The 72,089-nt window shown below is 35.3% G+C and overlaps 4 protein-coding genes across 4 annotated transcripts; 2 read left to right on the top strand and 2 right to left on the bottom strand.

Annotated features, from left to right (window-relative positions):
- Positions 1–8,292: 8,292 nt before the first annotated feature.
- Positions 8,293–9,691, top strand: LOC142610054 (F-box/kelch-repeat protein At2g44130-like). The gene has a single exon (XM_075781766.1). The coding sequence runs from the start codon at positions 8,454–8,456 to the stop codon at positions 9,483–9,485; it is 1,032 nt and encodes a 343-aa protein (XP_075637881.1). The 5' UTR covers positions 8,293–8,453; the 3' UTR covers positions 9,486–9,691.
- Positions 9,692–9,977: 286 nt separating this feature from the next.
- On the bottom strand, positions 9,978–14,073 carry LOC142610055 (serine/arginine-rich SC35-like splicing factor SCL33). The gene is made up of 6 exons (XM_075781767.1): positions 13,935–14,073; positions 13,045–13,202; positions 12,090–12,167; positions 11,290–11,454; positions 10,453–10,575; positions 9,978–10,349 (listed from the first exon to the last, which is right to left on the bottom strand). The coding sequence occupies exons 2-6, from the start codon at positions 13,191–13,193 to the stop codon at positions 10,199–10,201; spliced, it is 666 nt and encodes a 221-aa protein (XP_075637882.1). The 5' UTR covers positions 13,194–13,202; positions 13,935–14,073; the 3' UTR covers positions 9,978–10,198.
- Positions 14,074–23,741: 9,668 nt separating this feature from the next.
- Positions 23,742–60,531, top strand: LOC142610339 (rRNA biogenesis protein RRP5). Its single transcript, XM_075782144.1, has 40 exons — positions 23,742–24,073; positions 24,171–24,376; positions 29,882–30,022; positions 30,193–30,366; positions 32,330–32,429; positions 33,398–33,516; positions 33,615–33,737; positions 33,837–33,908; positions 34,569–34,661; positions 35,514–35,627; positions 35,731–35,853; positions 37,515–37,700; positions 37,873–37,947; positions 39,426–39,562; positions 43,476–43,610; positions 43,887–44,032; positions 44,134–44,199; positions 46,104–46,210; positions 46,336–46,416; positions 46,540–46,614; positions 46,715–46,816; positions 50,165–50,333; positions 50,417–50,565; positions 50,675–50,758; positions 50,860–50,960; positions 51,708–51,861; positions 52,041–52,115; positions 52,224–52,368; positions 53,242–53,878; positions 54,972–55,032; positions 55,742–55,887; positions 55,979–56,162; positions 56,582–56,680; positions 56,986–57,371; positions 57,475–57,651; positions 58,882–58,978; positions 59,072–59,227; positions 59,304–59,534; positions 59,622–59,705; positions 59,880–60,531. Exons 1-40 carry the CDS (start codon positions 23,881–23,883, stop codon positions 59,985–59,987), a joined length of 5,811 nt encoding a protein of 1,936 aa, XP_075638259.1. The 5' UTR covers positions 23,742–23,880; the 3' UTR covers positions 59,988–60,531.
- A 3,849-nt stretch (positions 60,532–64,380) lies between these two features.
- LOC142611368 (strigolactone esterase D14-like) lies at positions 64,381–66,507 on the bottom strand. The gene is made up of 2 exons (XM_075783480.1): positions 65,982–66,507; positions 64,381–64,984 (listed from the first exon to the last, which is right to left on the bottom strand). Exons 1-2 carry the CDS (start codon positions 66,368–66,370, stop codon positions 64,549–64,551), a joined length of 825 nt encoding a protein of 274 aa, XP_075639595.1. The 5' UTR covers positions 66,371–66,507; the 3' UTR covers positions 64,381–64,548.
- Positions 66,508–72,089: the final 5,582 nt, after the last annotated feature.

The raw sequence follows: 72,089 nt of genomic DNA, 5'->3' as shown, positions 1-72,089 counted from the left end.
GACCTTAGCCGAAGACACGAGGAGGCCCGAAGATGAACTTACGTCCAAGCACCTAACTGGTGTCAAGCACAAATTACTAAGCAATCCTCTCAATGTCAAAAGGCTGGGTCCCACTTCTGATAATTGATTTGATAGGCAAGAACAATGCTTTAGACCCAAATGATCACTTTGACCCCTGAATCAGTGGGTCTTACACTCGTGCGGAAGATTCTATCATCATGAGGACACCATCAACAATAGACTATAAAAGGGGAAGGAGGTTATGGTATTGGGAGTTGGAAAAATTGGGGTGAGAAACATGAGAAAAAGGAGAGAGCACATTATCCTTGGGAATTAAGGTCCTACTCGGAACTCAGAAGGGAAAGTTCAGTCGATGAGTTGTGTTATTGGCCAGAAACTCATGGTGTAGTTATAGATCAATAGGAAGGCCCAATCCATCATAGCGACAAACTATTCTTGAGATCTCCCATTGTGTGCCAAGAACGTCAAAAAATAACAAATTAATTGAGGACTTGGGCCCAAGTCTTTGGGCCTAAAGCACTACAGTTGCAATAACTTAAACAAAAAAAAGAAAATAAAATCATTTTTTAGGGGCTGGGGCAGAGCATGGTTCAACGTTTGTTGCTCTTAACAAACATATGCTAAAATTATAGTTAAATTATATCATTTGAGTTAATTAGATGCAACGATTTCATTTATAAACTTATAAAAATTAATTAGATTCACCAACCTAGTATTGTTAAAATTATATATATATATATATATATATATATATATATATATATATATATATATATATATATATATATTTTAGAATATAAGCACAAAGGGCTTAGGCCCATTGTTCTAAGTTTCTTGTACTACACTTAGTATCCTTGTACAACACACATTGTCTACCTATTTATAAGGAAAACCATTGTACTTTATTTTACACAGTTTAATGCACGGTCTTTCAAACCTTTTTAGCATCTAGTACTTCTAAAATACACTATTTGACATTATCAATAAATTATAAATAACAATAATTTGATATCTTATGAACATATTTACAATCTTACGCAATCCAATCAAGAATCTATATAAGTATATTGTAGATGCTCATTTTTTGGGAAGCCCAGCAAGAAGAAGAAACCCAACAACGTGGGCAGAAGAGAGTTGGATAGAAAAGTTATTAAGCCCAAGCGGTAGGAATATGGATCATAGGTCCATAAAGCAAACAAATGGACCTTGAGGAAGCAAATGGGCCTAAAAAGGCCCGAAAAAAGAGAAGTAGCAAACTCATGGGCAGTATGGATGTAGAAAAAGTGAGAATGGGTCACAGCTGCCACAGCAAGCCCAAAGTAATGTAAATAAAAAAAAGTAAGGGACAATGGAGAGTCCATAAGCCCCAAGGATGAAGTATAAAATAATTTGCCCAGGGAAGCCCAAGGATTTAGTAAAAGCTCATGAGAAGCACAGAATTAGAAGGGGTAAGGATGCCCCCAAGAATGCCCAAAAAGAAGTAAACGGGACACAAGATCCATTTCTTTTTTCTGAAAAACTTCTTTTTGGATGAGAATGTAACATCACAGTAAGAATAACAGAATGATGTGGCAGGAAGTAACAGCAAGACTGTAAGAATAAAGCACGGAGAATGGCACGAAGGAGGGGAAGCCCATAATCGGGCAAAGCCCAGCCCTCAAGGGAGCAAGCCATGAAAAATGAGAAATCAGGAAAATAGCCCACGCCATAAGGAGTCAAGGACGAACAGCAGAATGGGCAAACGGACCTTCAGACCGCGGCAAACGGATGAGCAGCAAGCAGATTTTAGACGAACATGGAAGTGAAACACGCACAAGGCCCAGACACCACTAGCCTGTACTCATCCAATACAGGAAGTGGTGGATCATAGGTCAGAGGTAAGAGGGCATGGTCTGGCAGTAGAGAGGGGGAAAACTTATTTTTATGCTTCTTGCTCAGGCTCTTTTGGAGGAAGTGTCCTGCTGGGATGACATACTGCCCAAAAGAAGCAAAACTGAGTTGAAACCACTAGGTGCATGTCATGAGAGACGGAGAGAGAGAGGACACTCACACTGTGGCAGGTAAGAATGCTACGACAAGCAAACAAACAAAATAATCTTCTTCGTCTAGTGATGTGGAGTGGCGCAGCCAGCACAAGTAAGTGGCGCTGGCTAGGTGACTAACCAATCAGTAATGGTCGGCAAGGACACTCACACTAGACAAAGACGATTAGGGCTAAAATGGTAAAAACTAGCCGCGGCAGGCATTATATAAAGAACCCTTACTGTGCACAGAAAGGGGGACGATAATAACAACCTCTAGGGAGAGAATCATAACAACTAAGCATAACACCGAGATATATATATATATATATATATATATATATATACACATATATAAAGAGAGAGAGAAGAGAAAGAAAGAATCAGAGAGAACAGGAAAAACAAAAGAGGAGAGGATAGAAATGGCAGGCCTGCACCGAATAGGATGATTTCCCTCTCTCCCTCTCAAACCATGCTCTCTGCTAAAGGCAAGAGACTTATCTGGGCACAAGTCATTTAGGCCCATTCCCTCAAAGCAGTTAATTTTCTTCACCGGAGAGATTATTCGCATTGAGAAAACGACTTCCTTCTTGACTTAGACCCTGTAACGCAATTAGACACAGCAGACTAATATTTCTTTTTTGATTCAATAAGTTTATTACTACCCCTTCCAAATTTATTTTTGTTGCTATTTCATAAAACATGTGTTCCTTGTAATAACCCATTATTTACTTCTGCCTAAATATTGAACGAATCTCTATTATTATTTTTATTATATCTAGCTGCCGTAATTATCATAGCAGCTTTGCCTGCCATGGACATGTGATCGAAACCTTGGCAAAACGAGGCATAGTTTGTGCACAAGCCGGACCAAGGTGGGTTGCAATTGGACCGATCCCAACTCCCTGATCCAGAACACCTTGGGCCTAACGCAGCAGGAAGCAATCCAGCCTAATACTGCACAAAAAGGCCCACCACATATATTTATACATATAAAAAAAAAAATATTATAGACACTTTAATCGAGCCTTGTACTCACGAGCTTATTCACTAGCACACTAATATGTCTGAGCTCAGGTGATTTAAGCCTAAACTTTAAGCTTGAGTTTAGCTCATTTTCCAAATAATTGAATACAAACAAGTTTTTTCTATTATTTTAATTTTCTCTGCATCTGCAGATGTCCCCTCCTCGCTACTTGTAAAATTTAGGGATCACCAAATCATGCATAGAAACAAGATATATGGAATATCATCAAAGCCACAATGAAGGCCTTTAATGGTCCCTAGTCTTATCTAGAAGAAACCTGGAGATAAATTGGGAGCAGAAAACTTGGTGAAAGTTCAAAAACCTACTTGGGTTATAATGGTGGGGTGTATTAAAGCTTGGGCGTAAACTTGGGTTATAGTGGTAAAAAATATATATGGGCAAATATATATTTGTTAAAAGAGTTCTTGGTACTGGAAGCTTCCAACTTGTTAGAAAGATGCAAAATGTAAAGGAGGAACTTATAGCTACGAATAAACAAACTGGTTCATGCCTACCAGATTACCCGAATCAAAAACTGATGGAGAGACTTACAAGACTGAGCCAACCGAGCAAAATATAGCACCTAAAGGCTTGTTTATAGCAATTTGAAGGAATGACTTATAAGACAAGAAAATATATGGGCAACAAAAATTTAAAGGAGATATTGTTACATGAAAAAGACAAGAATTCCTAAATTCTTCCATCTCTAAACAATTTTCAGAAGAGGGAGAAATTACATTGAAGACTATATACATAAGAAACCAATACTAAGATGATCCTATACTAATCTGTTTATATTTTTCCATATTCAAAGAATGAGACCCAAAAAACGTCATGCCTGCTTATTTTTTTCCTTTTTAAAAATTGAACTATTTCAAAATTTGATGCCTAAGAGAAAAATGTGGTTAAAAAAAAAAAAAGTGTACCGAAAAAAAATTTGGTTTTCAAAAACTTTCCCAAACGGGCATCCAAAAGCATATGGGCCTCTCTCTCCCTGCCTTGTCTCTGAGCTGAAGCTTTAGTGCTTGTTGGCATTAGGGCATTTGATTGGGCCGAATGGGAACCATGTCTGCAGCCCAGCAAAAAGAGTCAAAAAAAGAGTGATCTACATCATGGTCGGCCACCCATGGAGAAAAGTCAAAAAAGCCTAGTCTACTTATTACCTTTCTTGCTTGATGCTTGTGTGCTTTTACTTTTGCTCTAGTCTAGAATTCTGTCTAACAATAGCTATGGGATTTGTTCTATGAACAATAATAGGAACTGTTTTGGAACAAAGTTTCTCACTCCTGTGTGAATTTTGAAAATTTATATGTTGAATTGCATGTTTCTATTATATTGTTCGTACTTGTAAAATATCAAGAAAATCAAAAATTAATAATTATATCATCAAACAAATGTTAAAATTTTAAGTTTTTGCGAGTTAAAATTCTATATAAAAAATAAGTTAATTAATAAATAATATCCGATTTAAACAAAATTTGATGTGTGTTAAGAATATAAAGAACATGAGATTTAAGATTAGATTTTCAAAATTCACACCCAAAATAGATATATATGAAATGTTTGAAGAATTTCTCTCCAAACTAAATTGAAGTAAAACTTTGTACCTTGTTTTGTAGCCTCCTCTCAAGAATTAAGTTAGTCTAAAGAGCCCCAAAAAAAAAAAAAAAAAAGACCGACTAACCCACACTTAATGAACTTTGTGGTTAATAAACTCAAGTGGTGCTACCTCTCTCTCTCTCTCTCTCTCTCTCTATATATATATATATATATATATATATTATATGCTATCATCAAAGCATAAAATATAATTAATATTAAGAATTTGTTAGTTTTTTTTTTTTAATACAAGATAGAATTTCTACTCTGGCCTAATCTAAGTGTATATGTTTGTGAAACTCCCTCCTGGAGACTTGAACTCTGATCCTTGCCCCCCACACTCCACAAGCATTTATACCTGTAGAGTAACCATCGCACCAAGGGTGTGCTGTGGTAAGAATTTGTTAGTTAATAGGTCAATCACAAGCACAATCTCTCTCTCTCTCTCTCTCTCTCTCTCTCTCTCTCTCTCTCTCTCTCTCATTAAGTGCACTATCCATGCGTCTGCGTTTCACACTATGGGTCTATGGACACTGTTCATGGGACCCGCAATTTGGAAAAAAATGCAAATTTAACTTTAAAAGTGAGTTATACGGCACTATTTAGACATTTAAAAATTACTTTGTTACAGTATTTTCAATTTTCAATAATAAGCGATATTCAAATAGACCTTAATTTTAAAAAACAAAAAACAGCCAAAAAAAAAATCAACATTCATCTTGATCACTTGGACGGACAAGCTTTGGGGGAGTTAAATAACAAACATTTGAATCAAGATTTGTATCTTCGTATTACTTTCTATTAAAAAAGATATTCCCAATACGGTTTGGGAGAGTGTTGAGGCTCAAAACCTTCTTGCTAATGACAATTTTGATTCTAAACTTCCAAACTGAATCCATTGTTATTGCAGCCATCTCATGCCAGACCACCCCCACAGAGATTCATTAAGATTCTGCTTAGTCTTAAGAGGCCACAAAAGGAGCAAGATTTCTCATCTTCACCACCTTGTCATTGCGCATCAAAAATATTTAAAGACAAAAGTCCAATTGCAACTCTCTACAATAGCACTTTGAATTTCTAATGGACTTTGCTTCTCCAACATTTCTTCCAAAGGGGATGAGCCGTGTTTGAATTTAGGACTAGTTCTTAACCAATAGCCAGTTGGTAGACTTGGATGAAAACTTGTCATTCCATTCCATTATCCAAATTACTCTATCCTGATCTCCTGGAGTCAAAAGGAATTGGAATACACTTGATAAGCTCAACTGATACGTCATACAAGAGCTTCCTCAACTTGTTATTTGTTAATATCCTACCACCTTTTGAGTCTATGGGGCCTATTAAATCAGTGGTATGTCTCTTGACTCTTGACTCACAGACTCTGGAACCCATTGATGCCTCCAAAATTGTTTATTGTTACTGCAGTGTTACTGTTACTTATTTTATTGTTAGTTTTTGCTTTTACTAGGCAAGTCTCCTTGATTTTATCTGGAGAATGGGCCCGAGTCCTACTCATCCACACGAATCAAGGTTTATCCATTTTTATCTCAAAAAAAAAAAAAAAAAAGGTTTATCCATTTGATAGCGAAGCCAAGCTGGCTTCCTCGGAGTCATTCCTATCTTTGAGATCCTATGCTATGATAATCTAAAATCTAAGATATACCATGCCTAATTTTAGTTGGATTTTACTAATGTTTGTACTAAGAGCATATAATAGTATAGTATTTTTTTAAAAAAAATTATTGGGAATTGAAAAAGTTTTACAATTTTTTTAATTTTTCATAAAATGTTTTAAAAAATGGATGACTTAAGCCTTACACCCACTCAAACACATGTTTTTAGTTTTTAAACAACATTACATATATTCTCATACACTTTTTCACCCACACGTATTTCCACACATGTTTTCAAACACATTTTTCAAATTTTAAGTTCATGTACCAAACATTTCTTTAATGTGTGCCTTTAAGACACACATTAACCGGATCCATTTTAGTTTAGTTTTTATGTATTTATCCATCACTTCCCAAATCAGTCACCTTCATTCCCTATTTGCACATGGTAGGACCCCTTCATGCCTAATTTTAGTCGGACTTTACTAATGTGTGTCCTAAGAACACACAATAGTATATTATTTTTGAAAAAAAATTTATTGGAAATTAAAAAAGTTTTACAATTTTTTTAATTTCTCATAAAATGTTTTAAAAAATGGATGGCATAGGCCTCGTTTGGTACACTCACTCAAACACATGTTTTCAGTTTTTAAATAACATTACACATATTTCCACACATGTTTTCAAACACATATTTTTAATTTTTAAGTTCATGTACCAAACATCCCTTTAATGTATGCCCTAAAGACACATTAACCAGATCCATTTTAGTTTAGTTTTTATGTATTCATCCATCACTTCCCAAATCAGTCACCTTCATTCCCTATTTGCACATGGTAGGACCTCCTTCATACCTAATTTTAGTTGAATTTTACTAATGTGTGTCCTAAGAGCACACAATAGTATATTATTTTTGAAAAAAAAAATTATTGGGAATTAAAAAAGTTTTACAATTTTTTTAATTTCTCATAAAATGTTTTAAAAAAGGATGGCTTAGGCCTTATTTAGTACATTCACTCAAACACATGTTTTCAGTTTTTAAATTACATTATACATATTCTTACACACTTTTTCACCCACATGTATTTCCACACAATAGCCTTCAAACACATATTTTCAATTTTCAAACACATATTTTTAATTTTTAAGTTCATATACTAAACATCCTTTTAATGTGTGCTTTAAAGACATATATTAACTAGACCCATTTTAGTTTAGTTTTTATCTATCCATCCATCACTTCCCAAATCAGTCACCTTCATTCCCTTTTTGCACATGGTAGGACCCCCCAACTTTTTGTACGGTCCCTCACTCCCTTATCCAATGTTCATAACTATTGGCTGAGTATTTTGAGGATGACACTCCTTGCCACTTTTTTTTTTTTTTTTTTCTAACTCTTGTGTTGTAGACTGTCATAATATCGAAACAGAGTTTTTGTCTAGTTATGTTTAAAGTTTTGTACTCTAGGAACAAGTTTCACTCCAAATATATTAAAAGCTTCGGAATTCAATTATCAATTGGAAAATTATAATATATTTAATCTAATTAATCAAATGTGTCATATGCATTATATATAACATGACAAATGTCATTTTTCTATTAGTAATTAGAGTTCAAAGTTCTAAATATGTTTCAAGCCAAAAATTTTCCTTGTAACTATTGGCTGAGTATTTTGAGCATCACATACTTCACCACATTTTTTTTTCACAACTATCTATCTGATCCCCTCAAAAAAAAAAAAAAAAAAAAAACTATCTATCTGATCTATCACTTTTACCCTATTTTTTTTTTCACCGCTCACATTCTCTTGCATTAAATTAGAGCTATGACTTATGGATTAATATCGGGTAGAGATTGAAAGTTAGAAACCATTAAATAAAAAATATTTTTAAAAAAAAATTAAAGTTAAGAGCCAAATTCACAAGCTAGCCCTGTTAGTCTGTTACATTCACACTCTCTGTTTGAGCTAAAGCTGCTTAGTCAGCACAAATCTATGTGCGTTTGCGGCGCGTGGCAGCCGCTGATTGCTCTCTATCTTCTAGAACCCAATCATCTCTCTCTCTTACTATAAGTACCCAATCCAGAATCCCAGAAAATTCAACCTTTGTTAAGTTCTAAAAGTCTTCGGATTATTGTATATACTAAGAATTAACTAGTTCGATACAGTACTAAATGAATGTCACTGAGTTTATCGAGTTGCTCCCTGGCTTGCCCGAAGAACTCGCGCTTGAGTGCTTGACTCGTCTGCACTACTCGACTCACCGAGTCGCCGCACGAGTTTGTCGCCGCTGGCGACACCTTCTTCACAGCAAGAACTTCTACTACCACAGAAAGCAAACTGGTCATACCATTAAAGCGGCTTGCTTAGTTCAGTCTCTCCCGGTTCTGTCCGGTTCAGACGACGCTAAACCGGTTGGACCGCGGGCTTACGGAGTGGCCGTGTTTGACCCGGTGAGTGGAAACTGGAACCGAGTTGACCCGGTTCCTGAGTACCCAGATGGGTTTCCTTTGTTCTGTGAAGTAACGAGTTCGGAGGGCAAGCTCGTTGTCATGGGAGGGTGGAACCCGGTGAGTTATGAACCGGTGAAGGACGTGTTTGTGTACGAGTTCACGACTCAGCAGTGGAGGAAAGGCAAGGACATGCCTGAGAATCGGTCATTCTTCGCTGCTGCTGAGTTGGGTGGGCGAGTTTTCATCGCGGGTGGACACGACGAGAGCAAGAATGCGTTGAGTTCAGCTTGGGTTTACGATGTTAGAGAAGACGAGTGGGCCGAGTTGACTCGGATGAGTCAGGGCCGAGACGAGTGCGAAGGGGTCGTAATTGGGTCCGAGTTCTGGGTTGTGAGTGGGTATGGGACTGAGAGTCAAGGAGACTTTGAGAGAAGCGCAGAGGTGTATGAACTCGGGACGAGTCAGTGGAGACGAGTCGAGGACGCGTGGAATGTGACTCAGTGCCCCAAGTCCTGTGTTGGTGTTGGAAAAGATGGGAAGCTGTTTTGCTGGGCTGAGTGTGACTCGGAAGTCCGAGTTGGGGCTTGTGGGATTGAGATGGGTGGAATGACGTTTTTGTCCGGGTCGGCTTACCAAGGAGGATCGCAAGGGTTCTTTTCAGTGAAAGGGCAAAATGGTAAACTGGAGAGGATAATGGAAGTGCCTGAAGAGTTTTCGGGGTTCGTGCAATCAGGTTGCTGCGTAGAGATCTAATTCCCATTAAGGCAATTATTGATACATATTGCCATGTACAAAATCATGAGCGTACTTTTCTTTTTCTTTTTCTTTTTTGAGAAAACATGAGCGTACTTTGAGAGGGAAATATTGTAGATTTTGTGGGAGGCCTGATTAGACTAAAGTAAAAACTGTAATGTTTCTTTGTTCTTTGAGGTGAGAGTAGCTAAGGTTGGTAGTTTTTCATATGAGCTTGACATTTTAACACACAGTGACTGAATCATAGAGTAAGACTAGACATAACCAATTTCGCAATTTGTTTACTTTTTCGCAACGAATGGTGGACACTTTTTGCCACTATTAACTTGTGACCCACTACTTTTTGTATGAGTGGATCACTCATAATTATGAAATTGAGCATGAAAATGGTTGTGCTCTTGTATTGATGGTTGGAATCTTACTGGGTAACAGAAGAACATAGTTGTATAAGACGGGAAGCTAAATAAATAAAAACCCATCCAAGTACCACGATTAGCCAAATAAAACATACTTCTTAGGTACCATCAGTACAATTATAACGCAACCAAAAGAGTGTGATAGCTAGTCCGCAAGAGTCTACCAAATCACCATCTCTGGTAACCCCTGAGATCAATTTATGATAGTACATCAAAGCCAAGCTACTTGAAGTCAAACTTGTAATATATTGAATTTTTACTTTTAATACAATACTGTCATAGACTACCATTAACTAATTAAGTAGAGTAATCTTGGCTTCGACTGCGGCTCCTACTGAAGCTCTGGCTTCGGCTTCGGCTCCTGCTCCTGCTCCTGCTCCTCCTTGACACATAAGGCGACCTTGAGTAATACCGCTCCCTATACCTTCTGTCTCCAGGTGAAATCGACCTACATTACAATAGGAGACATCTTCAGACCTCTTGTTTTTAAACCCATCTTTAGACATCTTATATTGAAGACGCAATAAATTATTAATAAAGTCACCACAAACCTTGAGTAACGCCTCCGTCTAGGGGAAGGTGAATAATAATCTAGACTACGAGAGTAAGCTCGTGCATAGCGTGGTGATCTAGAGTAGCGAGGTGGAGACTGCCTCCTGTCATATACCTGACCCCTGAAAAACAACATCGTACATGAATCAAAAACACAGTTGTGGCAGACGCGTACAGAAAATTCCACTCTCTTGGAATTGTTAAATACTTTTTCAAGCAGAGTACAAAGGTAAGGGTGGATGGGGGTGTGTATATGGTGTTTAATATCATATTAATTTAACAAAAAATGAAATAACCCAAACAGCCCCAAGTCTTTAACCCTATGTTTTGTTTTGTATGGAGGGAGTTGGGAGAGAGAGGATATGAGGATAAACGAACGGATTGAAATACACTAAGGGGAAAAAAAAGGAACAAACCCAAACACTCCAAGTCCTTAACTCTATGTTTGTCTGGAGGGAGAGGAAGAGGGGAAAAGAGGAGAGAGAAAAAGATGGTAGGAATATAATAAAGAATTAGCACATTCGCCACCCCTTATCTTCTCCTCTCTTCTCTTGTCCCCCAATCTCCCTCCATCCCAAACATACCTTAAAATAAACACAGTGACCTGCACATTCCTCTTTTGGGTAGATAGGTACCAATTAATAAAAAATTGACCACCCCTTTGGAAATGTTCTTCTTACACTACAAACTAAGAGAAACTCTCAATCTTCTTACACTACACACTAAAAGAAACTCTCAATTTCAATACCATCGCACATCAATTGAAAACGGCATCACCCTGGATAAGAAAAAAACCAGTAGGCATATCAATACCATTGACGACAAAGAAGCCTCACCTAACACGTTCTCTAGCCCTCATTTCCACAGGCTTCTTTCTGTTCTCCTCAGCGAATACAACTGTCAATTCACGACCAAGAAGAATCTGACCATCCATATGATATTTTGCATCTGCAGCATCATCCGGGTCTATATACTGCACAAACCCAAAGCCACGAGGCTCCCTGCATCATGATCAAATGAAGCATTAGAAAAACAAAATATATATATAAAATCAAATGCGGTCCAAAAATGCATGCTGATTGCCAAAAATCACAAATATAACCTCAAGTCCAATATGTATAGTTTATGATCAAATATCTTCTGATACTTTATACAATTCAACTTAAAACACCATGTGGCTGCTAACCTTGTGGGAGAAAAAGTTAAAATTGAGATGAAATTCTTCAAGACCTGAAATTCTTCTCAATGTATACAAACCCAACTTCCTTCGAATCTTCATCTACATTAAGAACATCTTCAACAGTACCCCTTATTTACTTGATTGGTGTCTTCAACACCTCTTATTACTTCATTGTTGTCTTCAACACAGTACTCATATTACTTCATTGGTGTCTTCAACACTTTCAATAAAAACAACCAAATACCCATAAACTGATTGTATATAATTAATTTAAAAAAACAAGGGTCGACCCCATCATCACATTCAATTGAGACAGTACGAAGACAAACAATTGGACAAAAATCAATACATGAAAGTTCGCCTAAACCTGGCAGAATAAAAAGACAATACACAGACAAAAGGTTTGCAAGATTCGCAAACCATATCAGCCAATACATGATGACATGCTTTGCTTACCCAGTATAATAATCTCGGGGCAAGTAAATGTCCTTGAGCTGACCAAACTGCCCAAATGGTCCACGTAGATCTTCTGGCCTGCATAGCATATACAAATGAGAAGTTTGGTGGCATACTTTTGATAAAACTACTGGAAAAATAACTTATTAATTTAATAATAGCACCAGTGTTAATAAAAAAAAAGACACTACTCCAGCCTCAGAAACAGGAAAGAACCAACCAATTTTTAAAAAAGAAGTAAAAAATTTTGCCCTTCCAACAAAAACACATTTATAACTTTAAAATCTCTTTTGAAGCTTGATGCTAGGATAGTCATATTTTTACACAATTGCCAAAGTCTCTTCTTCTTCTTCTTTCTCTCTTTAGCTTTCCCCATTTTTGCTTCTTCTTTTCTTTTCTGTTCTTATATTCTTTTTTTGGTTGGATAAATAACAACCTTTAATTTGAAAAGATAGCATTGGAAATTAGTGCAACTTGTTCAACAGAACATATTGATTCTAATTGACTGAGCGAGCACCCACTTGAGAAACCCATAAAGCCTCTGTAACTTTTAGGCATATTAAATGATTTAAATCATAAGCTTTTAGCAATATCAAGCATACAGACAGAATAAGGGATCCTTGAACCTTCCCATGACAACCTATTTATAATCCATATCAATCATTTAGGAACAATCATTGTTTACAAACCTTCCACTAAGAAATTTCAAAAATGCCACCCAATTTACCAAATAACTAAGTAATAAGAAAGAGTAAATTTTTTATTTACCACATACCTCTTATAATTAAACAACCAAGCCTTAGTCCCAAGTTTTTTCAGGTCGGCCACATACATTCTTTTCCACCATTCTATTATAACCGCCACTCTATTCTAACCGAAGTTATACTCTCTGTCACTTTCTTAACTGACACATCCTTTTTTACTACTTATACTAAAAGAAATGAAGACAACATACCTGCAGTCAAGGCGAAGGTTCCGAACCAAAAGACTTGTAGGAAGATCTCTACCACGACCTCCATGGCGGCCCCTAGGGCTGGGGCTACGACGTCTTCGGCCATAACCCCTCGGTGGTGAAGGACTGTAGCTGTAACTTCTACCCCTCATTTCCCTCTCCTACAACCATCAAAACAAAAATAAATTAACAATTATTTAGTGTCACATGACCATCACTAAGAGGTAAAAAGTTAACAGATGACCTCCTAAGGACATTGATTTATAAAATATTTTTAGAAGCTTTTTAAGGCAAAAAAAAAAAAAAAAAAGCAACTGATTTTTTCACAACTTTTTACATTTCCAGTGAAAGTGGTATCAAAATTTTCCTCAAATGGCACCCATCAACAGGACCCTAACTAAAATTGTGGAGCTTAATAACACAACCACATGTAAAATTTTAAAAGTACTAAACAATGTTATTCATAGCCATTTTTGTAAAACCAAAACACTGCAACTGTCTCCTATGGTTTCTCACCTATCTTTGGGACAATATTCGTTTCAAATAGAATCTTTTCAGACAATTATATTCTTTTTAATGATTCCAACAAAAATCAGTTCGAGGAATTCCAAGTTTCCTATAAATAAATAATAATTATAAAGAAAACAATCTTTAAATAAAATAACTAAACTCGATTATTACAACAAAATCAAACAGAACTCATAACCTAGCAGCAACATCGGCAACAAAAATAACAAAAAGAAACACAAATTAATTTTTAGAAAAAAAAAACGAAAAAATCAAATCAAATCTTAATTATTTTTACATGATTTACAAACTAGTTCGATGATCCTATTCCTAATTAACACAGTAAAAATTGCGATGAGTGATTTAGGATCTGATAGATAAAATACCTAATCTTCGCAGAGAGAGAGAGATAACTGAGAAGAAAGAAACGAACGGTCTCTGATTTTTTTAGGGGAACAGCTTTTCTTTCACAAACAACGGAACAAATCTCAGGCTGTGATCATATACTGATGAATGAGCTTTTCTTTTTGTTACCTATGTAAATCGGCTTTATATAGTCCGTTCGATCGAGAAGCTTCTTCTTAAGACAGGTTTGCTGCTGTACGCGCGAGACTATGGGTCCTTATGAGGTTTTCTGAAATCCAGCCGTCCAATTTGCATGTCTCACGTGTATAGATTGTGGACTGTAGATCAATTTGTTTTTGGGGATAAAATATTCTTTTAGCCTCTATTTTTTTTTTCTTTTTTGGGAAGAAAAATAATTTTTATAAATTCTTTTTTTTTTTTTCATTTTTTAGGTGTTTGTTTACATGTAAGGGCAACCACATCAGTCCGTTTAAAAATTTTCGTCTATTTTACACTAAAAGCTTACTTTTTTCTATTTTACACTACCACATTTCCAAAACAGCTACATCAATTTATCTATTTTGTCCATCTATTCTAATTAAATAATATTATTTATTATTTTATTATTATTATTTATTAATACTCACTCTCTCACCGATTCCTCTACAAGTCTACATATTTACTTTTTCAGCTCTCTAAAAAAAAAAAAAAAAGCTCTCTCAAGTCTCACCCGTTCTGTATCAAAAAAAATCCTCACCCATTCCTCTCCTTCCCTCACTCTCTCCCTCACAGCCGCCTCACCCAGCCCACCGTCACCGCAGATCCAACTCGCTGCCTCAGCCCTCCACCGATTCAGCCTCCCTCTTTCCTTCGCCCCTTCCTCTCTCCTCCAACACCGACCCTTCGCCTCCCACCCCCAACCGATGAGCCTTCGCCTCCTACCCCCAACCGATGAGCACCAATCTCCCTAGCTCCGATCCACAAACACGAATCAGATCCGAGATCTCCCTAGCTCCGATCAGGCAAGACCCATCTCAGTCAGATCTCCCTAACTTCGATCAAGCAAGACCTATGAGCTTCGATCCAGTCAAGCACCGATCATTCTAATCAAGCACTGATCTGTGCTTGTGTATCTCTGTGTTTTTTTTTTTTCCTGAGCAAGTGTATCTCTGTGTTGATTTGTTTGTGTGTGGGTGTGTTTGTGTATAGGTGTGTTTGTGTGCATCTAAGGAAAAAGAAAAAGATGAGGAGAGTCGTTACGGAGTTTGTTGAGCACGGAGAAGAGAGAAAAAAAATGAGTGAATGGAAAATTGATAAAATAATAAATGGACAAGTTACAGTAGCCGTGTAAATATACACGGCTACTGTAGCTCGTTGATGAATTTCCACAATTTTGCACAACTTTACACCCACTAATGTGGGTGTTTTTTTGCCCAAAATGTGTAAAATGAGAGAATTTTTGTATTTTAGAAAAGTTTCCACCCACTAATGTGGATGCTCTACATGTAGTCAACTTGTAAAATATTTTTGGTTGGCTGTAAAAAGCTGTGAAATGGTTTACATTTAAAAATTTTAGTAACAAAAACACACTGTGATCCTCTCTCCTTTCTCCCCCATATGGTTGATAAGTTGTCGGTTCGATGCGTTGGGCAACAAGTGTCGACAATTTAGTGTCATATAGATGTGCATAAATCTGAGGCATCTTTTCAAGTCAAACAAATCTCCTTAAGTTAAAGGGCTTGTTTTGAGTTAGTCTAATACTCTAGTGCACTGAACCGATTAAGTGACTTGTGTTCACTTTTGGCCACATGTCATAATCTAGGCTTTACTAGTTTACCCTAACCCCTAAGTTAAAAACTATACAACCTAATCTATTGTAACTTTAAAAAGCAACTCGGGTTAAGGCAATTTTATTTATCCTAAACAAAATTTTGAGTTTTCGTTAAACAATTTTATTACATTATTTATTACAATTTACAAGATTAAACCTAATATTCCAATTCCAATTTAATAAATTTAAATCTCAGACGACACGCCAATTCCAAACATTTATAAATCAGTTTGGTTTGGTCATGACTTAGTTTTCATAACTCAATACTTATAACTCATAATTCAAACTCAAAACCCATAACTTATACCCCAAACCTCACTTTATCTCAAAAACTCCAAATTTCTTGCTTGATCACATTACTCACATTTTACCACCATAACTCATATTTCAGAAACTGTTTTGGTGCTTTCAGTTTCTATCATCCATCACTCAAAGTTTTGAGTTTTGAATGATGGAAACATCACCTAAAAACCAAGCCAAACAAGATTTATTCTGTGGGATCCACGCATTTTGGAAACTTAGTGATGAAAACTGAGTGATATCATTCAAAATCATGGTGATACAACTGCCCTAAGGGCTTGTTTATGATGATGCTGAAAATCATCAGTAAGTCTCACAGTCCTCTCGTGCTCAACACAACACCTGCACAACACCAAAAGAGAAGACCTTAAGAGAGTACCGGTATGGTATTGGCCAAATGCCCTCCGAAGGTTAAGTTAGAAAACTATCACAACTCTAAAGTGGCAGAGCTGGTTAAATTATACGTATCTTGATTTTTGAGGGTTTTGAGTTTTTATAGTAGTGGGGGAACCAACCTTGGTTCCTTGACAGAGGGGACATTTCCTTGTAGAGAAGATCCTCATAAATGCGCATATTTGACAAGATTCTTTTCATATAGAAACCCTATTGACTAGGGTTAATCGTGGAGCACTAGTCATTTCCGTTTGAGGTTCCTTAAGGGCCAAGTAAACCATGTGTAGGTGCCAGTGGCTCTGGCCACCGTCCACCTTAGCGTCTATCTACCTTCTCGTCTGTCCAACAAGGTTAATCCTTTCACTCATTATGTTGCCGCGTTACTTACTCTCTTCGTCCGTCACTGCAGTGCAACCGTCCAAAGTTGTTTTTGGGAAATCTGACCGTCCATCTCAATTTTATCCCCTTCAGCTGTCCCCCCACTCTATGGGTTCGTCGCCATGTTTCCTAGACGGACCTGTAGAGTGACGATTTAATTCAACTTTTTAGAAGATATGTCTTGATTAAACAGGCTATATTGGTGCATTAAATGTAGTAGGGGCACATGGCACGCTCCTATTGGGTCCCTCACTTTATGGGTTCGTCGCCATGTTTCCTAGACGGACCCGTAGAGTGATGGTTTAATTCAACTTTTTAGAAGATATGTCTTGATTAGACAGGCTATACTGGTGCATTAAATGTAATAGAGGCACGTGGCACGCTCCTATTGGTTGATTGCTTGTATGGATGCGTCCTTTCATCTTCCGTGTCATTCCCTCTATATATACTTGCGACCTGCCCTTCTCATTTTTACTTTTTCATAGATTTTTAGAACCAGAGCGCAAGAGTGCCCCAATTATCTCAAGTCTATTGGGAAAAGTAAGGCACTTGCTGCTATCTTGAGTGACACCAAACTTGAGAATGATTCCGAAAATGAAGATGACGGAATTTTAAATGCCTTCCCTACTAGTGTCAATCCTACTAAGGGGATTGTAGAAGATGTGGACGAAGAAGAAGACTTGGTGGAGTCAAAATTTAAGAAGATGGATGAACAAGATGACATCCACACAGCCTATGCAAAGCTATACAAGATCTCTAAAAAATATGAGAAGCTGTATAGGTTGGCTACCAAGAAGCTCAGTGATGTGGAGCTTGAACAGGAACAACTCTCCACAAAGTTTGATGAAGCCAATTAGATTATTGGAGCACTGAGATTTGAAAATAATTTATTAACTGAGAGAACCAAGAAGCTTGAGGCGGAACTGTTCCAAGTGAGAGCTCAATTGGAGAGGATCTCAAGTGCAAAGCTTGATGAGATGCTCAACATGCAAAAATCTGCCTCCGATCGTTCTGGTATAGGGTATGATTTTTCTTCTCCTAATATTGCTTCTTCTAGTACTAATTGTTTTTGTTTCTCCTGTTAACAATATTGATTCAGAGAACAATGATGCTAAAACTGTGATAGTTAGTGAGAACATAGACAATGGTAAATCTATCTTAGGAGCATCTCTTAAGCTTTCTAAGAAAGAAACCAAAAACCCCAAAACTAAGAAGAGTAATGCTCAAAAGTCTAAAGAGAAGAAGCAGCGACTCTGTCATCACTGTGGCGTAGTTGGACATACTTGACCCAATTGCTATAAGTGGTTAGCTATTCAACAGAGCAACAACATGATTTCGTCGGGTTACCAAAATCAGCTTTCACCCTCTCTTATTCCTCTTGGAGATCTCCTCAAGGCCCTCATGTTCCTTTTGAACTTGAATGGTTTCAATTATTCCCCTTTATCGTTGGTTCAAGGTTTTGTTCAAATGAAAGGTTCTTCCAAGGTGTGGAAGGAAAAGGGCTCCAAGTGATATAGTCACTTTCTCTCTCTCCCTCTTTTTGTTATGTTTGCATTATTTGTGTGTTTTGTTTTCTTATTTTGAGACAGTTTAGTTTTTTTTACACTGCTTTATTTCACATGTTTTTGTTTGGTTGTTTTCTAATTTTGTTTTTATTTCTTTTCATTTATAAAAAAATTTGAAAAATTAGAAAACTACAAAAACAGTGTGTGTTTGTGTACATTGGTACTTGTGTACCTTAAATGACCAATAAAATAAAGTTTTCTAAATTTTGTATCTTTTATAGCTTAGATGAGCATCTCTATGCACAACTAAGCAAGTGAGTTTTGTGACTTTTTGTTTGTGATGAGTAAGATTAAGTTATCTCTTGTACTTAACATTCGTATCATTCTTTTTAACGAGAATGACTAAAAAATCCTAAGAAAAATGCATAAATAATTATCTCACCACTGTTACTTGCCAATCATGAAATGACATCCATATGTTTTGGCATAGCAAAAGTGCAATGTCAAAAAGTTTAACATAATTGGTATTTCTTTTCTCTCTTTCATATGCCCATGCATGATATGCTTTATAAAAGAAAAATAAGCAAAGAAATATGAAAGCAAAAAGATTAAAATGCTTTTTATATGATTGCAAGCGTGTATTCTAGGAGATGTGGGAGTTATAGAATGTACCTCAAAGGTAATAGTCTCCATCAAACAGTTATGATCGTGTGTGAGTTAAATTAATTTACTCATATCCCAAATCGTCATAACATAGATACATTTATGCAATCTTGCGATGTTTTCACACACAACACACAATATTCTTTGTTACTTTTGATACATGTGCAAATACAATGTGATTTGGCCATCACAAGGTTTACTTGTGTTGATGTATGCTCACTAAACTGTCTTAACCTGTTTTTGAAATATAAAATTGGTTATACTTGTTTAGTGTGTGAGTGTGTGTGTGTTTTGAATCTACATGCATGACAATTTTCTTGATTGAAAGATGTTTTTTTAGAGATTAAAATGTTGGTTGAATCTTTGGTTGAGTTGCATGTTTGATTGCATTTATGTTTGTGTTTTTCTCTTCTTGAAAAACTGTTTTCAAAGCAATCTTGACAGCTCCTCGACACCTCTCGACAGCTAGGCTATCTATCGAGACCCTTCAGTTTTTCTTCATCGCATTCTTGATAGCTCTCGATAGCTAGCTCGATTAGTCGAGAAACTTTCTGTCTCATCGATAACTTCTCGATAGCTACCTCAATCCACCGAGCTTCTTTGTTGAAAAAGTCTTATCAGATCATCGATAGATGGTTCGATAGCTAAAATGCGCATTTTTAAACCTCGATAGCTCCTCAATAGCTCTCGATCGATCGAGGTTTATGCAGTTCCAATATATATGCGTCTAGCGATTTCATATCCATTCTTCTCGTTTTCTTTCGACTGCTTTAAGTCTTTTCAACTCCCAAACACCTCTCACTCACTTCAAACTTCATTCTCATGCTTTCTTCAACCTTAATCTTGCTTTTCTTCACTGGTAAGGTCTTTAATCCCTCTCTTCATCATACATTTCATATGTTTGACCTAACTTTTGGGATTTTTGGAAAGTTTTGAGATTTTGCAAAATCAATGAAGTTTATGCTCAATTTTTGGGATGGGTTTTGTCAAAATGATCTTTAAACTTCATGCATTACATCACGTGTGCATTATAACAATGTTTCATGCATTTTAGATGTGTGTTTACTTTGTTGCTATGCTGTGTGCTGGTGGGTTTGGATTGGGCTGAGCCTATGATAAATTTATTTTAGCATGTCACATGTTCATGCATTCTCATGCATACATACCTTCAATTCTATATATTTTGATATATATATGTGTTGCTTGGTACTTTTCTGATTATCTCCCTCTCTTCCTCTCTTTCTCTCATTCTTCGTTAGTTGCATCATGACATCTAAATGTAAATCTATTCCGTCTCGGAACCCTCTTTGTTTCCGGACATCTTCATCTTCTTCTCCTTCTGACCCCACTCATTTTCACTTGCGGTTCTGTGATGAGAAGGTCAAATTGGACTTCTTTGAGAACTTTTCACGACGAGGCATTCATTTGGAACGCCAAGTCATTCTGTTTGACTTTTTTGACACTGATCTACCCACTGTCATCCACAGTAGGGGTTGGGAGTCGCTTTGTGGCATTCTGGTCACGTGCCCTTCCGTGATCATACATAAGTTCTACTCCAATATGCACAGAGTTGTCTATTTTATACCCCAGTTTGTCACTCGCGTTCTGGATATACGCATGTTAGTTACTCTAGGTATTGTATTCGAGGTACTCCACGTTCTTAGGGTAGCACATCCTGACTATCTTGGTTATGAGCGTCTGAGGACAGTGTTCAAAGACGAACTCTCGTCTCGTTTCTGTGAGACACCTTCTTCTTGGGGTGACCGTCAGTACACCCGTTGTTCGGTCTTTGCTAAAGGTCTCAGGTTCCTTAACATGGTCAGGACCTTTGTTCTCCATCCTCTCTCTCACTATAACACTATCATAGAGCATCGTGCTTGATTTTTGTTATCCCTCATTGAGGATTTTACCATAGATTTTTCTTCTCATTTCATACTATCCCTCATAGATGTGTATAGGGACACAGCGACCCGTGATAAGCTCATCTTCCCTTTGGCTATCACGCGGCTCCTTTGTCATCTCTCTGTCTCCTATCCTAAGTCTCCTGACTTCTCGTTCATGTGTGCCATTGATACCGCTACCGTTAAACGGAGTTTTGCATAGCTTCGCTCGAGGCGGACTCAGACCGAGACAGTTGCTCCTCCAGCTTTTACCGCTCCATCCACCTCGGCTCCTTCATCTTTAGCGGGTGGAGTGATACTTAAGGCCATTATGGCACAGCTTCGCTCGAGGCGGACTTAGACCGAGACAGCTGCTCCTCCAACTTCTACCGCTCCATCCACCTCCGCTCCTTCATCTTTAGCGGGTGGAGTGATACTTGAGGCCATTATGTCACAGCTTGTGTGCATGGATGCTCGTCTTGACACACTTAGTGATGAGTTGTGTCAGGTGAACACCCGTGTTGGACGTATCGCACAATGACAGGCTATCATGGGTGGTTTCACGGTTGCCTCTTCTCCATCTCCACCGATGTCCGAGGATGAGAGTGACGATGGCTCCGACAGTGATGATGTTGGCTCGCCTAGTGATGATGAGATGTTTACTTGATGTACTTACTCTTTGTCACTTGTGACAAAAATGGGAAGTAGTTTTGGATATAAGAGTATGCTCATAGGGAGAGGGTTATTTTAGGAGATAGGGGGAGTGTTCATGAGTATTCATATTTTTAAAGAATGTAGTGAGGATTTTGTGTATCTTTTTTTAGGGATGTGGTGAAGATTTTGTGTATCTTATTTTTTTTATTTTTTTAGATACATTGTTCATGTACCTTAGATTTTGTAATCATATTGTGATAGCAAACCTTGTATTTATTTATTTTTATATATATACATTTGAGGTTGTTATTACAGTTCTTTCACCTATCATTCCATGTGTTGTTTCTTTTCTCTCTTTATACACATTTTTCTTATTTCTTGTATGCAATATTTTATCTATGTCTCACACTAAGATGTCTCTATGCGTTTTGTTTAAAGTGTTTCAGAAATACAGGTTGTCAAAGTCTTTCTTGCCATAAACTCTCTTCTTGCAAATCATTTCAAGAGTTTATGTTAGGATAGATTTTATTGTACTTAACAAGTGAATATAAGTTGAGTGATTTATGATTTCTCTCATATGTTCATTTGTTTGTTGTGGTTTTATCACAGATTGCCAAAGGGGGAGATTTTTAGGACATATGTGATTGATGTTAGGAAGATATGTCAACATTTTATGTAATTGACTAATTCTTTGACAAAATGTACTTTACTTGTATTTGAATAGATCTAGGATGTGTTTAATACTTCAAGAAATAAGCTTTCAAGTTCAAGTCTTAAAGCCATGCAAGTCTGTCCAAGGATTAAGTGAAGAAGTGTTGGTTTTTTAAATCTCGACAGCTAGTATCTATCGATGTTTAAAAACTGCTGAAACCCGTGGCTCGATAACTAGCTCGATAGATGGCTATCTATTGAGGTTTATGAAACTCAGTTTTTCATGACTATTTTTCATCGAATCCATGAGTATGTGTTTGAGCTTTTTTTTCTCACAACCCTAAACATATATAATGATTATTTTAAAGGACGTTTAGGGTTGCGCAAGTATTGAGCAAAGTCTTGTTCATGGAAATTGTGACCGAAGACAATATTTGCCCTAGTTCATCTTGAAGAAGTTGCTGTGTTTGTACACCATAGGGTTTTGTGATCAAGCAACTTCATGATCTTTATTGTGTGATGAACTGAAGAACTTTGTAGCCAACATCCTTCTCAAGTTAGTGATTAAGTCACGTACTAGGATCCTTGCATCTTTTGGTTAGTCACGTACTAGAAGTCGTGCAATACAAGGAGAGATTGTCACTGTGGAACAAGTCCAATTGGGTATTGGGGTAAGGGTTTAACTGTAGGTTAGTATAAGGTACTAGAATTCCTTTACTTGTAACCGCTTATTTTGATAATAGTAGATTCTCAGGAGTGGTGACCTTAAAATCACCTGGTGGGGTTTTTGCTGTGTAGGTTTTCCCCATTCGTAAATAAATCACTGTGTCATTTAATTTCTGTTGCATATTTAGTTATTTGGTGATTTGTTTGTGCTACCACGCTCATTGCATGTAATTGAATCTAATTAATTCAGTTGGCTAATTAATTGATTAATTTATCGTAAAGGGTCAATACGTGTTTGGCCTATCAGTTACCAAACATGATCCTTGTAGTTTAATTAGTTGGATTCTTTTAGTGTTACCAATGAAAACATTCAAGATCAAAATCATCCTCAGTGTTGTAACTATCTAATTATAAAATATATGATAAAATTTGACTACCATCAAAATTTTTAACATGTCTACATATTTTAAAAATATATCCAATGGATTGCATATTCTTTATGTTCTTAATAAACATGTCAAATTTAGTGTCAATCAAATGTTATTTACTAATTCGATCCATAAACTTATTTTGTTATATATAATTTTTGAAATATAAACATTTGATTGATGATATAGTTATTGATCTTTTATCTTTTAGAAATGTTGCAAGAATGAAGAATATAAGAAGAAAATATATTTCAATAATAGATTTGTCAAAATTCAGATCCAATAAAAATGTATTAGGCGAAATTGTAGCTATTGGTTAGCCAAATTGTTTTTTTTTTTTTTTTGGAGAGAAGGTTAGCCAAACTTTGTCCTAAAATATATATAAAAATCAAATGGAGTTCCATTAAGCACAAGTTTTATTTTTAAATTAAAAAAAAAAAGAAACTTTAAAAATTCTACAAAACCCTAACTGGCCAACACTCTTTTAACAGTAAATAATAAAACAAGGCACCCGCCCTCATTCTTAAACCCTCTCTAAAGCCCTAGCTAGAGACACAGAGACAACAAAACACAACACTTCACAACCGGACTTGTTCGTATCCCATTTTTCTGTCTCACAGAAAACAATTTCGTTAAAGATGGGAGCGAAGAAGAATTTCAAGGACGGCGAGAAGAAGCAGAAGAAGAAGATGAGCAAGTCCAATGGGGACGGCCCCAACATCAACAAGGCTTCCAAGCAATCCTTCAAACCTTCCAACGACGCCGTTTTCAAGCCCAAACTGCAACAACCCCTTCAACTGGAAGACGATGAAGTTCCTGACTTTCCCAGAGGTTCCAGTTCTTCTGATAAAAAAACGCTTTGCGTTTTCATATTGTCTGAGTTATTTGGGCTTTTGTAATTATGTGTTGTGTGCTGTGAATTTTTCAGGTGGTGGGAGTTCTTTGAGCCAACAAGAGCGCGAAGAAATCTACGCTGAAGTCGATGCAGAGTTCGAGGCCGAGCAGCGGGGGTTGAAGAAGAGGAAGAAGGGGGGTAAAAGGGTGACGAGGAAGGCTGATGATGATATCGGTTCGCTTTTTGGTGATGGAATCACTGGAAAGCTACCGAGGTTCGCCAATAAGATCACATTCAAGGTACGGAACTGTAATTGAACACCATTGTCTCATATATATATTATATTATAGTTATGTGTTGTTATTACTTATGATATGTGAGAAATATGCAAGTTATATAAGGCTTTATAATGTGGATTCATTTTTTATTCATAGAACTCCAATATTGTAAAATGGAAGATTTTAAATTTAATCGATTGATTTATTAGTTTATTTATTTGTATTATATTTGTAATGGGGATTAATTACATCTTCTCTCTCTATATGGTTTAAGGATTGGTTTCTTATATGTTGAATGTTGCTTAGCATAAGTAGTTGGTTTTTGTTCATGGCCGTATATGTGTATTCGTGGTTTAGGTCATTCATCGTAGTTACAAAATGGGAAGAGAGATTTGTATTCCATTTTGTTTGAACATTTAAAGGTTCAAGCTCTATGCAAAGTTTTGATTGTGATTGAAATGTTAAAATTATCGAATATTGTACAGCAGTAAATGTAGAGATATTCTCTATTGCTAGAGTCATTAATAAGTGCTTCATTTTGCCTGTGTGAATTAGATTTTTTGTCCACGTGTCCCTCATAGGGTTTGGGACCAAAGAACTTGATTTTGGCATTTAAGATTACATTATAATGAAATGTGAGTTTTCAAGTTAAAAAGAAGGATAATAAGTACAGCGATATGTTTAAAAAGATACGTGGCCAACAAGATTGAGAAGATGCAAAGGGACTTTCTTTGGGGAGGTATGGTGGGATGAGTCCAAGTCGCATTTGGTCAGATGGGATAAAAGTGTGTGCACCTCTGGCCAACGGTGGATTAGGAATAAGGAAATTGACTACTTTCAATAAGTCTTATTAGGAAAATGGCTATGGCGTTTTTGGGGTTGAGGAGACATGACTTTGGAGGAGGGTGGCAACTATGAAGATTGGGGAAGAGTAGGGGGGATGGACTTCTAAGTTGGGTAGGGGTGTACATGGTTGTGGTTTATGGAGAGGTATTCGAATGGTTTGGGAGGCATTTAGCCAAAATACTAGTTTGAGATTGGGGTGGGGGATAGAGTGAGATTCTGGCAAGATTGTTGGTGTACCTCTTCAAGTGACTTTCCCGGTTTTGTATGAGATTGCCATTAATAGAGAGGCCTTTGTAGAGTTTTCCTTGGCAAGGCAGGGGTGGGGGAGAGGAGTTGGGACGTATGTTTCACTTGGGATTTGAATGATTGGGAGTTGGATTTAGTGGTGGAGTTCATTTATATTTTGGAATTCAATACCCCTTCAACTGAAAATGGGGACCGCGTGAGATGGAAGTTGAAGAAGAATGAGGAATATGATATCCATGCTCATTATAATGAGCTACGAGGTCTCCCCTCTTTGTCATCTTTCCTTGGAAAGATATTTGGAGAGTTAAGGCCCCTCGACGAGTTTCTTTTTTTGTTTGGACTGTAGCTTGGGGTAAGATACTCATGGGTGACAATTTGAGAAGTAGGGGGTTTTGCTTTTGTTGACTAATGTGTCATGTATCGTTGTTGCGGGAAGATTGTGGATCATTTACTGCTTCATTGTGAGAAGGCTCATTAGTTGTGGTGTTTTGTCTTTAGATCTTTTGCGGTTTTGTGGGTCTTACCAAGAACAGTACTAAATATTCTTTTTGGTTGGTGGAATTGGCTGGGGAAGCACTCGTCAAACATTTGGAATCTAATTCCATTGTGCTTGATGTGGTGTATATAGAGGGAGTGTAATAGATGGATGTTTGAGGATGTGGATAGTTCGGGAGACTAATTGCTTGCTTCTTTTAGTGGTTTTCTGTTTGATTTGTTTTGGGCTTGGGGACTCATATCTAGTGATTCCCATTCTCTGTTCATTAGTTCTCTTCACTCTTGTGACTACTTTTCTGTTCTTTTCTTTTATTCCTTGTACTTTTTTACTTCTTTGTGCTCCTTTTGCATAAAGTAGCTTTTTCAATATAGAATTTTCTTACTTATCAAAAAGAAAAAGAAAAAAGAAAAGATATGGGACTATGTAAATAATATATGAGATTTCAATATTAAAGATATTTTTGAGTCCCTTAACTTGAACATTTTTTGAACTAATCTTCTCTTGCTTTCCCATTTATATGGGAAGACTGTCATGACATTCTTAGTTTTTGAACATTTTCTCCTGGTACACTGTACACAGCCACATCTGCATTCATATTTATGGCAAGGTTGTGATGGATTTCTGGTGGACAACACCACTCATTATGGTGTTTTTCTTATATTATTGCAACAGGCAATGATAGAAAGATTTTGAGAGACCAATCATTCACCTCTTTCCTTGATTTTCTTGATTCTTGTAATTTTTGTACTTGTTTGTTGACCCCTCTACACTCCCTGTGTACTAGGGTGTCCCTTTTTGATATCAATAAAACTTATTACTTATCAAAAAAAAAAAAAAAGAAGAAGAAAGATTTTGAGAGACCATGATATATTCATATTGGGTGGAAACTCTTGGCATTACAGTCTTGGTCTTTGGATGCACCCTGGATGTGTGCGCTTGCACACTGAAATTTCTGAGTGTGCTTTGACCGACAATGAGTGTTTCTCTATTTAAAAAAAAAAAAAGAGTATTGAAGATATAGCGTGAAATTGGAACCACTTTAAAATGAGGGCTTGGAAGGAAAGAAATAGGAGAACGTTTGAGGAAAAAGGGCTTTCTATTTAGAGAATAAAGGCTGCATTTAATAGCTCTTTATTTTTGGCTGGTGCTAGACAATTTAGACCCTCTAATTTGTATTTTAATGTTTTAAGGGGTTGTTGAGTATAGTATGTATGCTTAAACTGTTATCCTAGATTATTGTATTTGTTAAATTATTGATTCTCCCAAAATTTTAAGCTTTATGAAATGGTGAATTTAATCACTTAAACATAATTTTAACAGTATTAATACACATACAAGGGCTTTTAATTTTCCAATAAATAATTGGTATTGAGTTATTGCCATGTTGGTTTATTACTATTCCATTTGAGGTTCAGTCCTTTCTACCAAATGTCCGCACATTAGGATGAATTATCATGCAAATAGCTAAGAAAGTTCTATGTGCTGCTTCCAAGCCTTGAATCCACTGGATAAAATCCTCTTTGCAGTTTTGTATCCGAGTAGTCAATGCATTCCTTCTTGGGTGTGCCTTATGGGCATTGGTTTTGCCTTATGGGCATTGGTTTTTGTCTCGCATGTAGGCTACTATGACTTGCCTTAGTTTTATTGGACATGTTCTGTTCTTCTTCAGATAGTAATTGTTTGGAACGCACTTGCACCTCGACAGGTATTCAAGTTGGGGAAGTGCTTAACGATTGACAATTTACGAAAAAGGAAGTTTTGGATATTGGATTGGTGCTACATGTGCAAGTGTAATGGTAAATCAGTTGATCATCTTTTTCTTCATTGTCCGGTTGCAATGGATCTGTAGGCTATGGTGTTCGGATTGTTTGGAGTGAGCTGGGTTATGCCGCAATCTGTAGTGGGACTTTTAGCATGTTAGCAAGGCAGATTTGGTTGTCATCGAAATGAGTATATATGGTTGATTATTCCCCATTGCTTATTGTGGTGTCTTTGGAGAGAGAGAAATAGTAGGTGCTTTGAAGATAAGGAGATCAATATCAGACTTGAAGCTATTTTTTTTTAGAACTTTATTGGATTGGTTGACTGCTTTGCGGAACCAATCTTTTTTATCTTTTCTTGATTTCCTAGATTCTTGTAATTTTTGTTCTTGATTGTTTGACCCCTTATAAACTCCCTGTGTACTAGGGTGTTACCCTTTTTTGATATCAATAAACTTATTACGTATCAAAAAGGTGTTCAAGTTGGTCAATATTCCTTCTCACAGTAAAATACATGCATTTAACTCAAAGAAAGTAAGCAATGAATAAAGATGGCTTCCTAGATATTGAATGAGCATAAGGGTGTCCTGTAATACAACAAAGAGATATATGTAAGTGCAATGCTTGGTCTCAGATAAATGACTTTTCTCTTGAAAAACTTTAAGCATCTGGTGGATTCTTAAAATAAATGTCACATGCATTTGTACAATCATATTGACCCTATAAAATTCATGCTGGGAGCCGTAGGGGCGGCACTTTTATATTAACTCCACAGAGTCAAATACTAAATTATGAACATGAGGGATCTCTCTTACTCATTAGTCTGCATAGTGCTTTTCAAGAAAAGCTATACCAATTGCAAAAATAACGTGTACATTAGACAAGTATAGTCAAAACCTCACAGGTGAGAGACTACGAGCGTAGGGAACATATTATTGGGATGAAATATGGAATTAATGTCTGTAAACAAAGTGTTTGGATATTGAAGCTTGTCTTGTAGGCGTCTAAGGTCATTCTGACATAGTTGGCATTTTTTTGAACCATGTTATATATCAAATTCTGAACAATTTTACTTCAGATGTATGCCAGATGTATTGTTAGAAGTGGCAGTTTAGCAAGATGATCACCTGCTTTCACTGACGGGTTTTTATCATTGCTTTTCTTGAGTGCCCCATAAAACCGTGTTTTCTAAATTGTGATTAAAGTTTTCAGTAATAACTGTGCTTCTTTGATCTTATTCTAAAATCTTTGAACTTTTCAGTCCTTAATGTGCTTTTTGATCTTATTGACACCTGTTTCAGCAACCATCATTTTGTTTAAACTCTTATACTCTGTTTGGGAGGAGGGAAAGGAATGCAATGAAAAGAATTGTTGTGGATTATTCCCTCCATTCCCTTGTTTGCGAATTTTTATGGAGGAATGGAATGGGTAGAAGGAAACACTCTTTCCTCCCTATTCCCTCAAAACCTCAAATATTTATTCCCCCAAAATTGGGAGGAATGAGGGAATTGAATTATTGAATTAAGTTTAATAAAATTTTGATTAAAACTCTCAAAATACTCCTATACAATCAGCCAGGGCCAAGAGCTCTCCCAGTGTTTTAGGCCTCAAGCCCACCAGCTTCAGGTGTGGCTTAGAGTTATCTAAAACAAAGGTAGTGGGCCAAGATGATGAAAGTTTGGATTCAACAACTAATAACCCCTAAAGGCAAACAAACTTGAATTGAATAAAAGTATAAGGCTGAATGGGAGCTAGCTTTGACTTCCTCTTCTAGGAGCTAGCTGTAGTTGGAATAGTGATTGGACTAGAAGATAAGCAGACTAGGGGTCTAATAGTAATATTGTTATAAAATGATTCCGTTCTTTTCCTTCTATGTTAATTGCAAGCAAGGTTACACACTTTCCATTCCTTTATTTTAAGAATCCAAACAAGCTTACTTCATTCCATTCTATTCCATCCCTGTATGATTTACTCATTCTATTCCATTCAAACAAAGTGTTTCCTCTTGGTACAATTGGCTGGTAGATTCTGTAGTGTTATATTGTTTATTTTTTATTAGGATGTATCTTCTGCTAATGTGTGGCTTGGAATACTTTTCATGACTTTCTATTACAGGTTAAACTTCTTTTGTTTTGAAATTGTTAAAGTACTTATATTTCTTGTACTATGTATTTTCAGAATATCTCTCCTGGAATGAAGCTTTGGGGAGTCATTTCTGAAGTAAATGAGAAGGACCTTGTAATTGGTCTGCCTGGGGGCTTACGTGGATTAGTTCGTATGCCTGATGCTTTGGATCCTGATGTAAAAAGTGAAATTACGGTAGTGACAAGATTTTTCCCTTCCTGCAATTGCCAATCAAAATTTCCATTGTTTAATTAATTAATTTATTATTGTTAAATTTTCATTCCTACGGTTTGTGGAGTGCAAGTAAATAATTTTTCTATGTTCACGTAAGCAATCCTAGCATATTAATTTTTCACCTTTAACAGGACATGGAAAGTAATATTCTTCCTAGCCGGTTCCATGTTGGGCAGCTGGTTTCTTGCATTGTATTGCGGCTTGATGATGATAAAAAAGAGATAGGGAAACCAAAAATCTGGCTTTCTTTGCGTCTTTCTTTACTACACAAGGGTTTCACCTTGGATGCTGTTCAAGAAGGGATGGTATGCCTGCTCAGATATTTCATATTTCTTTTTCTCATGTTTATCCAGAGCATAGATGAATTATTTGGGCACTACTTAAATATTACATGACTTGTAGAATGAGGAAAGGCTATTTGTTTCTCTATCTCTTCTTTTTTAGTCTCACTATTTTTTACTCATCAAAAAAGTCTAGTCTCACTAAGTTAAAGCAGCCACATTTGAACTCAATTGAAAATCTTCTATAGAGATATTGTTATTAGAAACAGTAGCTGGATAATGTGATACTTTAGCAATAGATCATGCACTTGTACCTAATATCTATCATCTATGCTGTATTAAATATAGAACCTGATACTTCAAATTTGTGATTTTCTGTAGATATTGCTTTCCAAATGTGACATTCTTGTCCCATACATATGGCTCCATTTTCTTTCTGTCTTTGTTGTACAACTTCTCAATTAGTTGAGCACTTAGCTTATTTTTGAAGGTTTTATTGGAAGCATAATATATCAAGGCCTTTTGCAAACTTGGAGTTTCAAGTACATGCTACCTTTTAACTAACTTGTACCTCGTATATGCTATGCAGTTGATATGAGTCCTATCCTTTGTAAAAAAATTTCTATAATAAAAAGAAGCAGCCTTGAAATTGTTTTCATTCTTTTTCTACTTATGAAGAGAATGTAGTGTATCTAAAGTTACCCTTATCATGTTTCCAATGAAAGTTGCTGGCAAGAGTTTTTTTATTTTTTATTTTATTTATTTTTATAAGTAATAAGATTTATTTGGACTGAACGTAATCGGCGTTCTTTTAAGGGTATCAAGAAATCAACGGCCCAATTGTTAGATTTGTGCCAGTGGACTCTCTTCGATTGGTCATGGTGTTGGGGTCTTTCGGATTGTTCTAGTATTATTGATTTTCTTTTGTCTCTTGGAATAGGATTTTGATACCTTTATTTCTTTTTGTTGCTATGTTGTTCTTTGTTCACTACCGTGAACTCTGTGTATCTTTTATTCTTTTCTATTAATAATATTACTTTCTTAACTATCAAAAAAAAAAAAAAGATACCCCACTACACAAGAATTGTACAACCAATCCACTAAGAATTATGTGATTGCTATAGAGTAAATTCTTAGTTGATTTGTGTTATGGTAGGATTGGTTCATACATATATATAGAATATATATACGCAATCTTGCCTAGAGCCTTGTAGCTCGACTGTGTTTCCAATGAAAACATCTAAGGTCCAAATCCCCCCATCCCCAATTATCTAATTATCCAAAAAAAAAGGAAGAAAAAATAATATGAATACAATCTTGAAAAATGCATATATGGTGGTGACTGAATTTAGCAACACTTATTATTAGTGCAACATATATTAGCCAAGACAATCATTGTTAATGATGTAAATACATGAAGATAATGTCATCTTGTGCTTTGGTGGTATATACATTTCTTTGTTTTTGCTTAGTCTCATTCTTATGTGCTATATGATTATCTATCTGCCATCTCCTGCAATTGCTTGTATTTCAGTGTCCTCCCTTTTAGGGCATCACTTATATTATATATATGTATGTATGTATATGTAGTTAGAAATATGTGATTAAATGATTAAATTTACCATATTCCAATAGCTTGAGCTTTTGGGATAATTGGTAATTTAACATGGTATCAGATTAGGTGATCTTGAGTTCGATTTTTATCTCCTCCGCTTTACCTCCCATTTAAAATCCCTCGAGTTGGGCCTCACCTATTAAATAGATTTTGAGCCCACACGTGAGGGGGAGTGTTAGAAATATGTAGTTAAATGATTAAATTTACCATATCCCAATAACTTAAGATTTTAGGACAATTGGTAATATAACACACACACACACAAACACACACACATATATATATATATATACACGATAAAAATAACTTATATTGATAATTTTGGATATGAACTTGTTAGCTTAAAATGCCTTTCTGACTATCTAAATACAGGTTCTTACTGCATATGTTAAAAGCATTGAAGATCATGGTTATACTCTTCATTTTGGATCGCCTTCTTTCTCGGGGTTTTTGTTAAGAAATGACCAAGCTGGTAAGTTAAATACAGTGTTTCTTGTTTGTTTCATTATTTACAAATCTTAATGTCTTATTGTATAATTGAATTAATGAGTTAACTGTTTTTGTTTCTTTGCTGGCCTTTTCTTTGTTTTGGTATTGTTCAAAAGTGGTAAAATAGAAGTGTAAAAAATGTTAGACATCAGATGTCCCCATTTACTCCATGCCTGACAAAATTTTTAACTTACCGATCTTTAAATTTTGGGCTTTAGTCTAGAATCCCAACTATTTATATGTTTGCTCAATGACCTAATATAGTTGACAATACTTGAGTCCACTGTTGATCATTTGGGTGTCCAGCTGGCTGTTTGAAAGCACAGAGTTATTGGCATTATGGACTTTTTCCTGTCATTAACTGTATTCGTGTCTTTAAATTGATAATCTTGGAAGGGAATACGCCATCTTGAATTAAGATTTTTTGGGTATTTCCGTAATCAACTGAGTAAGCATGCAAATGCCACTTTACTTCTCTATTAAACCTAAGGATTGATGGTAATCATGTTTTGTATACCTTTCTGTTGGTTTGGTTTGGTTTGGTTTTGGCAGTTCACTTTTTTGGAAAATTGACTCTTCAAATTTTAGTCCCTGAAGTAGTGGTGCTTGAATTTGCTATATCACTCTGTGGTTCACTATGTTCAGATGCTATATTATTTACGTATGAAACAGCCAATGAGTAACTATGTTCAGATGCTCAAATGGCACATTCTCCTTAATGAGGTCAAGGGTTCAAATCCAACTAGGTGCTTGCCTAAGTTTCCAATAAAAGAAAACATATAAATGGCCTTCTTGTGTCGTGCTTATTTATGTTGCAACTTGCAATCAATTTCCATTGGACAGAAGTTTCAAATTCTTTTATTGCTACTTTCTGATTCTGCTTATTTGTTTATTAAACTCTTTTCTGTTTCCTATTTATGTTGCCCTAAATCATGTTGTGGTCATTTCCAGTATGCGGGGAGATTGAAGTGAAAATTGGGCAACTTCTACAAGGGGTTGTTGGCAGAATCGATAAAGTTCATAAAGTTATTTATCTGAGTTGTGACTTGGATACAGTGTCTAAATGTGTGGTATGCATCCACCTTACTTTAAATTGTGTCATTTTATTTCCCTCTCTCACAGTTTCCTTTCTAATTAGACATTTTTGTTGTGTTGCACTGCTGTGCAGACCAAGGATCTTAAGGGTATTTCAATTGATCTTCTCGTTCCAGGAATGATGGTTAATGCTCGCGTACAGTCAACTCTTGAAAATGGTGTTATGTTATCATTCCTTACTTATTTCACTGGAACTGTAAGCACGCTGTGCTTTTCTCTATTTTTCTATTTATGATGTTAAAATTAATATTTCAATTCAATGATTGTACTTTTGTTTGTAAATTTGAATTTACAGGTTGATTTATTTCATTTGCAAAATAGTTACCCTAATTCACACTGGAAGGATGACTACAACAAAAATAAAAAGGTAATTTTTTAAACTGATCTTGATGCTCTTAACTATGCTGTTTTTGATGGATCTCTTAACTATGCCGATTGTAACAACTTTATGCTCAACACTCTTGATTGCTGTTTTTCAGTGCCAAATGGAACCATGAGCTTTTAGTATGTAATCATTTTATGGTCATGAGCTATGTCTCCTTTATGCACAAATTGAAACTTATATAAGAGTTTTGGCTCATTTTAAAATTTGTGAAGTGTGAAAATTCATTGAAGCCATTTTTATTCTATGTGACATGATTGATGTGAACTTCTCTTTCTTTCTTTTTTCCCTCTTAATAATTAATATTTTTTTAAAAAATTTAAATCATTAATTAATTTATTTGCATTTAGTTCTTGATATATACTTTGGTTTGATAGTCATTGGTTCGTTTGCTGTATTGCATTCTTGGTTGCATGAGTAATTTGTTCTCTGGATGATTGACCATTTTTTTGCTATATAGTGAGTTTTTTTTTTAATATATTTTTTTATATTGGATATGTTTTTACAAATATAAGTTATGCTCAACTATCTCTGTGCTGACATATTATATCTTTTATAAATGTAAGTGTGTATGTGTGTGTGTGTGCATCTTTGGGTTCTTATTGCTTTGATTTACTAACTTTAATATCTATTCTTTTCGTTTAGGTTAATGCTCGGATATTATTTATTGATCCCTCAACTAGAGCTATTGGTTTGACTCTGAATTCACATCTTGTTCATAACAAGGCTCCTCCTTCAGTAAGTTGTGATTTGGATTTTTCTGTTCCTGTACTAGAACTTTCTTTGGAACTGGATGTGATTTGGGCTGTTTAGAGTAGGTGGAATTTGAACTGACCTTTGCAACAGTTTAATGGAGTTTAGGCACAGTGCACGTGTAATTTTTTGATTTGCATTGTAGCAGGGAAGATACTGAGCAAGGGTCTTCCTACACTTCTGTTCATACTGCATTTTTGGTTTGCAACAATTTAAGTCTAGTTTTCAAACCAATTAGACTGATTTACTAATGATTTTAGTGTTTTTGATTGAAAGCTATCCTCTAGTCATTTTAATGACTAAGAAGATGATATCCTTAGTTCCACTAGAGATTTTGTGCAGTAACTTTTGAATATTATGCGTCTATCATCTAGTGTAACTATCCATACCCTTTTGTTAAGGCAGACTGGCTTTTTCTTATAAGTTCTTGTCAAAGCCTTCTCCCTTTCTCCTACTCTCTTCCTTTTCTTTCAGAGTTCATATATGTTCTGATGTATAATTTTTTTTAATTTTTAATTTTATTTTATTGATGAAGGGGCATTCTGATGCAAGGAGCACCAAAATTATTTATGATATTGTTTTTGAATATCTAAGTTTATTTTTGCTTTTGAATTCAAATTTAGTTTTTAATGTTGTGGGTTTTAAGGGATTAAATCAGGTATTTTCATATTGGTGTAATCCCTAAACCCTAATACACTAGTTCTCTTGTATTCGTGAAAATCAGTATGTTTTAGAATAAGAATTTTATGAGTTGAGAATGTGCTACTCTTTGTTTGGTGGTGATGCCAAACACCACATTCTCTGTGCTAGACTAACATTTTTGGGTTTGATATGCAGCATGTTAAAAGTGGAGATATATATGATGACTCAAAAGTAGTCAGGGTTGATAAAGGATGGGGACTTCTACTTGAAATACAATCTATTCCAGTTTCTACTCCGGCATACGTTAGTGTATGTCAAATCAGCAATCTTTTGCACTAATTTTTTAGTTCATTTTATTTTCTCAGACATTTTACTGTATCGATGATAAATTTTGAATTTATGTTGACTACAGATATCTGATGTGGCTGAAGAGGAAGTCCGTAAACTTGAAAAAAAGTTTAAGGAAGGGAGTCATGTTCGTGTTAGAGTTCTAGGGTTTAGGCATCTGGAAGGACTTGCTACTGGGATTTTGAAGGTTATCCTTCTTCTTGAACATCGTTTTTTTTATACAAAACTAATATGTGATACAATCACTGTATTGTGCTGGTAGCAGGGCTGCAAATGTGCTCAGCTGCTGTTTGGTCTCAACTTACCTAATGGCTTGGCTTTGCCTGCCTTTTTTTTGCAAAAGCCAAGCCATACTCTTGTTTACTGGAAGGGCACTTCATTGTTTTATTTAGGTTCCTTCTGTCATAATTTGTTGTGATTGGCTTCTCTTTCTAAATTATGTTTCTTCTCATTTGATATCCAATGTTGTTTCCTTGAAAACATCCTTGTCCCCCCTTATGGTCCTAGTTCCCTATCATTTGTTATACTTTCTCATCAACCCTGTATTTATTAGATTTTATTCTACTTCTTTACCCAATCCTTTAAATGATGAGGTGACCTAGTGTACACTTTTGTCCTCATGTACTAATTTTTTGGCAATCTTGAAAGCCATTATTATTCCCTTACTCTATATTTGAAGGCAATATCTAAAGCAAAAATTAAAATATTACATGGATCATAAGGTTTCTGGGCAATATAGGCTACAATTATGTGGATTCAAACTTATGAGCATTATTCCATGTTTTGGATTGAGCGATGTAGCACCAGCCAATTTCTACCTAGTGAACCACAAAATTTTTTCAAGATAACTTAGATGTGAATTTTTTGGCTCTCTAACTGATGCAAAAGCTGTTTGTGGTTGGTATGTACTTTGCTGTATCACATTAATTAAACGTGTTAGATTATTGAATGTGAATGGTATTTTGTTGCCTACTGAATATACCAACAGCGTTGTATATATCTTACATGTCATCATGCTTTTTACCTGCGTTCAAGCTCAATCTCTATCTTTGCCTTGTTACAACTAAGACCTAATCGCAGTAGATTCAGATTTTTTATTTCTTGTTTTATCTTGTATTTTTGTGTTGTACTCTTAGCATGCTTCTTGTGGACTTTGGTAGACCCCCCCCCCCTCTCTCTCTCTCTCTCTCTTAAAAATAAAAGTTTACTTAATAGTACAATGACAACAACAAAGCCTTGGTCCCAATTTTTTTGGGTCAGATATAGATCCTCTACAAATTACTTAGGGCTAGCAACAAGTATTCTTTTCCTCCATTCTATTCTATTTGAAGTCATACTCTATGTTACTTCCCTAATTGACATGTCATTTTTTTTATTACTTCTATTAATGTTAATTTTTGCCTTCTTCTGCGTTTTTTTGTTCCCTCAACTTGGATCAACTCACTCTTTCTTACCAGTTCATTAATCACTCTCCTTAGAACATGGCCAAACCATTTCAAACAACTCTCTCTTGCTTTTTCATTGATAGAGGGTAGCCCTATCTATATGTGGATTTCCTCATTTCGAATCCTATCTATAAAATGAGTGTAGCTGAAATTAGAATGTTAAAATAAATTCAACTAACACCTAAATTGTTCTTGGCAATATGGAAGATATTCATTGACTACAAATTTGCTGTCCATATGGTGTAAGGAGGATTTTAACATGACTTTTTTTACATGTATATTATTGATGTTTTATGGTTTCATTGACTGTCTGTTTATTATTATGCAAAATGAGTTTCCCTAATCATTTTAGAGTATTTGTTACTAGGTCTTAATTTGTTGTGATTCTGTTTCTTTCAAGCAGGCTGGGGCATTGGAGGACCCTGTATTTACCCACTCTGATGTCAAGCCTGGGATGGTTGTGCGAGCAAAAATTATTGCTATTGACAGCTTCGGTGCTATTGTGCAATTTCCTGGGGGTGTGAAGGCACTTTGTCCTGTCCAGCACATGTCTGAATTTGAAATTGCAAAGCCTGGCAAAAAGTTTAAGGTCATTTCCTAGTAACATATGCACCTTGAACTGGTTTCGTTTTTGGTTTATGTTTGCTGCACATTCTGGTGGACTATGATGGGGCAAAGATGATTCATTTTATTATGTTTTCCTCCTATCAGTGCTAATTGATTCTAAAGCTATTGACTCCTTTGGATGTATGATTTTGCAGGTTGGAGCTGAGCTGGTATTCCGTGTGCTCGGCTGCAAATCCAAGAGAATAACTGTCACACACAAGAAAACACTTGTATGTTCTTTTATTTGTGAATGACACTACTAGTGATTTACTTTTAATATTCGAATATATATACGGTTTCGATCTCTTTTTCATGGGATGTCCACTGATAATTGCACATACTAGTGTGACTAAATCAGTTATGCAAAATTTCTCTGATGACATCTTGCTGCATAGAAATGTTTCTGTGAAGTAATGCAAAACCAAAATGAACACAAGGACAAAATTAAAGAACCGAAAATAAAAAGATAGAAACTCAGAAATCAACACCTTCTCTTGCTTGGAGTTAGCACCATTGTTTTTAAAACCGGACTGGATCAGCCAGTTCAGCCAGTTGACCGGGATCCGGACCCAAACCAGTCTGGTATAAACCATGGTTAGCACCAAGCATTAAAGAACACATCAAAGAGTCGGCATCTAGGGTTGCTGAAATCAACCCCAGACCATTGGAAAAATTCCAAGAGGAGTTTTATTAATTAATCAATTTGTAAAACAAAAGCGAACACTGTGTTCCTTAAATAGAGTTCCAAACTTATGATCCTATTAGGAATAGAAAATAACTTCTTACGTTACATATACATAAAAAAAAGGAATGGAAAATAACTTCACTGCCATAGTAAGAAATTAGACTCCTAAACCAAAAAGGAAAAGCAAATAACCAATTACATAAATAAATCCTAAACATTACGTGGTTGTGCTTAGGTATTCAGGCCCAACTAGTAGCAGGCTCCATCTATATGCCACTGGTGGGCCGTCTAGGTCTACTTAATTGGAGGCCTATATCTTGTGTTTACACCATTCTGTATATGTCATTCCTCTGGCAAAAAAGTTTATGTTTCTTGGCCGTGAATGCTTAGAAAGACTTTATCTAAGCTCAATGTTGTGCAGCCTTTGCTTTGCATGTCAAACAGTTGGGGCTCTGTGGCTTCATCTTTGAAGCCATTGCACAATTGTGCAAGAATTATGGCGGCTTGTTTTATCTTTGTTTGGCTTTGTGTTGGTGATGTTAAAATTGATTGTAGATTTTGTTGGTTAGTTGGAAAGGTAGTTCTAATAAGTGCTGTGGTAGAGTGCTATGGATTGGAGCCCCTTTTTGTCTTATGTGGTATATTTTGTGCGTGTGAAATGCTAGGACATTTTAAAGATGTTGAACTGTCAGTTGCACATGCTAGGGTATTTTTGCATGGTCATGCATGCTTTCTATGTACCTTTTCTATCTAAGGGCTCAGTTTCTGGATCAATTAATGTTGCCAATGAGGTGACTGTTACACTGGAAAAGAACTACAACAGCAAGTTTCAAATTTTCTCGGCAGCCTTTAGTAAACTTTTAAAGCATTATCCTGTGCCACTGTTCGGCCATAACCATCCACTTTACCACAAATCTTTGGTTGAAATCACACCATATATATTACAATATAATTCTTTCCCTGTCTTCAAGGCTATTTGATTTATTTTCTTATTTAAAAATTGCTTGGTTGGTGTTTTTACAGGTGAAATCAAAGCTTGGGATTCTTAGTTCTTATGCTGATGCGACTGATGGATTAATAACACATGGATGGATAACAAAGATTGAGAAACATGGATGCTTTATCCGTTTCTACAATGGAGTCCAAGGATTTGCTCCCAGGCTAGTCTCTAACCACCTAGATTACAGTTTTGATAACTTATCTGATAGATAATCATTGTTGTGTTTTGAAAAGTTAATTTAGTTTATATGCAAAATCAGTTCTTCTTTCTGGTGGTGCTTTATTATATATGTGCTTTCTTCTTCTCTCTCTTGATTGATGATTTCCTCCTTTTATGATGTTGGAGGATCTGGTGATATGTTTCTAGTAGATGGGAACAGAAGAGGATTGATTCTGCATTGGAAACTTTGAGATTTTTTATAGGTGATTCAGACTCATCCTCCTGGTGGGTCTTGAACACATGGTCTTCCCCTCCACCTTGCTCTTACAAGGGGAGGAGGTCCCATCTACTAATCATTGGCATGGAACTATTGGAATTACAGCATTTACTTTAAAATATTCATGTTTTAGAATAAGTAGTGTAAAACATGGTTTTAAAAACAGGACTTGTCCAGCTGGTCTGACTGGGTTAACAGTGATATTGCCAGTTTTAAAACCTCAAAAACCGTAAAATAAAAAATCTGTAGTGAACCATTGGAATCACGGTCAGACCTGCTCCACAGTTCCGGCCAGTCTTTGCAGCCAATTTCACTGTTGATTTTTCCGATCATTGCATGCTTCCACCTCTAGAGCTCACCACCAAATGTCATGAACCATGTACATGTTGGAGCACTGTTATTCTTCCTCCATCCCCTGTTTTTATCGTCTTTAAAAACTATGGAAGGCACAACTCCAGTGATACACTTTCTTAATATCACATCGATATGAAACAACAAGAAGTATATGTTCACATTTGAGGAGACATTTTCTAGTGTCTTGTCATTTGTGCCCCTCGTCTCTCTGATTGATGATGGAGTCAGATGGGTGTCTTTTGGGGAGATTAATTTGGGCAATAGGTGGTAGCTCATGCATGGTATAAATAGGTGTGGGGGTCCACTAGGGAAGATTAAATTTTGAAATGAATGGGTTCTTTTTGTTTACAGTTTTTTTTAAAAGAATTTTATATTTAGTTTAAGAAATCAAAAGCTCTAACCTTTTAAACATTATATAATATGTACAGTTTTATATGACTTAAAATAATCATACCGTATAAATATCTTATCTATATATCTTAAAACAAAATCAATATTATGGATCTTTTGAAGTTAAATAATATAATAGAGCCCCAACGACCGGAGGGAGTCATGCCTTTCCTTGGAAAAGTATTTTGAGGGTCAAAGTTCCTTCTAGAGTAGTTTTCTTTACTTGGACAGCCTCTAGGGGATAGATTCTCACTTTGGATAATTTGAGGAGGAATATTTATGTTGTCAACAGATATTGCATTGGCAAGAACAGTTGGGAATTGGTGGATCACTTGCTCCTTCACTAATTTTATGCATATAATTTGTGAATGTTTGTGTTTACTGTTTAGCTTCTTTGATGTTTCTTGGGTGATGATGCCTAAGCAAGTGGACACGGCCATGTGAGAGGAAAACAAATATGGTGTTGGTTTGTGGAAAAAAAATATGCATGTACCGGATTTGTTTATGGTCCATATGGTGTTGGTTTGTAGAAAAATATTTTTCAGGGATGACCTTTTTCACGTTATATACAGTATGATATTGGTGATGGGTCGAGGGTGAAGTTTTGGCAAGACTGTTGCTGTGGGGAGACATCTCTTGCAATCAGCTATCCTGAATTGTTTAGATTTTGCTGAGATAAGGCTCTGAGCTTATGAATTCGACTAATGGGGTCCTTTTTTGGGATGTAAGTTTCTTTCATGCTTGGGAATTAAAGGCTATGTCGAGCTTCATGGATACCATATATGGCACTTCAGTAAGGGGTTTGGTGAGGATAAGATGTGTTGGAAACCAGATAGAAATAAGGGATTCATGGTTAATAATTATTATAGTCTTCTACTCAGCTCTAATGATTATTGTTTTCCATGGAAAAGTATTTGGAAGCAGAAGATCCCCTCTTGAGTGGCTTTTTTTGTTTGGACTGTAGCCTTAGAGAAATGCTTGATGATTGACAATGTACGAAAAAGGAAGGTTTGAATATTGGGTTGGTGTTATACGTGCAAGTGTAACAGTGAATCGGTTGACCCTTTATTTCTTCATTGTTTGGTTTCTATGGATTTGTGGTCTATGGTTTTGGGTTTATTTGAAGTAAGCTAGGTTATGCTGCAGTCCGTTGTGGGGCTCCTACCTTGTTAGCAAGGCAGGCTTGGTCATCATAGAAATGGTTATATATGACTAATTGTTTACCGTTGTTTAATGTGGTGTCTTTAAAGGGAAAAAAAAAGTAGGTCTTTTGATGATAATAAGAGATCCATACTAGACCTTAAGTTATTTTTCTTTAGTACCTTATTGGATTGGTTGGCTGTTTTGTGAAACCAATCATTCTCTTCCTTTTTTGATTTTCTTGATTCTTGTAATTTTTGTACTTGACTGTTGACCCCTGTACGCTCCCTGTGTACTAGAGTGTCCCTTTTTTGATATCAATTAAATTTATTACTTATAAAAAAAGAAGAAGAAGAGAGAGCATAAAAAATGAGTATAGGTGAGAAAGAATAATGAATGTGTAGGAGAGAATTGAGTTAAGGAAACTTCTTGGAAGTTTACTTATTTACAATGGGTCCGGTTAATGTATGCCCTTAGCGTATACATTAACTATCCATTTTTGGAAAGTTTTTATGAGAAATTAAAAAAACTATCAAATTAGTTAATCACTTTTTCATTTTTCTATAAAAAATGTTCTAAAATGGTTTACTAATGTATGCCCTAGCACACATTAGTAAAACCCATTTACAATTACCCCAAAAAGGTTGGTTTTATTTTTAAAATAAAACATAAATGATTTTTTTTTAAAACCATCTACTCACTTTATTTGATATGTATTTTAAAATAATTATATAATAGTACTAATAATATTAGTAATTTTTAAAAACAATTTTTTTGTTGTTGTTATGAAACAAAATTTGTAAGCTTTGAAATTATATATATAATTAATTAGTATACGTATCTCTGCCGTGGTTGTGTCCTAATTTTGCGAAAATTGCCGTGTTACCGTACCATATATGCACCTGTATCACACCCGTATCCGTGCAAGTTCTTCCTAGAATGTAAGAAACATTGTTTTAGTAAACTTGGAGAACAGAAAGTTAGAATATATTGAAAATTGAGAGCCAAAAATATATTCAAATATAACCATTGGCCAGATGGTAGTTGAGGTGATTATTTTTGGTTTCTATGATCCATTACCTTAATGAATTAGCCAAAAAATCCGTGAAGATGACCATTTCAAGTATTCAGGCTCATTTACTATTTGCCAAACGATCCATACATGTGATCATTGTTGGCATCTAGAATCAACTATCCACAAAGGATTGCTTACAGACATGGTTTTAAATACCGGAAGAACCGTTTTTGGACCTGGTTCCCGGTTTTAGGGGGGTTCTTACTGGATCTGGTTTGTGCCCAGTTCCCGATTGAACTGGTTGAACCGGCCAGTCTGGTACAGTTTTTAAATCCATGCTTACTGAACTGGAGCAGGTTGACTGCTGTGGGAAGGTTCATGGTGACTCTTGTGAAATTGTGAACTAGTTCTAAGGATAAGTGTTTTTTTGTGGGAGGGTGTTAGTTTTGGTTTGATCTTTGGTATAATGAGGAAATTGTAGTCCTTAATTTTTGTTTTTTGTTTTTTAATTTCTCCTCCTAAAATATATCAATGTTATTAAGGATATGTTGAGACGGTGGTGGCTTGTGTGAGAACTGGTGGAAATGTTGTAACCATGTTTCTTCTCTAACTTGTGGTTGGTTGGTTTTTGCGAAGAACTGTATGCTGGTTCTCTTTCAATTAAAGATATCCCTTTTAGAATATTCCATCTCTTTTTGTATTGTTGTCATTGACTGATTGTTCCTCATTCTGAATCAGATCTGAACTCGGATTAGAACCAGGATGTGACCCAAGTACAATGTATCATGTTGGACAAGTTGTCAAATGTCGAATAACGAGTTCACTTCCTGCTTCGCGGAGGATCAACCTTAGTTTCATAATAAAACCTTCAAGGTTTGCTTCTCTACACTCTCAGGCCATCTTTCCTCCCTGTGAACCTTAAATGTGAAAGTAATACTCGAAATGTTTTTCCTTGCCTGGAGAAACCCTTAAGTCATATTACCTCATATATTCAGTGAACTGTAATTTGGATCGTATGATCGATGTAATGAGAGGTGGTTATCTTATCAAGTTCTTCTAACAGTGTTCTTATCTGTACTCTGCTAAAAAATGGTTATCATTAGTGTCTTTCCTGATGCACTGTATTGAATTTGAAAAAACAAATGACAGGGTTTCTGAAGAGGATATGGTCAAGTTAGGTAGCCTTATTTCTGCAGTTGTTGACAGAGTAACCACCAATGGTGTTATAGTCTATGTAAATGCAAAAGGTTACTCGAAGGGTACAATTCCTACTGAGCATTTAGCAGATCACCATGGTACAGAAGTTTAGCTGTCTTGATAAATTAACATTGCCATCTTGTTATGCAGGGCATCAGCATGGTACTGAATTTCCTGATTTGTGTCTCTTGTTATGCAGGGCATGCTACTTTGATGAAGTCAGTCTTGAAGCCAGGCTATGAGTTTGATCAACTGCTGGTACTAGGTACCCTCCAATCTTTGGCCATGAACTCTCTCACATTTTCTAACATCTTAAATTTCTTCCCCAAAACAAAAAAGAAACATTTTTATCATGTAGTTTCTATAGGTTTATTTTCTGCTAAGAAATGGAATTATGAAAATCTTACATTCTTACTGTTCTGGGAAATTCAAAATGAGTATTCCCAATAATAATTGTGACCATCTTCCCGCAATCTCTTTACTTGCAGCACTCATATCTTTAGCAGCTCATTTTCTTCATTTCTCATCCTCAAATAATTGCAACATTTTTTATACTTCCTTCGTTCCAAATTGTTAGTTGTCTATTCCATTTTTGAGATGTTCTAAAATATAGTCCTCTTTGAAAAGTCAATAAATCTATTTACTAGCTTACCTTGAACTTAAATAAAAAAAAAGCAATACTTCTCTTTCACTAAAGTTTAGATTAAGAAGGGTAGTTCTGAAAACTTGTACCTTTCTATATAAAGACAATGTATTAAATGATGTTCCCTTAAAAAGTTGGATTTTCTTTACAAAACTAACAATTTGGGACAGAGAGAGTAACATTTCATGAGCTAGTTCAAATTAGGGGTCTAGCTGCATCTTTAAGGATCCGTTTGGTTGGGAGGATGGAAAAGTGGCAGGATAGAAGAGATTTTAGTTTCCTCTCTGTGTTTGGTTGGAGGGATAGAAAAGTGGAGGGATGAAAAACTCTTTTATTTGGTTGAGGAGAAAAGTGAGAGGATAGAAAATGTAGTTTATATTAAAATTAATAAAATAACATCTTATAAAAATTAACACGATCATAATATTATATTATATGCTTTCATCTGTTAATATATTATATTATATGTTATTTGTATATAACAATTTAGGTGAACTTAAGGTTGGTGATAGACAAAAAAAAACCGGACGTGCTGGGTAGAGTGGCAGAATCATGGTAGTGGAAACAGAGAGAAAAAGACAGAAGTGTGTGGGTGTTGGCATGTTGGGTTAGTTGGACGTTGTTAAGAGGTGTAGAAAAGTAAAATTCATGGGCTGAAGTATTGCCCGCATAACCACTCCAGTTTTATCCTCAGTTTGGGGAGAAAACATTTTGGTGGGCCCGGGGAAAAAACACCTTGACCCCCGCCAGTTTTCCTTCCACAAATCCACCCAGCCAAACACTCCAATATATTTCTTTCCCTCCCCTCTTTTCTCTCATTTTTTTCCATCCTCCTTAAAATTGACCCAACCAAACGAACCCTAAGGGAAAATTGGTCCGTAAGCAAAGGATTTTGACTCTTTAAAGGTTTAGTTTGGGGCATTCTTTTGGACCCTTGCATGAATCTTGCCACACGATATTATATATATATATATATTCCCCCCTCCCCCTTCTAATCACTATATAAGTTGCACCCATAAATTGCATGTAAATATATCTACTGAACAAAAGATGGAAAGAACTAAAGAGACTAAAATAAAAGTGAACTAGTTTTAAAGATGTAAAGAAAGCAACCAGTTACAATAACTTGAATTAAAAACCTCCTCAAAACCACAATTTCTTGTTAACTTCCCATTGTCATGGATGTTTGTATTTCTTTTTCTTCATAATCTGAATCAATTCCAAATTAAACCCATAAAGTCCCTTCTATTGGATCAAACAGCTGTTGACATGGTGAAGGTAGCAGACACGGTCTATTTTATGCTTCTTGAAGCACCATGCCACTATTGTTTGTTTTTCCTGAGCTGCCTTTGTATTAAGGCCTAGCTTGTCCTTTCTGTTTTCTAATATTTAGCCCTTACTCATGTTGAGTTGTATTATTCAATTGATTTAGGGTGCGTTTGGATACTGCTTTGTTAAATGGAATTTTTATTATCTTAACATAATGAATTGAATATTATTAAAAAAAATTTCTCGTGTTGTTGTAGATATTAGTGGCAGCAATTTGGTACTATCTGCAAAACTTTCTCTGATAAATTTAGCTGAGCAGCTTCCTTCAGATATCAGTCAGATTCATCACAACACAGTAATCCATGTAAGTAATTAATTCTCTACTTATATGATTTGTGCTATGTTTTCTGTTTGCAGGAACCCATTTTTCAATTGGTGTTTATTAGGATTCCAAACTGCAGTTGTTTAAAATTTATTTGTGTGAACCAGGGCTACATTTGTAACTTAATTGAAACGGGTTGCTTTGTCCGCTTCCTTGGGCGTTTGACCGGTTTCTCTCCTAGAAACAAGGTTTTAATTTTTTCCCTGCCTCCATGCATTCCAGTTATATTTAAATTCATTATCTTTTTTATTTATTTATTTATTTTTACGACTTTTGTTTTAATTCAGTCAACTTTCGATTCTGCTCTGTAGGCAACAGATGACCAAAGAGTTGAGCTTTCAGAATCCTTTTACATTGGACAATCTGTTCGCAGTAACATTCTCGATGTTGGTGAACTACTTGAGGCTGAAGCTGTTAAAATTATGATTTTTGAAGCAGTTCTAAAATAGGGTTTAACTCACTCCATATCCCCTTTTTGCCTTCCAGGCTAATACTGAATCAGGTAGAATAACGGTTTCCCTGAAGCAGTCATCATGTTATTCCACAGATGCATCCTTCATTCAAGAATACTTTCTTTTGGATGAGAAGGTAAACATGGTTGGCACCATATTTATTTGATTTTCGATTATCTGTCATTTTTTTCTCTCTTTGTATTTACTATCTAAAAATATATTTTAGTTGCATACAAAATGGCTTTTGGTGTGTGCATAATGGCTTTTGGTGTATGTCTCTCCAACCCCTTCCTCCCCTTGCTTTCCCCTTATTTTATAAGTGGAGTATGCCAGGTAGTTTGAAATATTGAATAAATTCCATTTATTTTATGTGTATCCATGGTTTCCTACCTAGGGGTGGGTCCAAAGGGCCCTGCCTTGATGAGGTTCCACATCATCATAAAAAGAGAGGAAAAAGTGAATGCACTAACTAGGAATACCATGAAAGCTAATCTAGACGCTAATTTTAATGTTTGGCCTGTAGTACAGCAAATTCACAGTAATATGATAATAATTGATTTCAAGTTGTTTTAAGTTCTTTCTTCATTCAGTTTTTTCCCCATTAAATTTGTAAATTTGTTTTCTGTGTTTTTTATGAAGTATTTATATAAATTTATATAGTTTGACCCAAATTATACGTCTAAGTATGTAAGACTTTGCAACTTTATGATAAAACTAGTAATCGAATCTGTTTATTTGATGCTATTATTGCATTGCACTTGAAATTTTGTGTGTAATTGTTTTAGGTTATGGTGTGCTCATCATTGTGACCATAAAGTAATCTATTCTATTAATAAAATACCATTAATTATAAAATAAAATGTTACTATTGCAATGTGGAGTTGCGTTTATTAGTGGATGGATAGGGTGCATGGTGTTGCCAGGATGTGAAAAAGCTGATCATGTGAATTGGGAGTTTCTCATGTTTTTTGTTACAGCAGTGTGGCTTTTCTGAAAAGTGGAGAAGGTGGATCAGGTGTTGTGTATCAACTGTTAAATTCTCCATTTTGATCAATGGTAGCCCTTCTGCCTTTTTTGGGAGTTTTAGAGGTCTTCGGCAAGGTGACCCTTTATCCCCTTTTCTCTTTGATATTGTCATGGAGGCATTGAGCCGTATGTTGGCTGCAGCTTTTGCTGCAGGGCAGTTTTCGGGCTTCACAGTGGGGAATGTGACTGGTTCCTTAATGATGGTGTCTCACCTTTTGTTCGCGGATGATACTCTTGTTTTCTGTGATCAGTGGGGAATGTGACTGGTTCCTTAATGATGGTGCCTCACCTTTTGTTCGCGGATGATACTCTTGTTTTCTGTGATGCTGATAGCAATCATATAACAGCCTTGCATGGGATTCTCTCTAGATTAGAGGAGATGTCTGGCCTAAAAATTAATTTAGGAAAGTCTGATTTGGTTCCAGTTGGGGATGTGCCTAATCTTCATGAGCTAGTGGAGATTTTGGGCTGTTGGGAGTCGGCTCTTCTGCTGAAATATTTAGGTCTCCCGTTGGGTGCTTCTTTTAAAGATAAGACGATTTGGAATTCTATTTTGGAGAAGATGGAGCGAAGGCTAGTTGGTTGGAAGAGGTTGTATTTATTTAAGGGGGTTAAGGTTACCCTTATTAAGAGTACTCTCTCTAGTTTACCTACGTATTTCCTTTCTCTTTTCTCTATCCCAGACAAGGTGGCTAATAGGATGGAGAAATTACAAAGGGATTTCCTTTGGACTGGTATGGGGGATGAGCATAAAATTCACTTAGTAAATTGGTCCAAGATATGTAGGCCAGTGAAGAAAGGAGGGATAGGCATTAGGTGTTTAAGAAGGTTTAACTCTGCCTTATTAGCCAAATGGTTGTGGCACTATGGTTTGGAGAATGATGCCCTTTGGAGAAGGGTCATTGGGGCAAAATATGGGAATGAGTGGGGTGGTTGGTGCACAAAATCTGTGCCTGGGGCTTATGGTGTTTGTTTGTGGAAGTTCATTTGAAGTGGCTGGGGGAATTTTTCCAAGTTCATTTGAAGTGGCTGGGGGAATTTTTCCAAGTTCATTCGGTATGAAGTGGGTGATGGAACCCGTGTGAAGTTTTGGGATGATGTGTGGTGTAGGGATCGTCCGCTTAAAGAGGCGTTTCCAGATCTATATAATATCAGTAGGACAAGGGATGCTTCGGTCTCTGAGGTTATGTGCTTTGTAAATGGGAGAGTTTCTTGGGACATTCAGTTTCGTCGTTTAGTGAATGACCAAGAGTCACAAAGGTGCGGTTTTGATCTACTCCACAAAGGTGCGGGGTGTTGGTTCTGACATTCCTTGTTGGATGCCAGCCAGCAGACAAGGTCTTAAGGTGAGTGGGTATTACCATTTTATTTCCCTTTCTACTGGCAGTTCTTTCCCTTGGAAAATGGTGTTGCAATCGAAGGTTCCTCCTCAGGTAGCTTTTTTCTCTTGGACTGCGGTTTTAGGCAAGACTCTAACTATAGACAACCTTCGGAAGAAGCATTTTTTTGTCCTTGAGTGGTGTTTTATGTGCAAAAGGTGTGGAGAATTTGTAGATCATCTCCTCCTTCACTGCCCTATAGCCTTTGAGATGTGGAGTATGATCTTTAGCTTGTTTGGTGTTTGTTGGGTGATGCCTCAGAGGGTAGTGGATTTGTTGGATTGTTGGACATGCAAATTCAGGCGTCATCGTAATGTAGTTATTTGGAGGCTTGTGCCGCACTGTTTGATGTGGTGTATTTGGCGGGAACGGAATTCTAGAAGCTTTGAGGGTCGTGAACGGTCCATGATTGAGCTTAAGTCTTTCTTCTTTTTTACTCTTCTTGAATGGTGTCTTGTTTTACCATCTTTTTCATGTATTTCCCTTCCTGTGTTGTTAGATCATTGTAATTTGGTTTCTTGATGTTTTGCCTTTTTGTACATTTCCTATGTACTGGGCTGTGTGTTTTTATAAAATTTCTTTGTTACTTATAAAAAAAAAAAACTTGTGATGCAAATGTAAGTAAGCTCCATTTGTTTGGTCTTTATTTGCGATAGATGAGTTCAAGGTGTCTTCCATTCCATCAACCTCACTCAGTTCTTTACTTCTAGTTAAAATATATATATATATATATATATATATATATATATATATATATATATATATATATAATTATAGTGCTTATCTGCTATTACTTCTTATAGTTTTGGAAGTTTAAACTCTTTTTTGGTAAGTTAAACATGAACCCCATGGGTCTTGCACCGAGGACCCATACCCTCCACCTTGCTCTTGCAAAGGAAGGACCTGCGATTTGAGCTAGAGCTTATGGTCTCATAAAGGAAATTTAAATATTTTTGAGGTCATGGCAACTTGGAATTATCATGTAATCATGTTCTACTATCGGCTTAGTCTTAGGAATATCTGCTAGATTTTTTTTTTTGTAGACTTTCAAAAGCTTTGCCATCTTCTTTGTTATCCAGATTGCTAATTTGCAATTGCTGGACACCGAAGGATCTGAGTTGAAATGGGCTGAAGGATTTAGCATTGGCAATGTCATTGAGGGAAAAATTCAGGAGGCAAAGGATGTTGGAGTTGTTGTCAGCTTTGAGAAGTATCATGATGTTTTTGGTTTTATTACACACTATCAATGTAAGTTCTCCTTATGTTTTTGTTATTTGGGGTACTTGTTGTTGTACCCTAGTTGTCTTATCATTTCGTTATGACCTTTGCAGTAGGTGGAGCCATTGTGGAAATAGGCTCGTGTGTTCGAGCCATAGTGCTTGATGTTGCTAAGGCAGAACACCTTGTTGATTTATCTCTAAAGCCAGAGTTCTTTGATGACCACAGAGGTGGAAGTTCAAAAAGCCAATCTCATAAGAAGGTTAAATTCTATACTCTTTATCTAGGTGCACTTTACCACTTTAGTGTTTGGTGTGGTATATGTGTTTTTTTGCCTTATGATGGCCTAATTTGTTGCATTATTTTTTCAGAAACGCAAAAGAGAAGCATGCAAGGACTTGGAAGTGCATCAAACAGTAAATGCAATTGTGGAAATTGTGAAAGAGAATTACTTGGCGAGTGTTTGATGTTCTTCTTTAAGTTAATTTCTGGGTGAAATAATTCATTTGTACTCTTATGCTTCCATGTTTCTGAATTTTGTTATGCCCCAATCCAGGTGCTTTCAGTGCCAGAATGTAACTATGCTATAGGTTATGCATCGGTATCTGACTACAATACTCAGAAGTTCCCTCGGAACCAATTTCTGAATGGACAAAGGTGAATATTGATTTTAAGGGGTTATCATTTAAAGCCATGTTCATTGAACAAAGTTTGCTTGCAAACTAGTTTGTAGGCAATTGCTACAAACTCTCTCCAATATCTTTTTATTGGATGTGGATTTTGACAAATTCATCATTGGATTGCATTTTCTTATTTTATCCTCCATGCTTGCAAAATTTCAAGAAGATAAATATCAATAATTATGTCATCAATCAAATGTTTAAATTTCAAGTGTTTTTAGTAAATTATGCATAAAAAATAAGTTATGGATCGTATAATAATTAACATCCGGTTTGAATGAAAGGTGATATGCATGTTAAGAACATAAAGAACAAGCAATCTAACGGTTAGATTTTCAAAATATGTATCCATGTTAATTTTCCTACAAACTAGTAGGAAAACTTTGTCCATGTTCATATAGTTTTCCTGCCCCGTATGGCCATGCAAATTGGCCAGAGACTCTTCAAAGACTTATGGGTTCTCTGTATTTATTCCTTTACTCTAAATTTCAATCACATAATGGCTTGAAAAGGGGGACTCTCCTTAAATGTCATTCTATAAAATATTTTGATTCTTTTCGGTCTTTGTATAATTTTAATTTGTTTCATTTTGTATGATTAGTTGTTTAATTGCCAATCATTACTAATTAAGATATATTTTTTCAAAAAATACTACCTGTCTATTTGTTGATGATTGATGCTTTACAATTAGTTTAAGCAACTTGAGTTTGTTTTCCTGTTGCAGTGTCATTGCCACAGTAATGGCTCTTCCAAGCCCTTCAACATCTGGGAGGTTGCTTTTGCTTCTTAATTCTATGAGTGAAGCCACTGAGACATCCAGTTCAAAAAGAGCCAAAAAGAAGTCTAGCTATAAAGTGGGATCTCTGGTTCAGGCAGAGGTAGATTTTTTAGCCTATCTGTGATATCCTAATCATGTTTATATGTTAAAAAATCGCAACTGAATAGAACTGGGGAGTTTCTATTTTTCTTTTGTTTTTAGTGGTTTGTTTGATTGGATATATTTTGACTGAGTTGGGTTACTTATTTGCTTACTTTGTTACCTGTTATTTCTTTTCAGATTACAGAAATTAAATCTCTTGAACTAAAATTGAAATTTGGAATTGGTTTTCATGGAAGAGTACATATAACAGAGGTATGGTTGTTAAGTTATTTGAGATATTTATATGCTCAGCCTTTGCATATCTGTTCTTCATTTCATAGTTGGCTTGTCATAAATGATTCTAATTAGTCCTGTGGGCAGGTGAATGATGATAATGTTTTGGAAGATCCGTTTAGTAACTTTAGAATTGGGCAAACAGTGACTGCAAGGATTGTCTCAAAAGCTAATCGATCAGATAAAAGAAACTATCAATGGGAGCTGTCCTTGAAACCTAAAATGCTTACAGGTAAAGAATTTATAATAAATTCCTTCTAGTTGTCTTTTTTAAACCTATTCCTTTTGTTGAATTTTCCCCTTTATCACCCATTTGATCTTGTCTGGCATGCATTTGCAGTACCAAAATTTCCTGTTTTGGCTCTAATTTTCTTAATTAGCATTTTAGCTACATGTGTGGCATTTGGAGTATAAAGCATTGTATGGCTTGTGCCATGTGCCAATTTCTGGGGTATAACATTCTATTCCCATTAATGTCAACAAATTTTGTTACGAGGCTTGATTCCCAATTGCATATATTATCAGCTTGGTAAAAGCTATTGACCTTTGTCTCCTTCCATTTCCTCCGCATGGTCTTTTCCCTATTAAGAAACCATTGAACAACACCACCACCACCATATATCTATTAGATTATTTAAATGATCTGGGAAAAGAATTTGATCCCGTTGCTATTTGTTACTTGCTGGATAGTTGTCATAGGTGTATGCTTGAGGCTTTCATGTATTGTTTTTTGGTTTAATTCCATTACAAACACTTAGACCTTCTCTCTCCACCCCCTCTTCAGTAGCTGAGACAACTATAATTTCCTGGAGCTAAAGACATTGTGTATGGCTTAACCCAGATCCATGATATCATACCTTCATCAGCTCCATGAAAAAATTCTTAATGTATACACTTTCGTCTATATATAAATGTTTATGGACATATTAATCTTGCAGGGCTGATCCTCATGTTTTTTCTTGTTTAGTGGTCAATGTACTCCAAAGTGTTGTTGTTGTCCCCCCCTCCCCCCCCAGTAATATACTTAAAAAAATGTTCTTCATTTTTTGCATCCACGTTCATAAAGATTATCATACATGAGATCTGAGTTGCAATTTGAATGCAGGATCCTCTGACATAGGGGACAAACTTATGACCGAAGATGTTGATTTTTCAATTGGACAATGCATCACTGGTTATGTGTTTAAAGTGGATAGTGAATGGGTCTGGGTTGCCATATCTCGAGATGTAAGAGCTCAATTATTTATTCTTGACAGTGCACGTGAGCCTAGTGAACTGAAAGAATTTAAGAAACGCTTTCCAGTGGGGAAAGCTGTTTCCGGACATGTTTTAAGTACTAACAAAGAGAAAAAGCTATTACGATTGGTTCTAAGTCCATTTGCTCTCTCTAAAGGACATGCTAACGGTGAAGATTTAGAAGTGGATAATCATGTGAATGAGAAATGTGGAGCTCATATTAATGAAGGAGATATTGTAGGTGGTAGAGTATCAAAAATACTTTCTGGTGTTGGTGGATTGCTCGTGCAAATTGGTCCTCAATTGTATGGTAGAGTTCATTATATGGAACTTACGGAGTCATTGGTGCCTGACCCATTATCTGGATACCATGAAGGGCAATTTGTCAAATGCAAGGTGCTTGAAGTCAGCCGCTCTGTCAAAGGAACCACTCATGTGGATTTGTCATTACGTTTTTCTTTAGATGGCACTCCTAGTCAGTCTTCTGCAGAAATCTCCAACACACTGTGAGTTGTGTGATTACTATTTGCATCTTCAAAATTACAAGTTTACATTGTTATTATTAGAATTATGTGGTTAAATGATTAAATTTACTATCTCCTAATAACCTAAATTGCATAACAGTAATGTGGGAGGTAGGTTAAATTATTAACTTTACCATCTCCTTATGAAGCTATACATAAAATGCAGTAAGCCTGATTGTTTTTTGGTGCAAACCAAATCAATTTTAATCAATCTAATTTGTTTGGTTTGATTTCTCATTTGTTGGGGTGTTATTTGATTAACTCAAAATACATAGTATCTCAATCATTTATCAAGATTAATTTGACCCTTGAACTTTGATGTGAGTGTCTATATGGTCCTTGGCTACACATTATGCTGGTGACAAATTGAACCTTCTACTAGTATTATACTTTTTAAAATAAAAATTTATCACATAAAAATTCATCAATAATTTGAAATGCTATTATTACTATGTGCACATTATTCAAGTAAATCCGTTGGCTTAAATGGAAAATAGTAACAAAAGGTTTGATTTGTCACAAAACTAATGTGTATGGGGTTAATTGTTCAGATTGAAAGTACAGGGATCAAATTGACACTTACATCAAAGTTCAAAGGTGGTATTTGTAAAAATTCTATAATAATATTGGAAAATGAGAAGCTTTCTATTTCCAGTACTTTTATGGAAAGTATCTGCTTTGAAATATTAATGGGTAATTATAATGAAGCTTATCAAATTCCTTGCTCGGTTTCAAGTGTGATGTGTGAATTGCATTGATTATGAACTATACCTTTTCTAAGTTTGCTATCAGCAACAGTAAAGTTATCTTTTTCAGGACTGAACTTTATTTGTAATTCAGAAAAATTATCATTCATCAAATGAAAATCTGCTTAGATGTGGCTTATTTCAATAGTTATTGATTCTGCTAAGTGGGTTTGCATTTAATTATTTTTCTCTCCCTTACATTTGGGGATTCTTAGAGCTTTGGGTTCTTTTGTCTCTTTCGTGTAATAAGATATTAAAATTGTGGTTCTCTTATGGTTTTAATTATTATACTTGTTTATTTAAACACAGTAATGTTTGATAATTTGCAGGCATCCTGCTTGCAAACATGTTGAACAGATTGAGGAACTTCATCCTAATATGGTTGTACAGGTACTGATTTTTTTTTTTTTAAATAAAAAAATTCTTGCCCTAAGTTAATTGCTTTTACTTTCTCTTTACTAGTTGTCTCTTCTCATGTCTTACTACCTTAATTTTTAAATTAGAGATTGCAATGACCTGACAGCCTCAATTTCTGGTGCATTGTCTTGATTGCAAATTAGGAGATATTGGTATCTATAATTAGTCTGTTTGCAGCATACTATCATAGGATGCCCCTTTTCTGAGAAGCACTCGAGTTCTTACTCTGTCCCCATCATCTTAATTACATGTAGCTAATCAGATTGTCTATAGCATGCTAGAAGACTGGCTATTCCCAAATGAAAAATGAAGGACTAATAAATAAATGGAGGACCCGGCTTGGTTGGCAGAAGTTGGGACTTTTACTGTAAATGATCAACATGCACTTATTAATTTCTTGTTTAATTTTGTATTCTTTTCTATTGATGTAAATGTCTCAGCTGGTTTTTCTGGGTTTATGCGTTAGTTACGTTCCAATCATTTGATAATGGTCCATTATGAATGCTTTGTTCAATGAGGTAAGTTTAACCAATAATAATTTGCAATGTATTGTACTGCTCAGCTTTAGGATGGTAAAAATTGAGGTTGTCTAATATGTTTGGCAACTGGTGGCAATATTTGTTTTATCTGTGGGATTTAAGCCTCCTAGCAGCTTAGCAAATTTATTTCCTGGATCTAATAGGGTTATGTGAAGAATATTACATCAAAAGGATGTTTCATTTTGCTTTCCCGGAAGATTGATGCCAAAATTCTCCTCTCAAATTTATCTGATGGGTTTGTTGACAACCCCGAAAAAGATTTTCCTGTTGGAAAGCTTCTAGTTGGGAGGTAAGTCATTGTTTATCTTTTTACTTGATTGTCAAAATGATTTGTAGAGGTTGGAATAGATGCAGTAATGTACTAAGAAGCTTGAATACAGGGTGCTGTCTGTGGAGCCTTTATCAAAGCGAGTTGAAGTCACCTTGAAGACATTGGGCGCAAGCAGGGCACAAAAATCTGAAACTAATGATTTGAGAACTCTCCACATGGGAGATATTATTTCTGGGAGGATTAAGCGGATTGAATCATATGGTTTGTTTATCACAATTGACAACACAAATCTGGTAAGGAATAAATTATTCACTTAAGTCTTATCAGAAAGGGTTACTTTTCATAGTTCTTTCTAGAATGGCCAAGCCTGGGGATTTTTGTAGGACATCATTTTTTCTTTAAGCTATGTGTTAACATGTTATATTTGGTTACTGAGTCATTTTTTTGGGCTTATGCTAGGAATGTCCCAGGCATGATGGTTACTTCACAAACTGTTGTTTAACAGCCTACCAATCTTGCTTATCATGATTATTTTGAGTTGGTGGTGCATGCACCTTGTTAATTTTAAATCACATACTAGTGCTTGTACTTTCTCTTTTTAATTTTTTTGACTGAAAAATCTGCATTTTTTAGTCCTTGGTTTACCTTGAAATTGTTATATATGCATTCTGAATTGGTATTTAATTTGTGTTTGTGCTCTTTCTTTGGCTAGGTTGGATTATGCCATGTGTCAGAGCTTTCAAGTGATCATATTGACAACATTGAAACTAAATACAGAGTAGGAGAGAGTGTGACTGCAAAGATATTAAAGGTAAACATATTGCTTATGAAGAAATGTTGAAGTTTTCTCTCCCTCATTTTGGCCGTCATTGAAAATGGATATGATATTTTATCTTTAAATTTCATATGGCAGATTTGTTAGTTTTGATTGGCGGTGAATGGGTTGTTCAACCTCATTTTAGACCTTATTGGACTGATCATATATTTGTTATTGTCTTACTCTGTTACATTGTGCAACTGAAGAATACTCTGATTTCATGTAGATTTTAATGGTTATATTACTTGGTCAGTGATGTCCTTGCACATCGATCTTCTATATTTTGACCTCTTTATCAGGTGGATGAACAAAGACACAGAATATCTCTTGGAATGAAAAATGCTTATATGGAGGACAGTGATGATATTGAACTACCTTCAAAACAAGAGTCTGATGAAGCCATTAGAGAAAATGGTTCTAGTGATGACACCAGGTTGGTAACGTTTCCAGGTAGCAGTTTGATTGGGCTCCAAAATATGGATATTGAAGGTGAAAATGGAGACTGCCTGGTTCTTGCACAAGTAGAATCAAGGGCTTCTATTCCTCCACTTGAGGTCAGTCTTGATGACATAGATCAACCTGATATGGATAATTTAGTCAGTTCAAATCAGGAGCAAATTGATGAGGCAGACACCATAAATGAAAAGAACAAGAGACGCCCCAAGAAAAAAGCGAAGGAGGAGAGGTTATTTCAATTCTTACACTAATCCAGTTCCTGGTCCATTGTTTTCAAAGGGCTAGTTCTTTATTTTCAAGTTTTAACTCATTGTAACTTCAAAACTGATCAGGGAGCAAGAAATTAGGGCTGCTGAGGAAAGACTACTAGAGAATGATATACCAAGAACTGCTGATGAATTTGAAAAACTGGTTAGAAGCTCTCCTAATAGCAGTTTTGTTTGGATAAAGTACATGGCCTTCATGCTCTCTATGGCCGATGTCGAGAAAGCCCGTTCTATTGCTGAAAGGTATTCTTTGAGCTATTTTGCTTGTTGCCCTTCGGTTTTTGGACATAGGTGCTGCACTCTTAGATGCAATTGCTTATCTGAAACTGACCATCTCCCTGATAGGGGGTGCCTCCACCAAGAGGGTGAACTTGGACCTACCCTCTTTTCGTGTTATCTTGTGTAGTTGGTCCTGCTGGGTTCAATTGAATTGCCCTGTGTGACGAAAAGGAAGCATATGAACCTTTTAGTTCATGAGTTCTGTATCAACTATTCACATTAGTGACAGAAACTTGTTATGTGGTAAAGTTTTTGGTGTTAGCCAAAAAACAGGTTTCCTTTTGTGGGTACTGCTTCCTAAACAGTTTTATAAATATTCAAGATTGACTAGCAAAATGATCACTAGCCTTTGGATTTTCCAGAAGCAACCTGTTCTCCAAAGATCACTAGATTAAATGACCCTTCCTCCCCCAATTAGAATTGGGTGGTAAGTGGGGTCTTTACCAATTGAAAAAAAAAAGTAACTGGGTTAAATCTTTTTTCTTTTCTTTTTTTAAATTTATTTATGCAACTTTGAACCAAGATTGGAAATGGTTTGGTTGGTTACACTGGCAGATGTCTCAAAAAAAAAAAAACCCTTCTAGCTCCATCCATTACTAGAATGTTAAAGAACAGGCAAACAGAAACACTCCCAAGAAAGTTATGTAATACACATTTTGCTTTTGAAAGCAATTAGTTTTGCTTTTGCAGAGAAATCTACCTTTTGTTTTGATAACATTCCTTTCGTGGTGCATAATTAGACAAATTCTTTCCTTTGGTTCTGACTATATATTTTTTCTTTTTAATAAGAGTGGCACTCAATTGTTAGTAACACTTCAATTAAAGAAGAAAAAAAGCTAACCACAGTGTCTTAGAAGATAATTATGGTTGGCTAACTGTAATTTTGCTTTGTCAAACTCTTGGAATTTAATAAAGCCACCTTATACATTGGATCATGTAGGCAGTTTAGTTGTTTGGTTTCATGTTTTTGATAGGAGCAGCATTTTTCTTCCTTTTGTGTCTTTCCCTTGCCCCCTCTCTGTTTTTTTCCTTCACTCCCTGGGGTAAGGATTGGTGAAAATATAGTTGAATAAACAAGATTCTTGTAATTGACAATAATAGCTTTTTCTGGAATGTGTGGTAGAGTGTTATTGTATTTTCCTTTATGTGCTCTACATGTACCTCAACTCTAATATTGCTCTTTGCTTTTTGAAGGGCTTTGCAGATAATTAACATTCGAGAAGAGAATGAGAAGCTCAACATTTGGGTGGCTTATTTTAATTTGGAAAATGAATATGGAAATCCTCCAGAGGTACAAGAATGATGACAACCTTTCTATTTCTTCTTGCTTTCATTCTCACTACTTTGCATATGGAGTTACTGTTGTTATTTTTGTTCTCTTCAGGAGGCTGTTAGGAAAGTATTCCAAAGAGCTTTGCAATATAACGATCCCAAAAAGGTCCATCTAGCACTCCTGGGAATGTATGAGAGGACTGAGCAACATAAATTAACTGACGAGCTTCTCGACAAAATGGTCAAGAAGTACAAGCATTCCTGCAAGGTACTTTTAGTGCTTCCTACAATAATTTTCTTTCCTTTATCTAAGTATCTAAATTTTATATTTTATGAAATTTCAGGTTTGGTTAAGACGGGTGCAAAGGATCTTGAAGCAAACAAAGGATGCGATCCAGCCTGTTGTGAATCGTGCTTTATTAAGCCTTCCCCGGCATAAGCATATCAAGTTCATCTCACAGACAGCTATCCTTGAATTCAAATGCGGGGTACCTGACAGAGGACGGTCCATGTTTGAAGGAATTTTGCGGGAGTACCCAAAGAGAACAGACTTGTGGAGCATCTATCTTGATCAAGTAAATTTTCCTTCTCAACATATATCATTCTATTTTCTTTTATTGTTGGGACGTGTCTAACATACATTCTTGTGCTAAACTTGGCAGGAGATTCGGCTTGGAGATGTGGATGTGATACGTGCACTCTTTGAGAGGGCAATCAGTTTGAGCCTCCCGACTAAAAAGATGAAAGTATGTACAATCTTTATAATCTATACTAATCTTTTGGCCTTGCCTCTTTTATAGTTTTACATGGGTGTTTCGTTGTTTGGATTTGCAGATGTACAATCTTTATAATCTATACTAATCTTTTGGCCTTGCCTCTTTTATAGTTTTACATGGGTGTTTCGTTGTTTGGATTTGCAGTTCTTATTCAAGAAGTATCTTGAGTATGAGAAGTCTCATGGGGATGAAGAAAGGATTGAATCTGTAAAAAGAAAGGCAATGGAATACGTTGAGAGTACATTGGCTTGATTTTTATGAGCTTCTCATTTCTGCTGAGTTTCAATTTTCAACTTTTTAAGCATACTGGAGTTTTGATCTCGAAAGGGGGCTGGTTAGTGCTTGTAGAGATTTGATTAGAAGACAATGCGATTGCTACATTTCCCTTATCCAAGAGGGAAATTGTTGTGCCGACTGGCTGTCCCCGTAGGCTTAGCCTATTTTTGATATTCCTCAACAAGGCTGATGACAGGGCTTACGAAATGCTTGCATTGGGGTTACTCGGCTCTTTTTGGTACGTTTGGAGTTGGTAGTAACTTGGGACAAGCCCACCAATTAAACTAGAAAAGAAAAGAGGAAAAACGAATTTGTTGTTTATCATGTACAGTCCAAAGATATTAATAGAATTATTAGTCTCATCACACACACCATACGCATGTGCAGAGGCATTTTCATGAGATTAATGTTTTCCTCTCTCGGTCTGATTAATTGTGAGAGTCCTCTTGATTTGTAATTCAATAAATAAATAGATTCGTTCTACTCAGTTTTGCAATATAAGCAATTTATTATCAACAAATTTTTCAAGGATAGTTAAAAAAAAAAATCTTAAGCAGATCGGGAACACTCTCAATACAAAATAGAGGTATTATAAATTCCATTCAAATTACTTTTCAATATGATTTCTTTCAAGAAAACCATCGCTTGATGAAACATATAGGCCACACTTGCATTCCACACTAGACCATCACTTCATGGTTTTTATCTACCTATTTCAATTTTGTTTTATCGAGAGAGAGAGAGAGAGAGGGAGTGATTTTCTAGCTTTTGATCTGTATGTGTGGAAGACTGAGTTCTACACTCTAAAACTACCACAAAGAAAACCAACAGTTAGTTATACATTTAAATGAATTGAAATTTTTTCCTATGTTTTTTTTAAAAAAAATTTATAAAAGTGATGTGTTACCAATAAAAAAAAATCATTTATTAGGGGTACTAATCATATTCATTATCAAATCATTTATTAGATGGTTGAAAAAAATTGTAGTATCTTTGTTTTAGCTTTTTTATTTCTAAGACATTAATTTTAATCTATTAACTAATAGAGGCTTAATTAATACTCTTCAAAGACAAGATACATCCTTTATTGGTTAACTAGCCTCTTGAGGCTTTTCTTTTCTTTTTTTAGGTAAAATTTAATAATTTGTATCAATTTTTTCTAGGTAAAATTTAATAATTTGCATTAATTATAATTTTAATATTTTGTATAAACGCATAATACTCACCGCACTCCTAGGTCTTTTGTAATTGAAAAATGTAGTAATTCTAAATTATAATTGATGCAAATACTTAAGTTTTACCCAAAAAATAGTAACTTTTTAATGTGGGTTTCTAAAATTTAAAAAAAAAAACTTTAATGGGTTTAAAAAAAAAAATTCGGCCAATTAAAAAACTAAAGAAAGAGAAATGGTTAAACGTGAAGATTATTTATGAATAAGTGGGTTAGTAGGAGTGTAATCCTATTTTGTAGGCAATGTTTTAGTGGGAGTTAAAGATATATTTTTACTTTATTGTCCTTTAGTTTTGTCTTTACCTAAACTTAGGAAAATATGGGTATTTTGAACCCAAAAAAAAAAAAAAAAATCAGTCAAAATCGAGGAAACCTCTTAAATGGTAGTATAGATATAAATACTTGGGGTCCTTAGGCAATTGTCTCGCGTGCTTATATAGTAGAGTTGACCTTGGAGTAATGTAGACTAAGAGTTGGAAGAATGATGGGGAAGAAAACTTTCTTTTAAAGATAGCTTCAATTTATAATGTATGAACAGAAGAAAACTAAAAAGACAATAAATCAAAATTAATAGTCCAACCTCCATTATTATATAATATTGTATAGATATTAATATTTGTTTTTACATATTAAGAGGATGGAGGATTCGAAAAGTTGATTACATGATAGTTATCTGATGACTAAATTCAGAAAGTTAACCCTTAACCTTTACGAAACATTACTGTAGATATATAAATAACTTAGGGTATATAAGTAATTTAAATTTAATAATTCAATTATAAAAATGGTAAATTGCAAATTACAACCCTAATGTTTGAGAGCGTTTGGATTTCACATATTGACATTTTATAATTTAGATTTTATTCCATGAAGTTTGAGTGTTTAAATTTTACACCCTGATGTTTCAAAATTTGTAATTTACCTCCTAAATTTTAGAGATGTTTGGATTTTATTTTCCAAAGTATAGGGGTGTTTGAATTTTACGCCTTGAAGTTTTAGAATTTAGGAGTGTAAAATCTAAACACTCCCAAACTTTAAGGGATAAAATCAAAATTCTGAAATATCATGATGTAAAACCCAAACGCCCCAAATTTCAATAGGTTAAATTCAAATTCTGAAATTTCAGTGCGTAAAACACCCCCAATTTTAGAAGAATAATTTGCAATTTATCCAAAAAAAAAAACTACACCCAGTTAATTTTTCTTGCTAATATCCTTTGCCCTTAAAAATAGGCCACACAGCTGTAAAATTCAAAACACACTATTATCCATATTGCCAACCCACGTTAAAAAAACAACTTCCCACTGACATAGCCTCCTACTTCTAGCCAAATACAATAAGATAACTACAACTTGCTTGTCTCTCCACTATTTCCTACTTCTATCGAAATTCAATAACTACATCTTGTATCTCTCCCATTGCCCTTCCTCCCCGCTCTGCTTCTTCCATCATCTTATAAATAAAAAAAAAAAAAAAAAAAAACACTATTCTTGGAGCGTCTTTAAATAACTGTTCATACACTTAAGTTATTCTCCCAAAAATGTATGCAATATTTATTGTCGTAAAATCTCAATTCATTGTTCTAGAACAACAAAAAGAACTATAATAATGTTTCAACAATGAGAATTACCGTTGCTTCTCTGGTATCAGAATTGGTTCTGGCCTTCATCATAAGTAGATTTGCGACTTCAATTAGTTCATTATATACTACTTTGTCAATTGAATTATACTGTGTATGTACTTTTCCAACTATATATATATATATATATATATATATATATATATATATATATCTATACTATTATTTAAGGGGCTTCCCTGTTTGGATTTTACATTTTTTAGTTCAAAAATGCCCCTACACCCCTAGGTTTAAGTAGAGACAAAACTAAAGCACAATCCGGTAAAACTACAATTCTAACTCCTACTAAAACATTGCCTAAAAAACAGGACCACTCTCCTGTAAAGTTTTCAATTACTTTGTCTACTTTTAAATTACTTTTTCAAAATAAAAATGATATATATTAGTTTTTACTTTTTTATGTGATATGTGGCAGTTTTTTTTTTTTAAATTTTTTAAGGAAACCGTGGGTGAGTTTTTTTAAAGAAGGTGGAGTAGTCTTTTTTTTTTTTTACAGAACTTGGGATAGGCGTTTTTTAATAGAAAATCGTAGGGTAGTTTTTTTTAGAAGGTGGGATGGTTTTTTTTAGGAGAAAGTGGGGATTATGGACAATTTTTATTTTTTCACTTTTTTGTTATTAGTTTTTGTTGATTTACTGTTTTAACCTTATTTTTTATTTTTTAGGAATAAGAATAAGTTAATTAAATTAGGAGTACTTTTGTAAGTTGAAAACATAATAACTAACTTTTTGAATCCTCTCAATATATAGAGAAGATAAAATAAAATAAAAAACACAGTTTTTTTTTTCTACAAAAGGACCACTAACAAAAAAATTTATTTTTTCACTTTTTTGTTATTAGTTTTTGTTGATTTACAATTTTAACCTTATTTTTTATTTTTTAGGAATAAGAATAAGTTAATTAAATTAGGAGTATTTTTGTAAGTTGAAAACATAATAACTAACTTTTTAAATCCTTTCAATATATAGAGAACATAAAATAAAATAAAAAACACAGTTTTTTTTTCTACAAAATAAGACCACTAACAAAAATAAAATAAAAAACACAATTTTTTTTCTACAAAATAGGACCACTAACAAAAAAAAAAAGAGGTGCTACGTCCACAACATTTTTACAACAAATCATAGGTGGTTAGTTGTTATTGGTTCAAATTTGAACCTAACACTAAGATTACTTTTTTGCTCCAATAATAACAACCAGTAACATCCTGCTACTTAGGATTTGTTGTAAAAATGTTGTAAAAATGTTGTGGACATATCATTTCTAAAAAAAAAAGCCTCATCGCATGCGCGAAACGCGTGTGATGAGGCTAGTATATATATATATATTACAAATAGATAACTCTATAACCTTATAAATGAGAAATATATAACACTAAACCAAAGAAAAGAGCCTTATCACACGCACTTCAATAAGGCTAGTTTATATTTAATATCATAAAAATGAGAAAATTTGTTGAGAAAAAGAGTGATGTGTTAATGGGTGGTGGAATAGGAGTTTTGCAAAATTAAATGCAATATATAGTACATACTTTTCCCTTATAACTGCTTGTGATACAACATTAGCATAATTTCTTTTTAACCTTAGCAAAGTCTGAAACCGATATCCCCACTTTCACCTCTTAAAATTCAACTTGAAATCCAACTTCTTCGTTTGTACAAAACCGTTTATCCTTTTAGAAATAGAACCCCCTTCAACACTTTCAGAAGCAAATGGTAAGCTGTAAGTTGAGGAAAATGGCCTCTTGTTTTTAATATCTTTACCCTAGCACTGCCACCAAGCTTTCTTTCCATGTAAAACGCAACGAATTTCGGAACAATAAAATCTTTTTTGGATTGGATTATGGTGCAAGGCACTGAAACTTTTGGCAGAACCCATCTCAAGTCGCTTAGAAACACAGTCTTAGCCACGCTAAGTGCAGTCTTTGGTTTCATTCTCCCCAAACTGGATCGAAATTGGGCTATGGCAGTTGTGCTGTTCACACCTACAGCTACTGGAGCAAAGTTTTGAACCCAACTTGGAAAGTTTTGATCTATTTGTGTAAAGATTTTGTCGATTTGTGAGCGCTCAAAGCCTCCAATATATCCTTCAGCATTGAGGTACCTACACAACTGTCAAAAGTTAAAAATAGAGAAAAGAAAGAGAGAAAACATTCTTATTGACAATGAAAAAGACTATATGGGAATAAAGGGCATGGTGGGGAGGGTGGAAACAAATTAAAGGTGGTTTTTTTTATTTGATCTTAATAATTACAATATACGGCTATCTCTGTAGCCAACGACTAACATTATTTGGGATGGGATATAAGGCTAAAAATTTTATAAGACTTTTAATAGGTAAATATTAATTAAACAAATTTATTTAATTGATGATTTAATACATTTGTAACATTTTTTTTCTCAAAATTTTAGAATTTCAATTGGGTTAGATTTCTATTGGTCTCATACTTTTGGAGTATTGATAGAAATGAAAAGAAAAAATGCGCTAAAAGTACTACAAAATGTTCATAATATAATGTAAAAATGACTCTTTGATAAACTTCATCAACCTAATTAATGAATGTTAAAATTACTTTTTTATGATCATTAATGTGCCAATTTCTAAGCTTATAATAAAATTTGTGATATCCTTAACGTCACTAATAAATAAATAAAAAAGTGCACAATCAATATATATAATTTTATAAAATTTTGAAGGGATTTTTTTTTTTTGTTGTGGCGGGGCCTTAGGCCTAGGACTTGGCTCTTGACAAAAAATTTAGTTTTTTAAGTACAATTTTTAGGGTTTTTTTTTTTGTTAAGTAGACTCGTACTTTGCAATACTTATTTATTTTTTAAGCAAACCAAGCAAAAAAAAGACGTTATACCAGAACCGAAATTATAGTTTTGAAAATTTTTTATAGAATTTTGAATTTACTTTAATTGTTACAATAACTAGGGAAGGAGAAATCAAATCCAAGTTTTCCTAAGATACCTAAGAAGAAGGTCATTGAATTTCGTAAAATCACAAGAAGAGAGAAAAATACGGATAAATATTATAGTATCAAAGAAAAATAAATATGAATCTATTGAGAGAGAGAGAGAGAGAGAGAGAGAACCACCTTGGAGAGCCACTTAGTAAGATAAGGTGTTCAAAGAGGTCTGGTCTCTTAGTTGCGGCGATGCATCCAATCATGGCTGACATGGAGTGACCCAAATAAATAGTCTTATTCACATTGAGTTGATCAAGAAGGCACAGCAAGTCTTGGACGTAACCATTGAAATTGGAGTACTTCTTGGGATTGTAAAGGTCAGGATTTACGTTTGGAGAGAAAACTAGGTCGAAAACCACAACCTTGAAGTAGCATGCAAGGTAAGGGATCAGATAGTGCCATAGAGTCTGGTCTGCACCAAACCCATGAGCCAGAACTAGGGCTTGAGTGCCATTTCCATAAACATTGACGTTTAGTGCTTCAACAATGTGTCCTCCATAATCACACAGTGTATCCATGTTGGGCTAACTTACTTAGTACATAGAAGGCTGGCAAAGATATATAGGGCCTGCTTTAGTGCATCAAAAAGTAAAAAAGATATACATAGGACTGCATGCACCACCAGCTTAACTAAAATATAATTATTACTATTCTTTTGTTTGGCGATAATAGAGGAATGGAATCCTTACTCCTTAGAGCATCCACACCAGCTCCTTCATTTTACACATTCACTTTTACACTAAAAACTCACTTTTTCTATTTTACACATTTAATTTTACAAAACCTCCACATCAGTTCATCTATCCTACCATCCTTTTTAATTAAATAATTAATTTTCTTTAATATTTTATTATTTTCCCCCAACTACCTCTTAAATTACCGCTCTCTCTCTCTCTCCCAGCTCATTTCTCACTTTTGCTCTCTCTCTCTCTCTCTAAACCCATCTCTCAGACTCTCCCTCTCCCTCTCCATCAACTACCTCTTCGATCACCAGCTCAGATCACCATCCGCGAGTCCGATCGGCGAGCTCAGATCACCATCTGCGAGCTCCGATCGCGATCTGCGAGCTCCGATCGGTGATTTGCGAGCTTCGATCGCGACCTGCGAGCTCTGATCGCCATTCGCGAGCTTCGATCGGCGATCCGAGAGCTCCGATCGCGATCCGCGAGCTCTGATCGCCGATCCGCGAGCTCCGATCGCGATTCGCGAGCTCCGATCGGCGATCTGCGAGCTCCGATCGCGATCCGCGAGCTCCGATCGTCGATCCGCGAGCTCCGATCGTCGATCCGCGAGCTCCGATCGCCGATCCTTGAGCTCCGATCGCAATTCGCGAGCTCCGATCGCCGATCCGCCAGCTTCGATTGCGATCCGCCAGCTCCGATTTAGCGTCCGCGAGCTCCGATCCACGGCAAGACCCACGAGCTCCGACCAGTCAAGCACCGATCCGTGTTTGTTTGTGTATGTCTGTGTTTTTTTTTTTTTAGCAAAGTATATCTCTGTATATTCTGTGTTGAGAAAAAGATGAGAGAATGAGTCTGTTGAAAACAGATCAGAGAGAGAAAAAAAGGAGCGAAGGAGAAATGATAAAATATTGTATAAACGAGCTACAGTAACCGTGTAAATATACACGGTACTGTAGCTCGGGGATGGTTTTACACTATTTTACCCAGTTTTAGCTCCACTGATGTAGCTCAAAATGTGTAAAATTGAAAAAATTTTGCATTATACATGATTATCCACCCACTGATGTGGATGCTCTTAGGCAGTGGAATTGCATCATATGTTAGTGAAATTTCCTATAATACCCTTTTTAAAAGAATACCCTATTTCTAAACTAAAATTGTATGAAACGAGTATTGTCATCTGAAGCCAAGGACTTCTACCAGCATGAGATAATGAAGATTTACGATGCTAGGAACTGAGCGTTACTGGTGTTCTTCTTTGTATATATATTGATATTAAAGAGAAGAGTTAAAAGAAACCCATCCATTTTAGTAAAAAGAAGAAGAAAAAACAAAACCATCCATTATCTCGTGGTGGCCAGTAGAACAACCAAGAAAATTTAAAAGAAATCTCAACAAAAACCGAAAGAAAACTTGAACACAGATTGTCAATGAAGCTACAATTATGAGAGAGAGAGAGAGAGAGAGAGAGAGAGAGTGTTTAATGGAGAAGAGAATAGCAGTAGTAGCTTTGGGTATTTTGGTAACTTTATTTTATAATTAATTATGTAGGTTAAGGAATAACAATTACAACTATATTGAGAATAAATAATTATTCTTTATTTAAAAGAATAGCTATTACTAAGGAATAGCTGTTACTTGTAATAAAAACATAATCAAACAATTGAATGGTTATTCCTATGTAATAGCTATTCTATTACAGTGTACCAAACATGACATTAGTTTATGGAGTGAAGGTTTGGGTTTGAGCCCATTTTCTAGCTCATTATGAACCCGTTGTGTGAGATATAAATATAGTTGCTTCAAATTAAGGTTTGGTATGCTGTTTTAGAGAAAAAAATTTGTTTAATCTCGTGAATGTATTTTCTTGTGTCGTGTGATTTATATTTCTATGTTTTGCATCTCATAGATACGAGAATTTGTGTAAATTTTCAACATAGATCATATTTTGAAAACATGATTTCAGAGACTGTGTACAGCTATGTGCAATAATAATTCAACATAGTTCAACCATATATTTTTTATGGTTCAGTCTATCCTACTTTTACCCTTACTTTCTATGTTATTAATACTCTTAATTTTAGAGACTGAATACAGCAGTGTGTACAATAATTCATCATAGTTCAACCATGCATTTTTTATGTTTCAGTCCGCCCTACTTTTACTCTAGCCTTCTATGCTATTAATACACTTAATTTGTTTTAGGTTTTCTTGTAAAGCAAGTAAGCTACGCAACTAGCTATTACAAACGGTATACATATTTTCGTATGTGTGTACGTTTTCAACACAGTATACACCAATGTATACGTTTTGTACGTAAGGAGAGAGAAATCATTGTCATGAACCTAACTAACTCATTTTCTTTTGCGAAAACGGACAAAAGAGACATGCTATAATTAATTTGGATCCAATTCAAAACTTCCTTCCAACTGCCTTGATAGAGACTGCGTACTGATCGATACAGTGATACTTGTGCTCCTTTTGGTGTTAATTATCCAAGAATATGAATTTATATTTCAAGTTTAAAACGAGAAAAAAATATATTCTTGGGGAAAAGAACTTTCTCATTTTATATTGGAATAGTTCACAAATTTTTTTTAATCTTCGAAATCAACTAATTTCTTCCTCTATGTTGAAAAATGAGCAAATATCTCAATACTTTCTCAATTAAATTCAACGAAATTTTTTGAAGAAATTATTAGTCGTACACTACAAAAAAAGAGAAAAAGTTAGGGATTACATTGTTATTATTTTGGATTGCATTTTTAATCATTGTAACTCTATTGGATTTAACTGAAAAATTAGTGGAATATGGATATTTGCTCATTTTCTAAACAGAGGGGGAAATTGATTGATTTAAAAATTATGAAGTAAATTTTGAAGTACTTTAAACATAGAGGGGAGAAAGTACTTTTTTTCCCTATATTATTTGAAGCGGTGTTTATACTCGCATTCTAATTTCTCAACTAAAACAAATACATTGTTATGAAGTAAAAGAAAAGAAAAAAAAAACCTTTAATTTCATCAATTTTTTCTTTTAGTTTTTCTTTATATGTCTACTTAATTACTCCAGCTTGCTACCAGTTCTCCATTAGATTGTTGAATGTGTAATTCATTAAAAAAAGAACATTTTTGAATACTAAAAGTACCTATGGAACAACCGTCAATAAATACAAATCAATAACCATGTTCTGTCTCTATTACTGGCTTCTACAGCAAAGCCTCTCTCTCTCAACAATTTAATGTGATGCATATGGTACTACACATTGCCAAAAGATGAAATAGACAACAGGATATGCAAAGGGCCTCACGTTAATACAGTTGGGTTTCTTAGGCATAAATAAAAGGATAATAAATGCAACCCAACAAACTTGCCGTCCCTGAGTTTATTGTTGTAAGCTTTTTGAATTAATTGATATGCTGTCATTAAGAGAGACCGTTGTTAGCTTTTAGAATTGAATGATGCTGTCAGTTAAAACGATAAAGGCTGCTTCTTCATCCTCTACCAAACCATTACCAACATTTAATTTATTAGGTATGTGAGAAGTTATGGTTAAGGGTCTGGTTGGAAGAGTGGAAAAGTAGGAAGATGAAAAAGTGGGAGGATAGAAAATATTTGATTTTTCCTTTTGTGTGTTTGGTTGGAGGGGTGGAAAAGTGAGAGGATGAAAAACTCTTTTATTTGGTTTGAAAGAAAAAGAAAATGATGGAAAATATAATTTATATAAATTGACTACCCTTATTACATAATATGTGAGGGGTAGGTGAGTGGGTATTTGTGTAAAATGGATTTCTCATCACTTTTCCCTCATTATTTTCCTCCCAATTTGAGAGGATAAAAAAAGTGGGTCCAGGAGGGAAAACTTTCTTCCCTATTTTTCATCTCTCCTATTTTCCTTCCTCAACCAAACAGTGAAAAACAACATTTTCCACCCTATTTTCTTCTTTTTATTTTTCATCCTTCCTGTTTTCACCCCAACCAAACACACTCTAAGGATTTGGTTTGTGTGGTAAATGAGACCCGGACATGACGTGTTAAAAATTTATCATTTGTAAATAACGTGTCATGAACGAAAGTCTTATCCAAAAGTTAATTAGGTTTCAAGGGGGTGTGTGTGTGGTAGATGGAACACAGACAGTATACACGACACGTGTTCAAAACTTACTACATGTAAATATCATCTCCCATGAACAAAAAACTTATCTAAAGGTTAATTAAGTTTAAAATGAGTGCCTGGCAAATTAAACAATTAGGTTAATTCTCATACAAGCTGAACCACAAATAAAATTAATTTAAATTTGAACTAGTTTTGTTTTATATCTAATTTGTATAGATGTTTTTATTTTTTGGTTGATAATTTGAATGGAGACATTTAGGAGGTGCAAACCAATTGAGTTAGACAAATTTTTGGTAATAAACAAATTGTTATACTAGCATCCACATCAGTGGATGCATAAATATGCATAAATGTGCAAAATGAAAAAAAAACTACTAATTTTACACATTTTGGGCAAAAAAACACCCACATCAGTGGGTGTAAACTCGTCTATAAAATCCATCTTGCTACAGTACCCGTGTAAATTCCATCTTGCTACAGTACCTTGTAAATTTACACGGGTACAGTAGCATGTTTATTTGATTTTTTAATAGTTTTTTCTCTCTCCTCTCTGTACTGACTCTCACCTCCCTCTCTTTCTCATTTTCATTAGAGACTCGGTGCACAGCTCTCCCTTTCTCTCATCTCATCAATCTGGCCTGCTCTAGCTTCCACCGATCACCGAGGAGCAAGTCGAGTCTGTCGCCTATAAGATCGAGCAAGCCGAGTCACCGGACGAGTCTGTCGCCTACAACACGAACGAAGTTTTCCAACGGAGAAACTTGAGGCTTTGTTCTGAGCGTCGAGGAGCAGAAATTAGGCCACCACATTGACGAAGACGAAGACTTAGACGCCGAGGAGCAGCTCTCATATTCTCTCATCTCATCAATCTTTGGATTTTTTTAGTTTTTTTTTTACTGGTTTTCTTTGGGATTCCGGTATGATTGGAGGCCGAAGGCGTCGATCTTGAGAGAGATGGTGGCTGATGACGATGGCCGTGTGAGTTGTGTTGGATTTTTTTGGTTTTTTTTTATTGGGTTTTTTTTTTTTTTTACTGGTTTTCTTTGGAATTCCGGTGTGATTGGAGGCCGGAGGCGTCGATGGTGGCTGATGACGGTGGCTGTGCCGGGTTGTGTTGGGTCTGTGAGAGAGATGAAGGTGGGAAGGAAATGAATATTTTATTTGAATAAACGTGTATAATAGACAAACTGATGTGAGTGTTTTGTAAGAGTGAGTGTGTAAAATAAAAAAAAGTAGGTTTTTTCGTGTAAAATAGAAAGGAAATTTTGCATGAACTGATGCAAATGCTTAAGTCAAATAATTATAAGGTCATGTAAATCTGTAATTTTTTTGGCTAAAAGGTTGTCTAAATCAACCTAGATTTGTTTACCTAAACAAAACTTATTGCTGATATATGTTGGTAATAGTAAGTGTCAAAATATTTAGTAGGTAAACTT

The sequence above is a fragment of the Castanea sativa genome, chromosome 9 (genome assembly GCF_040712315.1).
Source record: "Castanea sativa cultivar Marrone di Chiusa Pesio chromosome 9, ASM4071231v1".
In the NCBI taxonomy this organism is placed as follows: Eukaryota; Viridiplantae; Streptophyta; class Magnoliopsida; order Fagales; family Fagaceae; genus Castanea; species Castanea sativa.
Note: the sequence above shows the minus strand (reverse complement) of the source record. Positions and strands in the feature narration are given on the sequence as shown.

Bases quoted from the DNA above. Each gene is read 5' to 3' on its own strand.
- LOC142610054 (XM_075781766.1), top strand. From the start codon at position 8,454: ATGAATGTCACTGAGTTTATCGAGTTGCTCCCTGGCTTGCCCGAAGAA.
- LOC142610055 (XM_075781767.1), bottom strand. From the start codon at position 13,193: ATGAGGGGTAGAAGTTACAGCTACAGTCCTTCACCACCGAGGGGTTAT. The intron at 10,576-11,289 runs GTGAGGCTTCTT...GTTGTTTTTCAG, and splicing joins AGGGCTAGAGAACGTGTTAG to GGGTCAGGTATATGACAGGA. The intron at 10,350-10,452 runs GTTTGTGGTGAC...ATTGTAATGTAG, and splicing joins AGACGGAGGCGTTACTCAAG to GTCGATTTCACCTGGAGACA.
- LOC142610339 (XM_075782144.1), top strand. From the start codon at position 23,881: ATGGGAGCGAAGAAGAATTTCAAGGACGGCGAGAAGAAGCAGAAGAAG. The intron at 32,430-33,397 runs GTAAGTTAAATA...GGTCATTTCCAG, and splicing joins GTTAAGAAATGACCAAGCTG to TATGCGGGGAGATTGAAGTG. The intron at 57,652-58,881 runs GTATTCTTTGAG...TGCTTTTTGAAG, and splicing joins GCCCGTTCTATTGCTGAAAG to GGCTTTGCAGATAATTAACA.
- LOC142611368 (XM_075783480.1), bottom strand. From the start codon at position 66,370: ATGGATACACTGTGTGATTATGGAGGACACATTGTTGAAGCACTAAAC. The intron at 64,985-65,981 runs GTGGTTCTCTCT...ACAGTTGTGTAG, and splicing joins TTACTAAGTGGCTCTCCAAG to GTACCTCAATGCTGAAGGAT.